A 67183-nucleotide genomic window follows, 5' to 3' on the forward strand; every position below is an offset into this window, starting at 1 on the left:
TTTTCAAAAGGTCAATCAATGAATGTGCAAATGTATTGGGTTTAATGCATTACCCCTGATGAATGAGCATGTTGTTGATCTAGTGTAGTATCTTCTTGACACATCTGTTCTGAACATTGATTACACTCAATGTATCACAACCTTTAATTTTGTATTACACTTAGAGCATCAATATCTGGGAGATTCTCTCACAAAAGTTGTGAAAACATGGAAGTCTGTTTGAGGCATAGTTAACTATAGTTTTCACTTTGATAATATCGGGTGTGTGTACATCAATAAATGAAGAGAATATTTGTTGGAAATTATCCAAGAGGGAGGGAAAAAAAGGAAAGCGTTTGGTTTGATTTTAAAGAAAGTCCTTCCCACAATTCATTTGTTGAATGTTAAATCCTACCATCAAAACAATGTAAGTTTTGAGTGAAATTGCTGCAGTGGTTTACTCCTAACATTAACAAAGAGGTTAAATCTGCAGTTCTTCAGTAGTATTAACATATGGATGTGAAGCCTGGATCATGACTACCAAACTATCTAAAGAGCTGGATGGATGTTACATGCTTAAAAAAAAGGGCAGAGTAGGCCTACAGGAAACGCTTGTAAACAACAGACATGCAAGACCTTTAAGACTCTTTGATAAGATCTGAGAAAAGAAGAACATACTTCACTGGACACTGCTTCAGAGGTAGGGAACACCTGTCACCAAACTGATCAATTGGACACCCAAACATGGAGCCCTTGTGGGTGTCCCTTGTAGATGTGCTCAAAGAAGCAGGACACAGGAAATGAGGCACATCTGAGCTGACTAGGAACATGTTACAGAACAGGAGGATATAGAGAGCTGTGGTTTGGGGAAATACCTGAAGAAAGCAAGTAAAAAGTTTGGTGAATTCCCTTACCACATACAATATTTTAACAATGACTCTCTATTTAAAGAAATTGGCAAATCTATTCACGTCCTTCACACTTGAACGCAGAATGCCATACCCACACCAGTAACGAGAGAGATCATTCTTGTGCATTACTATTAATTGCAGCGCCAAATTAACCACACACAACCGGCGTGAATCAATACACACCCAGCTGTACTCTATTGTCTCGCCTTAACATCAGCAGAACCAATGAAATTCAAGGAAAACAACAACTATTTGTTTTCACACTGTTTGGAAACACTTTTAAAATCAGCAAAATATGTGAGCAGCAGTTTTGCACTAAGCATTTCACACACTACAAGTATTTGTTAATTATTGTTAATTATTTAATCCATCCCTCCATTTTGCCATTCTACGAAATATTCACATTTACAATGTTCCAAGTATATCTTTTAATTTAGCATAAACTGACTAATATTAAATAAAAAATTGATACTTGGATGGTACTTAATTAAGAAGTGTGAGGGCTGATATATTGTAATATTGTTGCAAGGGTTTTTACTAAGAACATCAATCAAGTACCTCAATGGGGATGCTGAATTGAATTTGACAATGTCAAGTGCTGTAGAAATTAGTGATTTTTGGCGAGGTTTCTTCATGAGTTCTGATTAGAGCTCCGACCCTTGAAAACCGCACCTCAAGAATGTATCAAATAATATTACAGTATGAGAAGGGCTGAAAGTCAATGCATTCGCGAAGATGTGTCTCTCGCTCCAAATCATAAAAAAATAATATGCCTTGAAATTACCATATCTGATATACTGTAGAATGAAGAAATAAAGAAAGTGAGGAAGGGCAGTTATGGGAGGTGTCTCTGTTAGACTGTCTTCAGTAGACAACAAAATAGAGTATGATGTGCTTTCATTAAAAGCAGCCAACAATACAAATGAAAATTTTCTAGAGAGTAGATTTACTGGACACATGCCACTACTGGGAGGCAGAACTTTTTTTTTTTGGAATTTTTTTTTTTTTGGAATTTTTTTTTCAATGGCATCTCTACTCTTATGCATATGAGACCAATAATAGTTTAATGATGACTGTTATGAGTTATGCCCATTGAGCATAATAAATTTGAGATTCAGTTCCTGGTTATATCTTACTGATGCATGTAAAGCACGAAACTTTGTGTATAAAAGCTATCTTCATTAGATAGCATATTTTCATTTTGCTGTCTTTAAAGAAGTAGAGGCAAACAAACATGTCAGAAATTCTTGTTTAGAGATTGAAAGGGCATAATTTGAGGCATACTGTTTTAATTATGACTGTGGAGCAGTAAACTGAAACTCTTATTTTTAGAGCTATCTTCAGTAGATAGTAGAATGAATGCCTTCATTTAGTTTTGCTAACTTACTAAAGGAAGACGGAAGCTAATTAATATTAATAGAATTATACGCTTTAATTGAGTTGACTGTTATGTTTTGAATTTTGCATGCCATAAAAAATGGAAACAAACAACAGACATTATATACTGTATTAGTGTGCAAACTGTGAATAATGATAGTATAATATTGATGCTGGAATGGTACTTGAATTTAAAAACTGAGGGCTGATATAACAAAAGAAATTTTTGCTTATAACATCTTTCATGTGATTTCCATATGAGAGTATAAGTTAATAAGTTTCAAGTATATGAAGGATGAATAGAGAGACAGCTTTTATAGAAGAAAATCACACTGAGTGTATGAAAGTCTCTCTTTTGAGCTAATTAGATCTGAGCAGTCTCTAGCAGAAAGTATTTTCACTTGCCAGAGATTTGTGTAAACTATGGAAGTTATGTTTACAAGTTGACAGTCCAACCATCTGAAATCATAACAACAAACTGATAATATAAGTTGGCTGATTGCGCATCAGAAGCACGTTGGTCCGAGCGAGGAGGATGCTCTTAGGCAGAACTGAAAACTGCTGTATATATGGCTCTCATTAACAGTAATATAGGAATTGTCAATCAGAGCTATTTCTACTCTAGAAGCTAGTGTAGAAAACAGCAAGTTTGGCTATATAAAGGCAGCATTATCCTTACCTCTTATTCAACGAAAATTTTGTTTGAATAAACATGCCATCATGAATGTCCATAGCCATACATATTTGTACTTATAGAAAAAAATGTGTATGTACACACCTACAGAGATTAGTTAATCCAATCTTACTCTGATTGAGTGGTATTGACTCTGATAATATCTTATGATTGGTTTAGTCATTATTTTACTTGTACTTTTGTTAGCATGCTGTTTGTTTTTAACTCTGGCTATCTTCTAGCTTGACAACAGTTTAACAAAACCATTTTGACGATCTTCAGTAGATAGCCTTCATGCTGTCTTCAAAGTACAGGGGAATAACAAGAAAGGCCTATACATATATACCTGAATTTTGTTAGAAGATAACAACTTACAATATAGGAAAAAAATATGAATATACCTAAAATTTTGTGTGTCGGTATTTACGATAGATATGCCATAATTTGCTATAGCCAGTGAAATCTTGATACAGGGAGTCATTACATGTTTAGAAATGCAGAGAAAGGGGATACACTGTAAATATGGTTCAATTAATATAATGCTATCTTTAGTAGATAGCATTACAAGCTTTATAATGAGATAATCTCAATGCACAAGATATTTATTATTGCGTTTACAAGTTCCAGGGTGCAGAGAAATCTAACAAACAAGACAGCCATAGATTAGCGAAAGAATCCATTATGGTATTCTAACAGGCAAGAGTCGTGCACTTTGAGGATGATCAATGCTGGACTTTGCCAGTTGATACACTCCACTCATTTCAAATCTTTAGTTTTGGTTTATCTTTTTGTTCAGAAACCAAAATCAAAGGGATTAAATAATGAAACGAGATCTGATCTGCAATCACCAACACTAATATACTGGGAGGACACAGTATGGATATACAACAGAAATGCCTCTGAAGTATACAACTATTGTGCTATATAAATTAATATCACAGTTATTCATGAACAATCTATCCCATGGATGACAGATAATGCTCTCTATCCCGAAGGTGGCATAATACACTCAGAGTTCTAGGCCTAGAAATCATATACATGCTGGCATTATATTAGAAGGATAGGGTGGGGTGCAGGGCTTTGTTTGTTTATATAGAAACATAAACTTGATGCATGGAGATGATTTTGATTATAAAATTAATTTATTATTCCCAGGAAGCTTTGCCTATACTTCTTTAGAGGGCTCCCTCCTACATAACCACCACTCTTCCCTAAGTGACTCCTTCTCCCCCTCCTCCTCCTACATTCGATATCTTCATCTAGAGGCTCTCCTCCCCTTCTTTTTCACTTCCCAATGCTCTCTCCATCTGTTTCTCTTTCTCCCGGCCCATACCACCCTTGCCCTCCCCACACACACACACACACACAATCTCTTCTCCCCTCTACTCTTCTACTTTTTGCAGTAAAAATTGCTTCAGTAAAAGTCATTAGGTTATTAGAGGTCATATAATGGCCTTCCATCGATTCTGGTACATGGGATTAAGGACATGAATCGATTTTGTTTCTATAGCACCTATACAATTACAATAGTGGCCACTTTAAAACAATGTAGAATGCAAATATTTCGATGGTCTATATTTTTTTCACAAGGTAGAAATAACCTAGAGCTTAATAGATTTTGTATACCAAATACTTTCAATGTGAGATTACCATTCTCGTTTCTCTCCTAGTGAATATTGCACTGCTGAAATTTAAACATTTCTTTTGTTCTTTTAACTTGAGTAGGTGCACTTCAAATCTAAATAATTTTTTTTTTCTTCCACTACTGAAACCAAAATCGAAACTGACTGACACAAATATTTCAAGTTTTAATAAAAAGCTTAGAAAACAATGAGTTCGATATCCTTATGAGTTCAAGTGATTAAACCCAGGACAATAAGGAAACACATGACTTAAAACCAAAACTACAAAACCTAAACATTTGAAATGAGGCACTTTAACTTGTTTATCATTGGTCTGCTCCCAGAAACATGTACCTGGAATTTAATTTCATTATTTTATACTTATCTTCCGATGCGTTAACAAGAAATTTATTCCTATATTCTCCTATTGAATTCAATCAGTTAAATCCAGAAGCCCTACTGCACCTGTGTATTATACCAGGAACATACTTAAACACTATACTTCTTTTCATTTCCGATTTGAGGTGAACAGGGAAAATCAAATGTATTATAGTTGCAACATGATTGAAATAAAGAAGAGAAATTAGCGATGAGATGTACAACATTCAAAACTACATTTTAATCAAACCACTAATGATTTAAGATAATTACCAATTTGAAACGTATTTTAACCTCCATCTTACCTGACATAAATACAGATCTACAATCTATATGGCTCAGGTAGAGCCATTTATTTAAATAGCCAGAGGATTGGGCTATTTCAGATGAAATCCATACACCCCCCTATGGAAGACATGACCTTAAATCATCCACACCAGGGTGGTAGATTTCAAATGGGGTTACCTGAATGGGCTGACTCTATTGAGAAATCTACCACCTGTTTAGGAGAATGTTGAGTTATGTCTTTCGCTTATCAAATAATATAGATTCAACTAAACAATTACATTTTCTGAGAGATTAACCACTCACTATACTCAAACATATAGGTTGAATGAATTTGATGCGAATTTTACTGTTAGTCCTGCGTATTCTACGTCCATATGTGTATAACAAATTTGCCTTGCGTAACATAAATGTACGGTACTTATGAAGCATAGTGATAGCAATCATCTGAAGTTGATATATCAGTAAAAATTATCAAGATAGATTTCACCCCAAATTGTAACCTTAATAACTTCATAGTACTATGCTTACTGATTAGTTACAAGTATATGATTTATGTGGAGCCAATAATAACATTGTATTGGGAAATACTGGTGAGCTGAAGAAGAATTGAGCTTCAATGTCTAGAAGCTGTATTTTTAATTGGTCACTAAGATTTAATACATTTGTACAATTAACCAATCAGAAATATTAATTTAAGAAAACAATAGTTCTCAGGGTTTAAAGGCACAATGAGCAGCAACCTATTGCACAGTTTATACCTGGAAAAAAACTAATCAATACTCTTTCATATAATTATTTACAGTTTGCATGCTTTGAATCTGTAATAATCATTTAAAATTGCTAATTTAAATTGCGAGCATAAAAAAGCTTACATATTTTACATGACACTATTTAACAAAGATTGAATACCAAGACTTTTCCAACCAACATCCGTTAGGTTACAAGGTTAATAAGCATAATCCCATTTTCTTATAACATAAGACAGCCGGAAGCAAGACTTAAATAAACCCCAGTGCAGTGTTTCCCCATAGGGTCCTAATGAAGTCACGTATCCCAATTACAAGGGTAATAATACACGCCACAACTTGGGCAACTCGGCACAATTTAACCTTATCTAGGTAGTATGTTTTTGTTTGCAGGCTTATTACTGACATTCTTAGCCAAACCATACCAAGTATATGATTTTATTTAATTATTGTGGCTATGTACTTACATGATGTATGAAACCCTATATGATTATTGTATTCAAATAAGCTTTCAAACATCTTACCCTAGTATTGGTACAGTGGTTCCCTGAGATTGAGGCATTATTTGTATGGTTTGCGAGCATTCAACTATTTGACTTAGGGATAAGTGACAAAAATATAAACCAAGTACAGAAGCGATAACATTACACGTGGTCCTGAAGCGACTTAGCTTACGACAATGTCGTCATACATCATTTAAAAGGGTTCACCAAATTACGTGGCGATACTATATCTTCAGGTTTTTATTCGCCATGAGAATTAGAAAAAGTTAAAGCCAACATGGTTGCAATCACTGCATAGTGTATTTGCTGACTGGCTTGGTTAGACTTTGAGTAATTATTAGATCAATCTATGCATATTGAATATTAATTGGAAGATTTCTCCAGGTGTAAATTGTGGAAGTTGCTGTATGATGTTTTAATGAAAAGATGATTATATATCCTCTCCTAATTTAGTGAGCTGAAATTCAATCCATTTCAAAATGTTTACGTTTAAAATATGGATTTCTTCTTGCAGACTTGACCAACAATCTTCTGAAGATAGCAGTTTATTATGGTACAACCAATAGGCCAGGTCCAGACACATGCACCAAATGGTCAGTGGCCGCTTGAGCAACTCTGAAATGAACAGAAAACATAACAAGGACAGTGTATTTGGCTTTCAAACACAGTTCTTTGGCGAACATTTTAACACCCATGTATAAAACCCCTGGTATAGCCCCAATTTCTTAATCTAAGCTTCATCATCATTGACCCTGCCAAAGGAAGGCGGTTACCAAAGATAGCAGTTTCAATTGAAAGGAAAATATGAGATTGCATGATAAGGCTTACTAAATTGTGTATTGTGGTGTAATGGGCTGAACAAAATTAGGAGTAGGCAGGTAGGATTTCTTTCTGTCACATTTCAAAATGATGTTACCCCTGCATTTGACTTCAGGAAATGCTATATCACTACTCATACTGGTTGTAATCTTGATGTTTATGTTTTGCTGTTTTTTCACAGCATAGCATGATTCATTTAATTTTTACCAAAAAAACACAAAAAATGTGGGGTAGGGCATTTTTAAAGTTTGAAGGTAATATGTAATTTAAGCCTTAACCCAATTTCTTAACCTTTACTATGTACTGCAAATAACAATGCATAGCTTCAGTTGTGATATGAAACATAGCTGTTGCTGCATCTACTGAAGACAACAGATTTTGAACTGATTGAATAGAGCAGGTTTGAATATCTACTGAAGTTAGTAGTCTTAATAGAGACTTTCTACCTAATGACGATGTTGGGTTTGCTATCTACTGTAGATAGAAAAGCACTCTCACTAGTACAGATAACAGCTCTTTCTATGGAATATTCAATGGTAGACATATCTAACTTTACTGAAAGTCTGCATAAATTAAATTATTAGATCTCTGCATTAGATATACCACCCGCCTTGCTAACAAGTGTTTACAAAAATTCATGTCAGCTGTATATGTGATATATAGATGATTTATATCACCACTGTTTGAGCCAGACTCATTGTTATTAACAGAGAAGCACATGCAGTGTAATCAACTTAAAAAGCTATTGCGATGATACATCATAAATCCATGTTCTTTAATGTTTTTTAATGTTATACGATTAGCAGTAAAGGTTCAGGCCAGAATACCCATCTCTTTTCGAAAGGGACTTGGGGAGCTGCTCCTCTGTGTAAAATGTTGCTTTGGAGGGTCCACCACTCTTCCTGCATAGCAAGTGTTTACCTTCCCAGGCTTTTTAAGCTGGTACCGATTTACATAAGTAAACAAATGGGATTAAGTGCCTTGCCATGACACAACAAGTTGGCTGCAATGTACCTCAAACCCACAACCTTGGGATCATGAGACACACAAAGGAGAAGTGGACACAACATGCTGACCTCATGATTGACCTCAGACCACAACCCAGGATCATGAGTCACATGTGGGTTAAGTGAAACAATCAGGATTAGGGCCTTGCCAATGGACACAACAAGTTGACTGTGATGTGACTTGAACCCTATACCTTGGGATCATGAGTCACACATGGGTGGAGTGAAGCAACTAGGATTAAGTGCCTTGCTCAAGGACACAACAAGTTGGCCATGAGTGTGCCTCGAACCCCACAACCTTGGGATCATGAGTATGATTACTTAACCATTGAGCCACTGCCCCTCATATAAGCGGAATACATCATATGAATGAGTTATTATCTGGCTATCACAGAGATTATAATTCACTTTCATACTAATATCATTACCATATAAATTACATACTCCAAAATGTCAAGTCAAACTAAGTAGGTATAGTCTGAAGCTAATGTTGTGATTTTAGGCAATGCATTATTTGAGTGACTTTTATAAAGTATTTCAGTCTGGCACAGGCATGTTATGTCTTATAGGATGAGGCGGTAGAGGCTTAATAGCATTATAATGATTGCATCTTTATCTAGTTATCAGAGAAGGGCTGATTCAATTAATACACTATGTGAGTACCTGCTTTAAGCAGTCTAATGTATGTAACCAGGTTAGCAGGTAGTATGAAGCGATTATTGCAGATATTACTACCAGGCCTCAATGTATACAAGGCATCCCAGAGCGATTACTACCAGTCAACTCCCATTAACTGCTCACATTTATTTCTATATTGTCAGTGAGTTGCGGCTACCCTGCCCGGGCCTCTGCCATGCCGACTTGCCTTCATATGTTACCCAAAGTTTCTGAATTTGGCAGCGGAAAAAAAAAATGGGAAACAAATCGGCTCCTGTCATCCACTCACTTTAAGCAACTAATTACTGACCATTGACCAGTTGGCGGCGATAAATTGTGCAAACATGTTAAGCCTATACTAGCATGCTCCAACTTTACTTATCTCTTGACCGCCATTTGTCAAACATCCTTTAAGCATCCCTGCTCAGATGGTCATAATTTGAATGCATATTGTTTTTGTGCGATTTTCAAATAGTCAAGCGTTCAGTAAAATCAGTCCCAATATAAGTCAGGTGTTGGCCTATAGGTTTTTTTTTTGGTAATAAGCAACATTTAATTTGTTGTACTTTGGTCTAATTTGTTGTGTTATAAAAGTCGCTCATTGTTTTAAGTTTCAAAATAAAAATTTGTGATATATGTTGATTTTGATCCTGCCTTTCTTACAGAGCCCATGAATGGTTAATTACATGATATAAAGCTATATAATCATTTGAGTAACCAATCAATATACAGCTTTTAGATCTCTTACCAATTTTAAGCTTAATCCCGCTTCAGCCCTATTCACTTTTCTTACCGTATCTCTGATTGGCTCAATGCATGATGTTACTCCTTTTTGTAACCAATCAAAATAGTTCTTGTCTTTGGCCAGTAGTGCCTATGGGCTAGTAGACTACCCGTAGTCCACTTGCCCATTGTGCATACTCTGGATATTGTATTTAGCTTAAAACTCTGATATTAATTAATGTGTGCACAATTGATAGATTTTCACATCTGTTCCTTTCAGTCACCCTACTCCCTCTGTTTGTTCGCTTCCCCAGTGGACTACTGACATTGGATTGCGGTTTTCATGCTTAACACGGCTGTCTATGAGCATCTATGGATGAGATTGTCGGAAATCTGGCCTACTAAAATTGGCCATGATGTAATGCATCTTTAAATGGATCTGGCTTGTGATTGGTCGCCCGATCTCGTTATGGTTTAAATCCTCCGGGTACCTGTCATTACCATTAATAACTACAAGTATGTGGCCTACCTCGCCTTTGTGTTGTGTAATTGCATGATCGCGTCAATAAGTGCATGAAACGCGTCTTGTATTTGCTTGCTGTTAAATTTGATTGATAAACAAGTATGATTGACAGTGTGAGTGTTAGGGACTTTGCCCGTTCAAAATCCGTTTAAAATTGAAAGTCCATAGTCTATTTTTAACCTAGAATTGCGCTATTAATAAACTGGCAGATTCTAAAATCAGAAGTGTTCAGTATTGAAGTGCCAATACAATTATGACATTATGATATGTTGCATTCAATAATATAAGCCTCGTATTAACTTTACTTTTACTGTCACTAATATAATTATATAAACTTTTTCATAACAATTTTATACTAGTATTTTGATGTAATTAATATCAGTATAATTTCGAGTTCAACTGAATGCTTTCATCATGATTAACATCAAAAATAGACTATGGCATAGTCTAATGGGCTAGTGATATTAGAGGAGTTTGAACTGAGAATAATATATGATATTAATTTCAAACAAGTATACTTAAGTCAAAACATTTATAAAGCATCATGGGAATCACCTGTGATAGCAAGTTTCCACAATGCATCATGGGATATCGTATATACAGTCATGTCAATGTGACATATAAGTATTGAGAAGATGGGGCAGATTGCCAGCGGCAATTTCATGTAGTATGTTATTCAAGATTGTTCATAATTTAATCAGCGACTAGGCAAGTATGTCGCATAACCTTCAGTTGGTTGGATCGTTGTCGTGGACAGGTTACATGAACACTGACATTTGAATCGGACCATATTGAAGGCACGCAGTGGTTTGTCAATGCCTACATTGAATTCACTTAAAGTGATATTTTCTGATCTGCACAAGTGGTTTGCTATGGTCATATAATGTTAGAAGTGCAGGCTTTGTGTTCTGTTGTTGTCCGTGCGAGGTCGGAGAGGGACAAGTTACATGAAAACTGACATTTGAATTGGACCATATATATTGAAGGCACTGTGGTTTTTCAATGCCTGTGATCAAAGGCAATGAATGTTTGATCTGTGGCTATGGTCATAATGTTTTATCTATAGAAGAACAGGGTTTCTGTTGACTTTCCTGTTGTCCTTACGAGGTCGGGAGAGGACAAGTTACATGAAAACTGACATTTGAATTGGACCATATATTGAAGGCACTGTGGTTTATCAATGCCTGTGATCAAAAGCAATGAATGTTTGATCTGTGGCTATGGTCATAATGTTTTATCTATAGAAGAACAGGTTTTCTGTTGACTTTCCTGTTGTCCTTACGAGGTCGGGAGAGGAACAAGTTACATGAAAACTGACATTTGAATTGGACCATATATTGAAGGCACTGTCGATTTATCAATGCTTGTGATCAAAAGCAATGAATGTTTGATCTGTGGCTATGGTCATAATGTTTTCTCTATAGAAGAACAGGTTTTCTGTTAACTTTCCTGTTGTCCGTACGAGGTCGGGAGAGGAACAAGTTACATGAAAACTGACATTTGAATTGGACCATATATTGAAGGCACTGTGGTTTATCAATGCCTGTGATCAAAAGCAATGAATGTTTGATCTGTGGCTATGGTCATAATGTTTTATCTATAGAAGAACAGGTTTTCTGTTGACTTTCCTGTTGTCTGTACGACGTCGGGAGCGGGACAAGTTACATGAAAACTGACATTTGAATTGGACCATATATTGAAGGCACTGTGGTTTATCAATGCTTGTGATCAAAAGCAATGAATGTTTGATCTGTGGCTATGGTCATAATGTTTTCTCTATAGAAGAACAGGTTTTCTGTTAACTTTCCTGTTGTCCGTACGAGGTCGGGAGAGGAACAAGTTACATGAAAACTGACATTTGAATTGGACCATATATTGAAGGCACTGTGATTTGTCATGTGCATACATTTAATTCACTTTTAATGCTCTGCGTGCATGAGCTTTGATATATTTTCTTAAAATATCAAGAGCTATCTTAAGAAACACTGAACCAATATTGGGTGTTTTTTACTAATTTTAATGCATTTCTCATGCTGATATCAACCATGGTCATGTAAATGTACAATTCTGAAATTTTGAATTTAAAAATGAAACTTGTCGTCTGCAGTTGACACCTGCGTGTAAAGAGTTAGTGATATTTTGTTATTAAAGTGTACCAGTGGTTTGCTATGGTCATGTTCTCTATAAAGTTGTCCTCAACAGGCAACAAAAAATGTGTTCTACAGGTGTACAGACATTACAAGAATGTCAGGCATTGTTTGTTTTTTTTGGGGGAGGGGGGAGTGGCAGCAAATGACAAGCTAATAAATAAATTGGATATTTTTTCCCTCGCTTCAATCAAATTAAATCTACTTTTGCTACAACCTCACCCCACAAAAAAAAACTGGCTGATTTTACATGCATACAGCAAATTAACAAAATACCAAAACAGAGAATTAGGTCAATTGGGGCCCATAAAACCGGGCTTTTTTTTTGTCGCCATTTTTCAAATAATCATGTTTAATTAAAGCTATTACAGTCTAATAAAATTCTTTTCTTTTAGCATACAGAAAGCCTTATGAACCAGGTAATAATTGATTTAAGTACCAACAAATTATCCAAAAGCGAGAAATTTTGATTAAAATAATGTTTATTATGTGACATTATCAAAGTATTTAATGGATCTCTTCATCTATAATGTTCAGTTTTTTGCATAAACAAAACAAGTTTGTTTATGCACCAAATACAGTGAAAGTGGATTTAGTTTGCGGAACATTAATTTTCACACATTTTGTGCCAAACATAGCTGCTACAAAAATAAAAATGTGTAAATGTGACATGATCAAGGGAATGAGTCCTATATCACTAACCGTGCCGCAAATATGGGTCCCATTTTCAGCCTCTTGGTATATCAATGACCCCTTTTTCAAAGCCTATTTTGGTATATGAATGGGTCCTTTTTCAAAATTTTCAAAATTTTTAGGAAAATAGCCCAATTTTTTCCATAATCTAGCAAAAATTTTCCAAATTTTCCCATTTACAAAGTTGTAAAAACTAAGACAATTTCGGTTAAATTCGGCCGAAAATTTTGACTTTTGGTATATCAATGGGTCCAAATTTCTTGAAAAATTGGTATATTTATGGGTCTACTTTCAAATTCTCAGCGGCACGTCCCTACCAAAACCAAACTTGAGTACCCCCCCCCCGGATCACTAATACTGTTTTTGAGGTATTGGCAAAACAGGGTTCAAATTCTTTGGTTTTCTTGTTTTCAGTAATTGATAAATTGCTCATAACTCTGTAACCAGATGTCCGATTTTGATGTTGAATGTAGCATTCATAAACTACCAGAACATGATGTAAAAAACTTCTAATGGAAAATTGCTGACATGTGATTCATTCTCCTTGATCAAGTTGCAAAATATGTTTTATGTAGAAGTCTGTGAAAATCAGCAAAGCACGAATAATTGCATGCACAAAAATTAATACTTTTATAGTGTTTGAGATCAGAGGAGATATCTAACCCTTCCCAGAATCCTTTGCAACATGATACATCACCTCAGTTCCTCAAATGACACTAGTATTATTTTATACAGGTTCCATTTGTTTTCAAGTTGGGTCATGGGGCGATAGTCAGGAAATAAACAGAATTTGCAAAATCTGGATGTGGTCTGTTCAGGCAGGATGTATTGCCCGGGCGGGGGCGTATTGTTTGTCACTATCGACCACATTGCACTAGATAGCAAATCAGTACATGTATAGAAAATTGAAATGGAAGAAATGTATTGTGGGAAGTGTAAGATATTTTCTCAGATTTACCATAGAAATTATGTATGATAAACCACTTGAGACATTACTGCTGTGTAAATGATGCTGTTAATATTAGCCCTATACTGCTTATATGCAATTAGCCTTTGAATGATGATGATATCTACTGTACAAAGATTTTTTTGTAAACAAACATGGAACAACTCACTCTTTCATGTACATTCAGCACAATAAATAAGGTAACAGTTCATGAATAATGATGCAGGAATCACAAAGTTATGAAACCAAAACCGATGGAAGTTACAAAAGTTGCCATTTTTTTGGCTTCATTGAATGCCAAAATTGACCATAGCAGACCCCATTAATTTGCTTCAGAAACAAGTAAGCAATATAAAATTGAACAGGGGCAGTTCCAGGAATTTCAATACGGGAGGGGGGCAAGCCACCACCGCAGCAGACAAAGTCTGGTGCCGCTCTGCAAAAATATACAGATTCAGGTGCCGCTCGGCAAATAATAGAGGGGGCACACGCCGACTGCGCCCCCTCTTAATCCGCCCCTGTTGAATAATAACACCTATACACATTCTGAAGAAGCCATCAGCCAAGATGGCGAAAGTCTAAAACCTGTGAGTAATTTTTGGATTTGTCGGTCAAAAATTCTAACCTGATTTAAATCTACAATCCTACAAATGCATTTACTTCATGACCTTACACATTGCTTACCATTGATGTAGACTTGAAATAGCAACATTCATATTGTGGGTCACTGCTGTTGTTTTCATCACAGTTTCCTGAATTTTAATCATTTTCCACGATCGAGGGTTCAAATTCAAAAAGAAAACATTAGTCTAGTCCCTGTCGCACACAGGCAGTTATCTGTTTACTCCATGTACCTAGATACACTATGGATAATTGCCAGCCTTCAAGACCCCACCCTTTATTTTCAAGCTCTATAAGCTTCTGGAGACCTCATTTGAAGTTCTCAGAGACCTTTGGTTGCATTTTCTTCCAAATACCCAATTTAAGCTTCAAATTTGAGTGCCAAGCACGATAAACTTCTGAGAAAGTTTGGGACATTTTCACCAAAAAGGGCACTGAGCAAAGCCCCATTGTAGTTCCAGAGACCCCATACATGTATATGTCCTCAAAATCCAGTCTAGCGGACATTGAAATCTGGGACGGTGACACTTCATCTTACCTACATTTCTTGAAAAAGTCATAGATTTGATTCAATTTTGTCCTTGTAGTATAATTACACTTTACAAATATGTGAAGATCATAAAGTTTGTTTCATTAAACCCATAGCTACTTTAACAGATTCATTTTCTAGTTAATGGTAGTCACCATAATACTCTCAATCCCAGTGCCACAATCCAGTAATCTCCATTCAACACTGTAGCTCATAAGTTAACCTCAAATTATGGAGTATGAGTTTTGGTACCCAATACAGTAAAAGGACATTCTTGGAATGAGCGCACATATTGGGTTTAAAGAACTGTGGCTTGTAGATGAGCATGTTTAAGATGCTATGGAGTCACATGGCCGTGTCTGGTCTCTAAGTAGTCTACCGCATGCTTAAATACAAGAATTGATAGCAAAAGATGAGCCTGTCTGATGCAGCGAGGTACAGAATTAATCATAACTGTACTATATTCATATAGACTGTGTTCATATCTTCACTTGGTGGCTGAAGTCTCAAGATTTGAGACGGTGGAGATGTGGTGTGGATTGCTTGGGTTGTGCAATATGGCAATATGCTGGCGAAGTGATGTAATTATCAGATTAACTACCATAGCAATCGGTGAAAACAATTCTTGAATATATCACGCTGCACTACAAGCAGGTTGCACTCATCACTTGTGTCTGTCTGCAATCATAAATTGAATACAATGCTGCTCTTTTCAAAGATACTAATCTTACAGGTGCGAGCGATCAGCATGATATAGTTCAATGCAGAGATACTGCGTGAGCGATACCAGTGCAGCGGTTTATTCAAAATTGTATTCACCTATTGCTATGGTAGTTAATCACTTCGCCAGCGTATAGATACCAATACTTGCGACTAGTGTCTATACTCGCTAATATGGTATTGCTTATCGGCAAATTGCAACTTGCGATAAGCATGCTTGGGGGATAAAAGCGATTTAGCATTGACTTAACAGACAGTGCACCAATGGGAATGATCACTCATTTATTAGTAAATGCTTGGTCCCTTTGTATCCCAGTCCCCAGTACTAAACAAATATTGCCAAATTTTGCATTCACAATCTCCAAAACATTGTTTTACCAGTATTATACATAACTCAGTGTTGTGACGGATTATCAAGTCTCCGAAATCTTAAGGTGTCCAGTTTGTGTGAATGTAGGGATAGATCTATATCATGACTATACTTTCCACCAAAATTCCCAATGGATATTATCTTTGGGTGTTGCTGCCGATGATGACTTGTTTCCCCGTAATTTTTGGAATGTTGTAGCATTTTCAATTTCCGCATCCATTTTTGAAATCTATGGTCCTATATGAAAATTGCATTCAAATGAGTACAAGCATGCATACTGTTGTATTGGTAAATCAGGAGATCAGTAAGCGTAGCCAGCGGGGACTGCCCCCTCCCCAGAACACCTCAAATTGGGACAGAGAAGCAGAAAAATGGGGGCGAGAAGAAGGGAAGAAAAAGAAAGAAGGGAGGAGAGGGAGAAAGAGAAGGGAAGGGAGGAAAAAAAGAAGGGAAAATAGGGATGATACTGACGTTTGCCCCTCGGACTGACAATGCGGACTACACGCCTGTAGGAGATACAGTGACTAGAGGTATATGGTCTAATTGTAACACATATGAAGGTTTCTACTTCACATTGAGGTCCATCACCCAAACATTTTATTATTCCAAGTGTTGGGTTAAATTGCTCTAGCGATTAAAATTCTAGAAGCAATAAAGTGCCTCACAGTGGCCAATAGAACACATTATTCCTTGGTGGTAACCATCAAACTACCATTATTGTTGTTAACCCTAACGCTCTAAAAACTTACAAAATCTTAAAAAGGAAAACCACAGCGCACGCATGCATCCCATGTGATGCCATGATGCAATCAGCCTAAGTCATATGTGCACACTTGTGTTGGCCAGGCCAGCGAAAGACCTGTGGCTACCGATTGGTGATCTTGTTCTTGGCACCCGAGGGGTCTAAGGGTAGACTTCCTGGGTACCAAGTAACTTATTTGTTCATCTTCTCTCCTTTTTTGTTCCTTCTTTCCTCACTGATAGCCCAAACCACCTTTAGTATCAGGGTTACCTAAACTGGCTTGTTTCAGGTCTAAAATTACACTGTCCTTATGAGAAAAATATGAGCTTGCACCCGATACAAAAACCTGCATTTTGATGGAGTAAAGTGGGAGGATAAGAGGCTGTCAATTGGGTCCACACTTATGAATATCAGAATTGGCAAACTGGTAATGGTGAAAGCGTAACCTGTGTACATTGTATATAATATACTATGTCAGCAAATAATATTATTGCAAGCGTTATGAGCAGGCTCAATTTTTTGGAATTGTCAACAATGCACAGACACTATCCAGTCTGCATATAAGCGAGATCATTTAAAACAGAATTAAAGCAAAGCAACATTAAAGCAAAGTTTAGGATGAGTTAATATCCATTAGCTAAATGATATAACAAACTTGGCCTGGAACCCAGGCTCTTATCCAGGTTGAGGGAGCAGATGCCACCAATCAACCAAGAGCCAAATAATCCACTAATACACCCAAAATACCACCCAACTCCTAAATTTCTGCCCCAGATTGGCCCAAAATCACCCAAAATTTACCCAAATCCTCCAAGAATCCACCCAATTTTGTGCTGCATCCTAAAAACATCCACCTTTTCAAAAGTTTGCCAAAAATCCGCCCTTGCCCAAAGTTTCACTTTTTAAAAATCCGCCCTTGCCCAAAATGTGGCTACGTGAACGGAACCCTCATATGGATGCTGCCCCTAGACCATGATAAATTAGGCAATGGCAGCCTCCAGATATTAACTGATAAAGTTTTTTTTAATAACAATGATATTGCATTATGTTTATACAGAATTGCTTTTATAATAGGTCAAATTTGATTAGCAAATTCCAATATAGGTAGATGTTGTGTGTAGCCACTGAAAGTAAATTTTCTGCTGTTGAGTATAAATGTTTGCATTTACGTAGGATAATTGAATGTCATAGTAATGTTGGTTAAGTGGTCCGTCCAATATGATTGCATGTAATTTAATTTAGGTAAAATATTTACAAGATGAAATTCCTCCAGCGTGATGATGTTTGAGTTTGGAATATTTGGTAATGGGTGATTTAAATATGACGTTATATACCAACAGTTTGCAAAGGTATTTTAGTCAAGTATTGAGCAAAAATTTGATACAAGTATGTTTAAGATGAAATTCACCCAGTGTGATGATGTTTAAATTTGGAATACCATATTGTCTCTAATTAAAGCCCCCTTCTAATAAATGCCCCCACCGTGGTCCGGGGGGGGGGGGGTTGTATTAATTAGAGAGAATACGGTATAATACTGAATTTCCTATAATAGTCGCCCCTTCAAATAAACGCCTCCCACCACTTTTTTCAACCAAGATGTTTCAAAAATGCTGATATTTCCATGCTATCTTGTGTAGTAAGCTTACCAAGTTGCACACATGGTCGATGATAATATAGCGTCAATACTTGGCGAAAATCTGGTCTACGTGAAGTTTGGACTCAATTATGCACTAACGCTGAATGTTGATGCGTGCGGTGCACTCTTCCACTGCTGGGCTTGTGCATTGGATGCATCAACATCTCAGCGTGTGTAAATATTGAGTCCAATTCTCTCTTTCAAGTGATGATAGGCAGGGCCTAGATTTCGATGAGAATCACAGAATTGATTCTCGTAATGATTCTCTTAAGATTCGGTTGCCAGAATCAACTTCTCTCATTGTATCATACAGTAAGTGCAGTGACTATGATGGATTTCCACTCCTGTGTGCAGTGCTTCATCATTTTTATCATCCACACTTACCTACGTCAGTTATAAGTACAACAACCTGTGAACAACTTGGCCTATTCCGGTTGAAATCCATTACCCCTATGAAAGACATGACTTTAATCTCCTACACAGGAGGTATGAACTTCAAAATGGGATTTTTTTAATGTATTTCAACTGGAATAGCCTATTGGAATCAACACTCAATGATATCTCTCTGCTTTTATCTATTTATTTTGGTTTGTCAGTCATTATTAATTTTACAAATGCATCATGATCAAATCTTATTTAGCTATGGTGTTATAATTCTTTCCACAATATAGGTTAGTGTCTAAACTGAAAAGTACAGCTAAGGTAAATGGCACAGTGCTACCTCCCTATTGCAATATCTGATTAGCTTGAGGTTTTCGCTCCTGTACTGGAACTCGAAAGTCATGAAACATAGCTTAATCGTAATCCTTTTAGTTTTGACCTAATTGGAATAAAAAATGTTTAGTCATTTGTTTTGGAAAAAGAGACCAATGCCATTTGTAGGGTGTTTTTTACACTAATTTTGGTCCATGTATTCCGTGTTTTGGCAAAGGTGCTTTGTAAAGAGTAAAATTATGATTGATATTTTGCCTATAGACATGTTTGAATGGAGAAACAAGGAAAGATTTTTGGCATTTGTTCCCAAAAAACTAAGTTGTATAAATATGGAATTAAAAATTTGATATATTGGCATTTGTTCCCAAAAAACTAAGTTGTATAAATATGGAATTAAAAATTTGATATATTCCTAGTTAAATCAAACTAAGGAAGAAGGATTGCGCTATATTTCATGCAAAGTTTTTTTCTCTAGCATCAGGAATAGTCACGATGCTAGTCTTGTAATGACTTCGGCTGTGACTCAACTTAACATTTTAGGACTTGAGACTCGACTTGAGTCTTAAAAAAAGAAATGACTCGGACTCAAACTGTAGGACAGTTTGAAATTACTTGATTTGACTTTCAGACACACAAAGACTTCCCTTGACTTAAGTCTCGAGTTCTAGATGAATCGACTCGACTCAAGACTCGGGCGGGGGCAATGACTTGACTCGACCCAAGACCTGAGTTTGGCGACTGTCTACAACTCTGGTGCATGCTATACCATTCTGTTGTAGGGGCAAAGTGTTGTCATTTGTGCATGAGACACTAACATGTTGTTACTTTTTTATTTTCTGTGTATTTACAGGTTACAGACAGTCTAAACAAGATTGAGAAAGCCAGGTCATTTACAGAGTTTGTGCAGTGTTTCAGCCAATTTGGTAAAGAAATGGTAGAATTAGCTCACTTGACTGGTGATAGACAAAATGTAAGTTTAAATGTATTTAAAGGAGTATTTTGTGATTCTAGATTCTTTCTATCAGACACTTTTCAGTGGATATCCATAAAAAAGCTCATTCCCAAAAGTTCACTTGATTCCGATTTGTGAGTTAATGCATGATTATGTGTATTAGACTGTTCCAGATGCCACTGTATTGTTGCCAAGCGAATGAATCTTCAAGAAATCTTTTGGACATAAACACTATGTAGCCAGAGCTTTCCTGTGGAATAAAAATATCCACTTTTTTTTAGAAAAGTGGGGGGATGAGGCTGTAGATCACGAAATGCCCTTTAAGATATTAGAAATGTTTTATATATTTAGGTCAAACCTGAAGAGCGAAAGTGCTACCTCAGTTTATTTTAATTGCATTGCTAGCTATTCTATTAAAGTGATTAACAGTGCGGATTGATATCTCGATTTTTAATCAACCTTGCGAATACATTCCTAACAGTGCTAGTGGAGGAAACAAAACAGGCGAACAAGATGGTGGCCTACAAGCTATCATTTGTATGTTGTCACATTGCAATGATAAATTTTCCTAGTAATACAATCGGTCTTCAAATCCAAATGCATACGTTAATATGCAAGAGCCCACTTACTAAAATAAAAATTAGCATTAAATTGGATATAAATTGTGGAAGATGTATACATTTATTTTTATTTGGGAGAAAATGAAAAGAAAATAGGAATGAAGAAAACAGAAGAGAAAAAAAAAAAAAAAGAAGTCGGCAAAAGTGGGGGAAAGAAGGTGCAAAGAAAGGACAGTTTCAGGGTAGAGTAGATGTCCATTGCTGTAACTATCTCTGTTTTCTTTCTTTAATATATCTGTTTTCTCTCCTCTTCTTTCTTTCTACCCTGCAATTTAGTCCCACGTTTACATTTTACCAGCTTTCTGTACTCATTTTAACTTGAACATAGATTTACCGACGATCACCGATGAGTGCATCCACAGCCATTGCATAAAGCATGCACAAAACACATGAAATGTTTAACGTTCGAACATTTGTTATGAACGAACTGAAGGACAGAGCTATGCAGGCTTCGCTGTTAAAAAGAACGAAATGAAGTAAGGAAGACAAGTCAGATTGTATGTTGGTAATCTCATTTTTTATGCTATCTATCATTCACAGGATCTCAAGAATGAGAAAGTCAAAGCCAAGATGGGGGCTGCTAGAGCTGTCCTGGAAAAATCCACTATGATGTTACTTACTTCCTGCAAGGTAAATATAGGAAAGGGTGGTGGGAAAGGGGACACAAAATGGGGATAGGGGATGACGGATAGGAGTGGTATTGGCACAGTCCACTATGATGTTACTTAGTTCCTGCAAGGTAAATAGAGGAAAGGGTGGTGGGAAAAGGGACACAAAATGGGGATAGGGGATGACGGATAGGAGTGGTATTGGCACAGTCCACTATGATGTTACTTATTTCCTGCAAGGTAAATGTAGGAAAGGGTGGTGGGAAAGGGAACACAAAATGGGGATAGGGGATGACGAATAGGAGGTACAGTCCACTATGATGTTACTTACTTCCTGCAAGGTAAATGTAGGAAAGGGTGGTGGGAAAGGGAACACAAAATGGGGATAGGGGATGACGAATAGGAGGTACAGTCCACTATGATGTTACTTACTTCCTGCAAGGTAAATGTAGGAAAGGGTGGTGGGAAAGGGAACACAAAATGGGGATAGGGGATGACGAATAGGAGGTACAGTCCACTATGATGTTACTTACTTCCTGCAAGGTAAATGTAGGAAAGGGTGGTGGGAAAGGGAACACAAAATGGGGATACGGGATGACGAATAGGAGGTACAGTCCACTATGATGTTACTTACTTCCTGCAAGGTAAATGTAGGAAAGGGTGGTGGGAAAGGGAACACAAAATGGGGATAGGGGATGACAAATAGGAGGTACAGTCCACTATGATGTTACTTACTTCCTGCAAGGTAAATGTAGGAAAAGGGACACAAAATGGGGATAGGGGATGACAGATAGGAGTGATATTGGTACAGTCCACTATGATGTTATTTACTTCCTGCAATGAAATAGAGTAAAGGGTGGTTGGAACAGAACCCAAAATGTGGATAGGGGATGATGGATAGGAGTGATATTGGTACAATCCACTTTGATGTTACTTACTTCCTGCAAGGTAAATGTAGGAAAGGGTGGTGGGAAAGGGAACACAAAATGGGGATAGGGGATGACGAATAGGAGGTACAGTCCACTATGATATTACTTATTTCCTGCAAGGTAAATAGAGGAAAGAGTGGTGAGAAAGGGAACACAAAATGGAGATAGGGGATCATGGATAGGTGTGATATTGGTACAACTACAATCGTGGAAAATCCACTATGAATTTACTAAATTTACTAAGGTAAATAGGAAAAAGTGATGGGAAAGGGGCATATGAGGAGACAGGGATAGATGGAGGGAGGAGAGGAGTTACTGTTGCATTCCTGGGAGAAATCCATGATTATTTTACTTACTCTCTGCACAATTTTAATAGGGGAAAGGGAAGGAAAAGGAATACAAAATGATGTTATAGAGATAAAGGAGAGAAGTGACATTAGTACAATTCTGAGGGGGAAATCCCTGTGTGCAATTTATATCTTACGTTACAACGAGGCATCACACCCTTATGGTTCTCAGTGCAGAGTATTCCATAATTTTACCAATTTTTTTAGATTGTCAGATATAGTGAACCCCAGATAGTATCTTCAATTTGAACCTTAGCATCATTCACAAGAATTGCAAGTACAATATAGTATCATAGGATTATTATCCATAAATATGCATGAAATACTTTATAAAGCTTGACAACACATCAGGTGTTTTCAAAATGGGTTATGTTGTGGAATTGGAACAAGCCCTAGGAATCTGCCTGGAGATGATTCTGTAAGAGTTCTATCTAGACTAAGCTTTCACTATATTGTAGTACTATTTGAGTGTTATCAGCTTTGAGTGTGTTCTCTGATTTCAGGGAAAACAATTGTAGCTATTGAATCGCTCTCTACTTGTGGGTTTAATGCTCTGTGCTCTAGCCATAGCCATCAACATAATAAGTCCTAAATTTTGAGATATTTTCTCAAAATATTAAAACTAACTTAAGAACCACTGAACCAATACTAGGCGTGTTTGGACTCATTTTAATGCATTTTTTGTGTTGATTCTAAATATAGACATGAAAATTTACAATTCTGAAATTTTTTTGAATTACAAAAAAAATTAAACTTGTTGTCTGAAGTCGACACCTGCGAGAAGAGAGTTAAGCATACTTCATGTGTTCTGAATATATACCATTTTCTGCATATCAGAATATGTACCGCAAATATTGAGATCAGATCCATAATGCTATTCCAGTTGAAATCCATACACCCCATATGGAAGACATGACCTTAATCCCCACACACGGGTGTAGATTTCAACCCTATTTGATATTCATACTCCCTGTGTGGAAGATTAAGATCATGTCTTCCATGGGAGGGGTTGTATAGGTTTCAACTGGAAAAGGGAATTATTGCCCTACAGTTTATATTTTTGATGGAATAAAACTGGTGTGTGTATATCAGAGACATAAAGTTTCTGTTAAAAAAGAGTGGAGCAGTCATCACTTGCAGGACCTCTTTTGCAACATTTTCAAATTGGAAAATTGATGACTGCTATTTTTTGTAATTTGATTTATTCGGATTTGACAATAACCTAAGGAATTAAGCCTCTGCTGAAGCTTATTTCCATTGGGTTTCATATGAGCACCAGGACGGTTTGGTGGCAGTCGGGGATTAATAACATGCTTTTTAAAAATGACTTCTGAGATATGTGTACAAGTATGACTCTCCTATACATGAGACCAGTGGCTTAATTACCCTTTCCCATATGTTTGAAAATATTAACCAATGTGTATTTGATTAATCCTTTTGAAAATGGATACCAGGCCATCCAGGTTGAATTACAGGCAATCAGCAAATTTCAAACATTTTTAGATATTGTTGAAAAAACAACAACTTTGTAGCATGCATGTTTGTGAAAGGAATGTAAGAAATACATAATAGTGACAAAAGATATGATGTATTGCTTCAGTGGTTTCAAAATGGCTGTTGTTGTTTTCAGGTAAAAATTCAACCAATAGATAATCTAAGGAAGGGACGGAAACATGTTAAACATTAAATACATTGCTATTCAGGGCATGGCTACCTGATACCAAGGCAATAAATGGGCTGTATATTATGTCAGGAAAGCACGAACAGTGTAAGAAATCAATGGACCATGTAGGAATGGCTAGCTCAAGTGCATATTCGTGGGCGAAAATTGCTGTTGATGGAGGCGATTTATTTATTATTAAAGGCGAATTTTATAAAATAACAATTTTGCAATGTCCTGTTAAAACTTGTGGTGTTTAGTACAAATATGAAATTGGACAAGGGACAAGGGTTTTAGCTATTGATGAGGCTAGACTAGGAATGGCTAGTTTAACCTCATGACACTATTGTCTTTATTGCAGTTCCATTGATTGGCTAATTACATGCTATAATCATCTGAGTAACCAATCAAAATAGAGCTTTTAAATCTAGCATTCAATCCTACTGATTATTCTTATCACATCTCTGATTGGCTTGATACATAATGTAGCCCTCTTTTAACCAATCAAATTAGTTCTTAGAGGCTGTCAGTGCCCATGGGGTTAACCAAATACTTATGGTTGTTAAATAGCAGACAATATTTTCTAGTAGATGCAGGGGGTAAATTTGCAGTGTCCTGTTGAAATTAAGAATATGTTATGTTTTAGGGCAACATTTTAAATTGGGCAATAGGCTGTAACAAAATTGGTCTACATCATTATTTTGCTGCTTATTGAAAAGCCTGCCTCTTCCAAATGCAAAATTGGATACTTTTTAAAAATCCAGAATGTACAGTTAATGAGTATACAATTAAGCTAGAGTATTTTGATCTTTAGAATTTTGATGTTTCAGATTCATCCATTATTAATGCAAACTAATGGGTACCAATCATTTTGTATATTTCAAGAGTACAAACGGTTTTAGAAATTGGTGAACCATCTATTACCAAATTTGAGTTTTAGAACCTCACAAGGGTTCAATGCAATCAATAAATGCACAAGTAAACAGCTCTTCTCCATCTTCAAATTAGGGGCATGATTTCATCAGCAAATCATTGTACATTTGATACAGCATTCATCACCATAAAACAATATCCATGGGTTATTGTGAGCTATCTGCAATAGCTGCCAGGTGTAACATTAATAGATTGCATACAATATGGAATACAGATATAGTCAAATGTCTATAGGGCAGCTATTGCAGATAGGGCTGTATTGTACTACATGCAATAGCTGCCATGGGTTGCATTTTTAGATATGTGTACAATATAGAATGCAGATATAGTCAAATGCAGCTATTGCAGATTGGGCTTTCATTTACTAATTCCTCAATATAATTAAGATGTATTGGCTCCCATCTCATTGATTCATTGTCTGCTAATAGTCATTTTACATTTCATATTTTATATTTTACATTTAATTTGATTTGACAGTAATTATGAAATAAATCTATTGCCCTGTATTATTTTTGTTTTCTTGAGTCGGCTGCTTCAAAGTATTTTTTGCATGCATCTACTGTTTGCTTGTGGGATGCTTCTCTGTATATATTGGGCTATTGCATTTGAAATCCATGCCCCCTGTGGAAGATTTTGGAAATATCTGCCACAGGGAGAGTATAATTTCAAATAGAATGAGCATATTAGGCAGCTCCATTTGAGACTCACCTCCTCTGTGGAAGATTCAGGTTGAATCTTTCTCAGAGGGTGTATGAAATTCAAATGGAGTTGCCTAATGTGCTCATTCCATTTGAAATTTGTACTCCCCCTGTGGATGATATTTCAAAAACCTTCCACAGGGGGAGTGTAGATTTTAAAAGTAAAGCCCATTCCCACTTTTAGATCACAGGTCAACCAAGGCAGAGAGGTGTATAGCTATCGGGTCTCAAACTTGCCAGTGGTGTGTAGAAAATACTACTCACAAACTGTTAACCCCATGAGAACTACCTGCCTATTGGCCAAAAAGAAGTTTTTATTATCAATTGGCCCAATCAGCAACATTGTTAGAATAATTTCACCACACAAAAAATTGGCGTGAATTATTTGCAAAGCCCCATTCTGATTGGTGATTAAAATGAAGATATCATGTAATTGACCAATCAGAGGCAATGTTAGATGGACTGGTAGTGCTCAGGGGGTTAATACCTTGATATGCCTCATCATTACCATCATGAAGTTTTTTTCTCTAAATTTTCTTTAGAGAATAAAAGTAATATTTTACTGGTGATGTGTTTATGAATGAAAATAAAAGTATTATTTGAGACCCAGCTGTGTCTCTATCGCTTGATATATCACACAGGCGATTGTTCCTCGCAAAAATAATTATATCTCTGGTGTTATATCAGACAATAGAGACACGGCTCAGTGTCAAAATAAAACTTTTATTCTCATTATTAAACAGATCACCCTTAAAATCATGTTTAGATATAATTTACATCCACTCTTTATGGCCATGTTATCAAGTTCAACCAGTCATTCCAGTGCACAAAATTTTCAAAGCCATTGAGTCCTTTACATGCGGAAACAAAATATTCTATCGCGCCAATGCACTATCCACTGCGCGCATATTACAGGTGCAATGAAAATGATACATGCAACCACACGCACTGCAATGGCTATAATCTATTGTCTCATATAACAGAGGCAAGAAACAATGAAATGAATCAAAAACGACAACAGTTTAAGAATTTCTGTTGTTTTTCTTGTGCAGACATGCCTTAAGCCCGTATCATACAAAGCAATGACAATGAGCATATATTGGTTGTTTTTCAGTGGCATTCATCACTGAAAAAATGCTGTGCTTGTTGCAAAGTATGATATGGACATTAGACACCAGATTGTCAAGTAGCCAAAATGGGTTATTTTTACTTATTCCAGTTGAAATTCATACCCCATGGAAGACATGACTTCAATCTCCCACACGCGGTGTAGATTTCAAAGTCACCCATTCAGGTAACCCATTCAGGTACCCCTGTTAAATGCACACTTCCCGTATTGGAGATTAAAGTCATGTCTTCCATAGGAGTGTATGGATTTCAACTGCAATAGCCCGATGTAGTAACATAATAACAAGTTTCACAAGTGTCATGAAGTTTTAATGTGCTCTTTTATGTTGTGCAGACGTGCCTTAGACACCCAGACTGTCAGCCAGCTAGAGACACACGTAATGGGGTTTTCAGCAGCATGAGGCGTGCCCTAGTCATGATTGATGATGTCATTTATGATGGATATGAACCGAAACCTAGGGGAGTAACTGCACAAAATGGAATATCCAGTAGCAGAAATTTGCATGCAGTACTTCAAGAATTAGCAGTAAGTACATCACAAATGAGTCCAAAACTCAAAATATGTGACATGACAAGGAGAATGAGTCGCATGTTGGCAATTTTCAATTAGAAGTTTTTCACATCATTTTTGGCAGCTTCTGAATGTTACATTTTGATGCAAACTACATCCAAATTGGACATCTGCTTACCGAGTTATGAGGAATTTATCAATGGCTGAAAACAATAAAACACAAAAGAATTTGAACACTATTTTTGCCAATATCTCAAAAGCATTATTAGCAACATCCGACAAGGGGAATGAGTCACATGTTGAGCCTGGTTGAAAATGGGTTTCTAAAGAGGACATATAGAGCTTTCAGAAACTAAAAACCCCATGTCGACACGACCTTTCTTTGTGAGTTACGTCAATTTATCAATCACCAAAAACAATAGAAAACAAAAGAATTTTAACACTTTCTTTGCCAATATCTCAAAATCAATATTAGCGTCATCTGACTCATTTCCCTTGATCGTGTTACATATGTGTGCTATTCTATGGTAATTCTGCCATATTGAGTATGATGGTAAGGACCAAAATAAAGAGAATATCCAGCATTTATCATGAAAAGCACAAAAAGAAATGACTTCTCTAAGCTTGCGCCTGACAATAGTGAGGACACATTAACAACACAATGCATTAGGCTGTAACAGCACATGCTAAAAAACAGAAGTTTGTCAGGCATGTGGGAATATAAGCTGGAGGTAGTCTACTTTGGGCAGAGTCCATACTCTTTTGAAAGAGTTTAAAAAGTGTTATTTTTAGGGATTTCAAATTTTGGAAGAAAAGAAAGTAAAGCTAATTGGCTGACCAATTAACCCTGCTGATTTTTCCCTCTGAGATCAACACAACATTTTGTTAGCTTTGATTTGAAGACATTATGTTCTGTATAATGTAAAAAATTGTCTCAGAATATGTTTTTTAGACACTATGTAACTTTAACATTGTTGAAAATGGATCTCAACATTGCTCTGTTATTCATTACATAACATGTTATTTGTTTGCTTATCTTTGCCAGGATTTGGTACAGACAGCCCGTGTGACACAGGCCGATGCCAATACAAGGCGTCGGATGAGTGCCACACTCGATATGATCATTGATTCTACTCAGGACTTCACAGACTCGGCATACACATCACATGAACATAGAGAACGGATACTTAATCTGAATACCAGGGCTAAGAAAGAACTCAAGATGCTGGCAGATGTTGGCATTTCCATTGTAAGTTGGTGATGGTGTAGGGTACCCCAGGGTTCAATTCAGGGACCACTGCTTATCTTTGCTCATTTTGGGATTTCTTTGCTTTTTGCAATATGGATGCCAGGGCTTTGAATACCAGGGCTAAGAAAGAACGCAAGATGCTGGCAGATGTTGGCATTTCCATTGTAAGTTGACCATGGAAAATAATGTTGGGTACCCCTGGGTTCAATTTAGGGACTACTGCTTATCTTCATTGCTCATTTTTGGATTTCTTTGCTTTTTGCAATATGGATGCCAGGGCTTTGAATACCAGGGCTAAGAAAGAACTCAAGATGCTGGCATATGTTGGCATTTCCATTGTAAGTTGGCGATGGAAAATAATGTAGGGTACCCAGGGTTCACTTTAGGGACCACTGCTTATCTTCATTGCTCATTATTGGATTTTTTTCTTTATGCAATGTGGACACCAGGGCTTTGAATATCAGGGCTAAGAAAGAACTCAAGATGCTGGCAGATGTTGGCATTTCTATTGTAAGTTGGCGATGGAAAATAATGTAGGGTACCCCAGGGTTCAATTCAGGGACCACTGCTTATCTTCTCTTCTCATTTATGGATTTTTTTGCTTTTTGCAATATGGATGCCAGGGCTTTGAATACCAGGGCTAAGAAAGAACTCAAGATGCTGGCAGATGTTGGCATTTCCATTGTAAGTTGGTGATGAAAAATAATGTAGGGTACCACAGGGTTCAATTCAGGGACCACTGCTTATCTTCAGTGCTCATTTTTGGATTTTTTCTTTTTGCAATGTGGACACCAGGGCTTTGAATACCAGGGTTAAGAAAGACCCAAGATGCTGGCAGATGTTGGCATTTCCATTGTCAGTTGGTGATGAAAAATAATGTAGGGTACCACAGGGTTCAATTCAAGGACCAATGCTTATCCTCATTGCTCATGTTTTGATTTTTTTCTTTTTTGCAATATGTATACAAACAACCGATAGCACACATTACTGTGTATTCAGGGTGTTCAAGCTTGAGCAATGGATAATGCTAACATTCATAATTTAAGATCTCCCATGTTACAAGAGCAGTTGTGGTGTACTTAAATGTCGCGCCGCTTTTATCCAAGCGTATGTGTACATATGTCTAAGTTTTGACTTCCAAAATTTCCGGACAGGTGGATAGCTGTTTGTAACGTTTCTACTAATCAATAGACCTTTTATGAAAATCCTGAAAGCCTTTAAACCCTGACATATGTCGCAACAATGCATACAATGTTAACAACCCTCATTACTGTGCACTGCGAACTGCGCAGTAACAATGTGCACATCTGTGTGACATATGTAGGGTTAAATGCCAAGGTTTAAAGATTTTCCCTAAAAACAGGGAGGCCCCTAATATTTTTGTTATCTCCCCAAAGCCCTACCCCTAGCTTGAAGAAAGTGTTTGTAATGTGTTTATAAATGATAACCAAGAACTTCATAATATCTTTTCATCACTACAAATCGAGAAACAAAGTAAGGGAGCAAATAAGAAAAAGAACAAAATTATTTGAAAATCTCAAAAAATTGGTGAGGGCGACGATATTACTTGACCTAATGTTGTCTTGTTTTCCTACATTTAGGATGGTGGTGACACAGAAGCTACTGAGGACCAACTTGGTGTATGTGTCTTACAACTGTCACAAACTATTTGTGACCTCAGAAAACAGGTTTGTATATAGAACTACCTTTAAGAAGTTACACTAGAGAGTCTGGACTAGGCCATGGACTAGGTTGTGAGGTGTTTTCATCCGGTTGACCAGGCAAACTTGGAAGATTTTGAAAATATGTTCCACAGAGTGAGTATGAATTTTGAATTGAATAAGCACATTATACAGTTCCATTTGAAACTCACGCTCCCTCTGTGGATGATTCAGGTTGAATCTTGCTCAGAGGGTGTATGTAATTCAAATGGAGTTGCCTAATGTGTTAAAATTCATACCCCTCTGTGGAACATATTTCCAAAATCTTACACAGAGAGTGTGATTTCAAATGGAACAACCCAATTACACAATGTGCCTAGCATGCAAGGAATCTACATCCTGAAAACACATCTAGACTTCTGTTTGACACCTTGAATAAACTAAACTACAAAATTATTCAGGATTGTTCAAATCACGGAAAATTAATACTGCTAAAATATCCCACTATACTTCCTGTGGATTATCTTGCTACATACTTGGCAAACTTTAATTTTAAAGTATGTACTCTGTGTGTGATGCATTATGCCCAGTAACAAGTGCTAAGTGTGCAAACCTTTGTAATGCTCTTGCTTATAGAGACCAAAAATCATTTCATTTCTGTCCTCTGGCAGTAAATGCTGTAGACCCCACTTTTGGTCTAAATGTATGACAGTCCAATATAATAGATCTGGGCTGTTCCTGTTGATATCAAACACCCTCTATGGAAGACATGACCTTAATATCCCACACAGGGGGTATAAATTTCAAGTGGAGTCACCCAATCAGGTAACCCCATTTGAAATGCACCCTCCCTGTATTGAAGATTAAGGACAGATGTATTCCATAGGGGGTATATGGATTTCAGCTGGAATAGCCCTTTACACAGACTCTCTAGTCTAACCACTTTGGACAACCCTAAATTCACAAGTTTATTGAACCCAAGAGATGTATGCATTGTCATAATATTTCAGAGACGTGCAAAAGTATATCTGAAAGAAGTGCAAAATTGAAACCTTATCAGAGCATCATGTTTTTGGTACATGCATAAAACAAGTGCATTTCCTAATGTTTGAACTGAGTTCTTAGTCTACGTGCTTGTATGCAGTATTTGTCCTACCTTTTCTGGAAAAGTGTGTTATTGACACAATCATATTCACATAGTTGGAACAGTGTAAGGGAGAAGTCATTATTTATGTCGGGAGGAATGGGGGTACTTTATGGGTGGATGTGAAACTTTTGTGAGCAAGAGCAGGGAATCGAATTTTTTTGCCATGGAAAGGGAGGAAATGTGAAATTTTAAATGGAGAAATTTCATAAAATAAAATGCGAATTTTTAAATGGAAGCGAAGAGGAACACACATTTTTTTGTCAAAATAATTTGAAATCCCTCATTCACCCTGTTATAAATAGTAACCAGTCCCTAAAAGTACATTCCTTTGTGAGCAATTGGGATTGCCACTCATTTTCAGGCGCAACTCTTGGATTGTCATACCAATCCATCCAAAATGGGAATTTGAGACAAAATTGGTCAAAATGCTCTGTGAATATGATCCAAAATCATCTTCAAAAACTTGATGATTTGTTATTTTTGTAGGAAAAGTCAAAATGAAAATGGGATCAAATTAACATTTTCCTGATCAAGCGCATAAGTTGTGAAATCGCTTTGCTCATTTCTGGTTGCTGGCCAATAGTTTAAACCTAATTTGGTATGGAGTTCACCTTTTGCATTCTAATTCTTTTGGACTTTGGGAGTAAATTTTGAATAGTTGTTGCCACCTGCAATCATAATCTTTATCCTAGTGTAATATCTTGATCCTTACCCTATAACCCTCAAAAACCTTACTTGAACTCTAATCCTAACCCTAATCTTATCTCATGGTATGAAAGCAGTTATTCAGTAAGTCTTACCAAACTGTGTTATTGAAAACCACAGGTGTTTTTTTAGAATCAAAGAAAACTCAGTTTATAATCTGTACCAACTTACATATATAGGTTAAACTATATAACAATTGTGTTGTTTTGATTTCTATTATATTTTGTCTTTCCAACAGTTACAAACCACAGCATTAGCACAGTGCAATGAAATCTTTCGTACCATAAATGACGCTTCTTTGTTAGCGAGTATGAAGAATGCGGCTGCATCCGGTAATTTAGATAGATTAGAAGAAAAGACCAATGACTTCTCAGAACACACAGAACAATTACAAGAGGTAAGCTTAACCCAGGGATGTAAGTTTTCCTTTTTGGATTTCGGTTTCTTTCTGATCAGGATACAGATTTTTTTTTTACATTTCGGGAGTGGATTATGATATTTCATCATAAAAGAGCAAAAAGGGGTGGTGCCCTCATAGCCTATTCCTGATCCCTACTGATCGCTAAAAGATAGTGCTCCGATCAAGCGATCGGCTTACTCGCTTTGCTCGCACCATTTTAATGTGGTGTTTTTCAACAGCTACTTACTTACATCCAAACCCCACAGGCATAATCATCCAATCAACCAACCAAAATAGAGCTTTTAGATCTCTCGGCAATTTTAAGCTTAAATTTGCTGACTATTCTTACCATATCTCTGATTGGCTTAATACATGATATAACTCTCTTTAGTAACCAATCAAAATAGTTCTTAGAGGTTGATAATTCAAAGTGCAATTTCACAAAATATTCTCCATTATTTTTCGTATGGCTTTTCTGATTGGCTATGTGGCTCTAGGAGTGTATGAATTCAAAACAGAGTGCATTGTGAGTAATACAGATGTGTATAAACTTGCAAATTCTGTACTTTTTGGGTATGGGAAAAAATAAACACTTTTGGAAGTTATGGAAAAAAAAAGCCATTTTACCCATTGAAAAACATGCCATGTCTCTTGCAAATTCAGGTATGGAAAAAATAAGCCCATATGTAAAAACATATTTATCTTGAGGAATGAAGATGGGTTGAAAAGATGGGAACATATACAACATTGAAATTAAAGGTAAAGCAGAGAGAAAATGTTCAAAATATCTAAGCCAAGATTGAAGGAAAGGAAACAATCATACATGTATAGTACTGATACTTATGTATGTGGCCAACTGTGTCATATGTACAGATTAAACATGTGCATGTGAGCATGGATGCCATCTTGTGCTTCCAATGCAGTGTAACAGGATTTGAGCCACCAGTGGCAGAATTTCAGTATTGTAAATGCATTGTGGTAGGGCAGTTCGGGCCCAATTTGGGCTGATTGAAAGACCAGAACTTCATGCAGTGCAAACTGTAGCGTTTAACCAGTTGGTCCAGGCGGACACACACTTGGGTCCTGGTGGGACCAGGTTTAAGCAAAATGTTCAGGCCAAGCTGAAAAGCTATTACAATTATGCTTTTTAAAAAAAGAGCAAGGAAAAGAAAGTCCAACTCCCAACAAGTCAAGTTACATTTTGCTCTTACCTTGTAGGTCGAGTAGTAAGAAATCCTTATTTCCATGCCCCAATACAAAGTCTCTTATGAAACAAGGTTGCATATTTGAACACTAGAGCATCATATAAACTGTCACTCTACTATGTTTTGAGAGCATGTATTAATTGTTTCATCCACATAATGCATAGCTGTGGTTTGGTATATTTATTACCTGTTTTAATTTCAATTTTGCTGACATTGTGAAAATTAACTCATGCAAAAATTCAGATGATTTTGGAATGTGATATGGTGCTCAGGTGTTAACACTGCATGAAGAGTGTCTGTCAGGAAACTAGATAGATTGTAAGGAGTTGCCAAAAAGTGGATTGTGAGCCCAATTTGGCAGCAGGGTCAAGTATTCTTTAATCACAACTTCTATCAAAACATTGCTACGTTGGTCTTACTTTATTTGGTGTTGATATTAAATGTGACTGTATATTCCTTATATATGACACTGGGGATATGTATTACAATACCTTTGTGCCAGGATTCAGATACCCAATTGTCCTGGTTTGAATAAACTGTACAATGTCATTACATTTGATTTTATTTGCCCACAGACATGTCGAATACTTGGTCATGTAGCAACCCTAGCTCCATTAGCAATAAGTGCAGACTATGCAGAGAACAACCTCAGAACATTAGCTCCACAGGTAAGTTTAACAGCAAGCAGTTGCAGCATACTTGTAAATCGTGTGCATAGGTTTTAAAGCAATCGGATATAGAACTTTATTGTACTACACAATTACTTTCCATTGCACATATCATAACTGCAACAACTACAACAGTATTAGCATGAAAGTTCATCTGTGTTGGTAGAATTCATAATTGTAAATTTAAACTTATGATCTCAACACAAAATTAAGACGTACCTCAAATTTTCGGTCACAACTTTGACCTTCATCTGGAGACTGGCAACCCAAGTTTGGGATCAGTGACCTTTTGGACACTTGACCCCAAAACCGGTCATTACACTCTGGGTAACTTGTTCGGCCCCGTCGTCGGTTGAGAGATGGTTGGTTGACTCTGATGTAAATTGACTCCTTCACACCCCTTTCAAAGTATCTAGCGTCCCGGTCGAGGATTTTGCGGGGCCAGTGTTCAGAATCTTACATTGGTGAGACTGAAAGATCTTTGAAAACCAGATTCTCAGAACACCGTCGTCCGAGTACTACCTCGTCGGAAGTCTCCCAGCACATCCACATTGAATCCCCGACCACCAAGTTGATTTGGATGAGGTCAAAATCCTCGACCGGGACGCTAGATACTTTGAAAGGGGTGTGAAGGAGTCAATTTACATCAGAGTCAACCAACCATCTCTCAACCGCGACGGGGCCGATACAAGTTACCCAGAGTGTACGACCGGTTTTGGGGTCAAGTGTCCAAAAGGTCACTGATCCCAAACTTGGGTTGCCAGTCTCCAGATGAAGGTCAAAGTTGTGACCAAAATTTGAGGTACGCCTTAATTTTGTGTTGAGATCATAAGTTTAAATTTACAATTACAACAGTATTAATAAGTAGGCAAGAAAAGTCTAAATGTTATCTGTAACATGTGGTGTAAATGTGATAGTCACATGTAATACATGTGATAATCACATGTAATACATGTGATAATCACATGTAATACATGTGATAATCACATGTAATACATGTGATAGTCACATGCAATACATGTGAAGTCATTTGCAATACATGTGATAGTCACATGCAATACATGTGACAGTCACATGCAATACATGTGATACTGAAATGTATTGTGCATTTTTCAGATAATTGCCTCGGCCCTAACTATAGCAATAAATCATAGTAGTAAGACAGCCAAGGAGAGTTTAAATATTGTCTATAACATTATGACATAGCAGCATGCAATACATGTATACTCAGCTAGCCAAGAAAAGTTTCAATATTGTCAATAGCATATGACATTGAAATGACATGTGATAACCACATGCAATACATGTGATACTCAAATGTTTTGTGTATTTTTCAGATAATTGCCTCGGCCCTAACTGTAGCAATAAATCCTAGTAGTAAGATAGCCAAGGAGAGTGTAGACGTCTTCATTGACACATGGGAAAGTCAGATGAATGAACTCTCAGTCCTGGTGAAAGAAATTAGTGATGTCCTCAGGGGCAAAAATGGTGAGTGACTAAAACAATCAGTCAAAAAATTGATCAATCAAATCAATCTCAAACACACAATTTCTTTAAATTAGTTAATTTCATATTTTAAAATCATACATTATGGCTTTAACCAATCAAAACCAGAGGAGTGTGTCCAGGTTAAAGAAATTGGTAATATTTTTAGTGGTAAATTTGTGTCAATCAATTGATCAATCAATAAACATAAACCTGAATCTATGTTTATAAAACAATAAATCAAACAAAAATACATAGACTAATGCAGACTATTTTCCAATAGTCAAAGTCCCTGTGCATTGTTTGCTGTGAATTCTTGCATACTCATGAGGGCCTATCGTTTGATCGTGCTGTGTCTAACAATCAAGCCAGTGTTTTGTGTCTTAGTGTATACACAATAGAGCGTTGTGTGTCTTACGCGAAAGACCGTAAAAATATGCGGTATGTGCGTAGCAGTTTTGCCTGTCTCATTTCATGGAACAATCGGCCCTCATTATCGGGTGATGCTGAGACTTTGACTGTTTGGAGTTTGTCTGTATCTCTTCAGTCCATGAAGAAGTAGATGGCAAACAGAATTAACTGCTTGGGATAGAAAATCAAATAAGCAAATACATCAAGTGTCACAAAATGTAAAGAAAAAGTTTAAAAAATTCTATTTTGAAGCAAAAGTTCAGTTTTGATATTCGACTGCATATCATTCATTGTAAAGATAACAATAAAATTATGTAATGATTTTTTTCAGTTGAAAAACAAGTGTACTTGTCACTTCCAAGGCCAGGGGTAAGTTACATAAAGTTTCTAGAAACACTCATGCTTAATATCTAGAATTATCTTAAGGGCTGGGGTATGAGCGTTTGGACAGTATTTATTTTGGGACATTAGAGCACATCAGACATATCGAATTGCATTCTGAATACGAAGAATGTCATTCTGATATCAAATAATTTTGATTTTTGAAATTGCAATTTAATACACATTTTATGGCAAATCATTAAAATTGATTTTTTGATATTTAACAGTACTTGAAGGAAACTTTATAAATCTGATGATTTATACTTAAAGTGTATGTAGGTGGGATCGACGATCAATTGAAAATTTTGACCTTCAGTATTGAAGATATGGATTTTTCCCAAAACACCAAAAAAAATTAGGTCTTTTTGGGAAAAAAATCCATATCTTCAATATAAAAGGTCAAAATTTTGAATTGACCGTCGGCTTTTCCTCCCAGCTACATACACTTTAAGAATATATCATTAGATTTATAAAATTTACTTCGAGGACTGTGATATATCAAAATTTGAAAAATATCAATTTTTATAATTTGTCATAAAATTTGTATTATATTGTGATTTTAAAAATGAAAATTATTTGATATCAGAAAGACATGCTTCAGATTCAGAATGCAATTCGATAGGTCTGAGGTGCTCTCATGTCCCACAAAAATACTGTCTAAAACGCATAATAAACGCTCATTTTGGATCCCTTAAAATACTCCCACATTTATGTAACATAATGATGTTTTTATAATATGTAAGTTTCTTGCTGGTGTGTCAATAGATTTTAGATAAATATTGTAATTAAACCTGAATTAAAGTAACTTTTATCAAGTCGATGGTTCTCTATTCTGAATGGTTTTAATCTTTCTTTGTCCCTTCAAGTGTTTTATACTTCTGGATATCAGTTGGTACTCTGTTGTTTTATTAGTTCTGAGTTTATTTTGTTGAAATTTTGTACCTAATTTTGTATTTAGGCATTATGAGCTGTTTTTCTTTCTCTCGCTTTCCTTTGGTTTTTTTCTTCACGTTTTGTCTATCCTATTGACTTGATATATATATAATGTTATAATGTTATGATATTTTATAAAAAAATGTAAAGTTTACATAATGTATATCATAAATCGTATTTCACAGAATTCTAATTAGAATTTATTGTAAAATATCAAGTAAATATTGTCTTACTAGTATGTTACCCTTGTCATTCTAATTGCCTCATGCCCAAACACCAGTTAACAACATCTTATCCCATTAAGGAACTTTGACTGTGAAAGTTGTGCTATAACCTCAATTCCAGGGATAAACCTTAGAGGTCATTGGCATCCACATTTCAGGGCACTAACATCACACAGAGGAGATATTTTACACTTCCAACAATGCATTTCTTCCCTGTACTGATTTGCTATTCAGTGCAACATTGGTTGAAAGTGACAAAAATACCTTAGAGCTCATCCAGATCTTGCAATTGAGATTTCTTGTCACTAATTGACCCATGCTGCATAGAATAGCAAATCAGTAGAGGGCAGAAATGCATTATGGGAAGTGTAAGATATCTTTTCTGAACATCATATTCACCATATTAGGGAATATGTGACCTGATCTGATCCACTCAGGCCAAAGTCGGAAATGTTGAAAAATGAGTTACTAATTTTACTAACTTGCTCAGTACTATACACTTACTGATGTTGAATCCCAAGGTCTCTTGAATACTTGGTTGCAAAGTTATGAACCTTTTATATATCAATTTTCTTATGTCTTCTATTCTTTTTTCTCCTCTCTTTTTACCTATATCTCAGTTTCATTATTGCCGACTTTATCCTGGTTGGATCATATCTGGTCACTTAGCTTGTCAATGCTTAGCTGCATCACATATATCCAAAAGCAGTTAACACAATAAAAAAGAAGAAAAAATGTGCAGTGATTTATAGTGGGCTACGCACAGTCACAACGGCTAGACATTGATCCACAAGCCTCAGCACACTTTTTACAGTACACTTGCTTGTGTCCTTATCTAATGGAACATGTCACAAAACTGGAAATTTGAATTTCCACTCGTATATGGAAATTTGTTATTTTGGGACAACTCCAAAAATGTACAAATTTCACATTGAAACAACCCCTTCAACAAGTGTGTTCCATGACAACATGGCCACTGTCATCTAATAGATGGCCTACAGGAAACAATGAAATTTAAAGCTAAATTTTAAACCATACCCACTGACTAAGAATTCTTTTCTTACATTCAAAGTGTCGCCATGACAACAATTATGATTTTATTGAAGAAAATGAGGTAGAAAAATTTGCAGATCTAAAATATACGATATTTCAATGTGAATATTCATAATTCAATATTTTGTAATACAGGATTTTAGATATAGTCTTCTGCTGAAAGTTAATTTTGTGATGTGTTTAGTTTGAGCTAACAATTAGTGTAAAGTCTATAATTAAATTGATAACAGTTATCACAAAGAAGTCCAAAATGTTTCATTCTTTCAATATAAATTGCATAAAATTCATATATAGTGAAGTATCTAACTTCTCTTTTTTTTAGTTAATTCATCTGGATTGTTGTGAAACATGATTTCGAAAGTTCATTGTATCAAATCGGAACAAATCCAGTAGTACAAGATGGAATATTTGTACTCATTTCAGGGATATTTTTATGACAATCTATAAGATTCTTCAGACTGGCAACCCATACCACTGTTCACTATCCTCTTATTAAAGGCTTTGGACCTTTTAAAGGATTTAAAAGGACAATGAGCAGTGTTTTGATTTGCCTGTCTGTTGAAGAAACTGATTATTAGAGAAATGTCACTGGAAAATTTGAGGAAATAAACATCTTTTACTACTGGATTTGATAATAAACTTTCCAAATCATATCTAAAAATTGTTTAATTAAATCCCATTCCAAGGAACGTTTAGCCATATTCTCCGAGGAGGTGAGTGCATGGCACAACCCTGAGAAATGTGTTACAAAACTTTGCACTTCATTTTTGCCTATGAAAGTCAAGTTTTCATTAACCAAGTTTATGATGATACTTGTAATTGGATGATCTCTTAGCATGATCTCAGTGGATATGTAATAAAAGCACCACAGCATTGAACCACAAATCATTAAGCATTTCTCACTGGCCTTCAGCTTGGGCTGTTTCAGTTGAAATCCATACACCCCCTATGGAAGACATGACCTTAATCTCCCACACAGGGAGTGTGACTTTCAAAAGGGTTACCTGAATGAGTGACTTCATTTGAAATCTACACCCCCTGTGTGGGATATTAAGGTATGTCTTCCATAGGGGTGTTGTGGATTTCAACTGGAATAACCCATTGCATATATGTCCAAATTGTCGCAGACATTTGGAATATGTTTCATCAAAAAGGAAGCACATTTATTTTGAAACGAAAACAATATTTAACATTATAAAGATGCATTTTCATAACTAGCAGTAATAACTAAATTATGAGTTTTTAGTACTTCTACGCTACTCAATTATACATTCATCAGAGTGCTTTCACTGGTTTAACCAGTGTCTTCAGCAGATGTTATTGCTGTGAAGGTATGGGGGCTGCAACATTGTGTATGATTCCATTGACACCTCTCACACCATTTGAGATATCTTAACATGAGCAGCAATCACATATCTTCATAGCAACAACATCTGATGCATGTTGACCTGGTGACAGCACTCTGGTGAGGTTAAAAATTAGGTAGCATAAAAGTACTAAAACTCATAATTTTAAAATTGTTAGATAACTAAAAACAGTATTTAAAAGTAAAGGTTAAAGTAATTGCTAAAAAACACATAGCTGTGTGCAAAACATTTATTTTTACCTTTTAATAAACATAGCTTGCCCTTATTCCTTCAATTATAGCCACCCGTACCACCATACTAATAATAATAATGTACTCAGTCAAAATTTATCATAAGCATATTGTTCAATTAATTCCCATATATTTTCTTAATTATATTCAATCCCCTTCATTCAGCATCTCCCCATTGCCTGAGCACTGTCTATTCTAGTATTTAGTCAGTTAAAAAGTATTTGATTTTTTGTAAGTCATGCAAGTTTAAAGAAAGAACTGAAAATTGAAATCTACTTGCACATTTATTTGAAATTTATTACATAAATTCCTTAATTGATATCAAACTTCTGAAGTTACAGTTTCAAGGTGTGGCAAAGCTTGCTTTGCCTTCCATCTCTGTTTTAATGGGCTATTCTTGTTTAAATCCATACACCCTCTATTGGAGACATGACCTTAATCTCCCAATCAGGGTGTGTAAATTTCAAGCGGGGCTACCTGAATGGGTGATTCTATTTGAAATTCACACTCCCTGTGTGGGAGATTAAGGTCATGTCTTCCATAGGGGGTGTATGGATTTCAACTGGAATAGCGCAATTCATCTTGAAATAGTAGCTGAAGGATTTGATTCAATTATTGATTTTGTTTGGTAAATTTTGAATAGATTTGATTTTCAGATAAATATGCTTAAAGCACCCCTTTAAATCCATCTTGCATATTTTAATACATTACATTCTATATAGCATTTCTCTTCCAAAATGCACCACTAACATGAAATTTTAACAACTAATCTCTTTATTGCCATTATTAAACTGTCAGATGTAGTTTATAAAAACAATATGGAAATGAATCAAATCAGTAAAATAATATTTGAGTAATTATAATAAAGATAAAAAAGTGAACATATCACGGTTTGTGTCACAGCATCACATGAAAATCATTTTAAAATCACACTGTTCATGTGGACATCACATGCATGTCATGTGGATGTCACAGCCGTGTCATGTGAACATCACAGGCATGTCATGTGGACATCACAGGCATGTCATGTGGCTATCATATGCATGTCACATGGACATCACAGGCATGTCATGTGGACATCACAGGCATGTCATGTGGACATCTCATGAATACCATGTGGGCATCATGTGGACATCTCATGAATGCCATATGGGAATTATTACACACACACATTTCCTGGGGCACTTCAAGCATTTTGTGCGTACTGTTTGTTTCATGTGCACTCGTTTGTTTCCCTTCTTTCTATCTCATTTGCATTTGATTACCTATCGTCGTGGTCATCGTCGTAGAAACATGGTTCGTCTCCTAAACTCGTCAAGCCTGCCAAACTTGATGCTGAGGTAAAAACTTCTTGTAAAAATGTTCTTGCAGCTTCTTATGGCAAATTGATGTATCTTGCATTTGCATACATTCATAGTATCATACTTTCTTCTTCAATATCATAGATGTTTGTATCACATGGACACTGCATGGGTGTCATATGTACTATGTTGGGACATCACATGAGAATCATATTTATTAGCATGTCATTTACCAACTGTAGAAAAGTTTAAAGATCTATATGGGTGTGGAAGTTTTATGATGTCTGGAAACCAAAATTGGGGCATATACATTACCATATTTTATGCGGTATCATTTTCACACCACCCACATAGACATCACATTGTTTGTGATATTACATGCACATACAAAGGCATCACAAGAGTGTGATTGGGCCAGTATGTGCATGGGGTAATGTAGCTCGCTGGGTATTTAGTATCTGCAAACACCTATACACCACATGGACATCACATGGACACTGCATGTTTATATCACATGCATATCACATGTGCATCATTTGGCATTTCCAGTTTGTATTAGGTATCACATGGATAAAAGAAAGTATGGTTGTAAATGTAGAATGTAAAGATACAACTTTTTGCCATGATAGGTCATTGTATTTGTGAATGTCTGGTTTTTATTGGGAAATATACACTGTTTTGTTCTGTTTTCTTGTCTGCACTACTTTTTTCACTGCAACCATTAATGCACTTACACTGAATATCATTGAAATATATTATAACATGTTAACTCACTACACATTTCACCAGCTATTAGTTATTATTATTATTATTATTATTATTTTTATATTATTATTATTATTAATAATATCTTAATTATTATCTTTATTATCTATGAATGTATGTTAAGGCAAGCTTTATTTTTCATATATTTTGACATTAAGGGAAATTACTTTTTACCCTGACATAATTTTTTTCATATATTCTAATTGTGTGATAATATTCAATAATATAACCGTTATGTTAATTAATTAATTCACATTCAAATTTTGCATAAATTAATAAGCATATTTGAATAATTCAAATTTCACCAAATAATTATTATAGTAATGGTTGTTATTATTGTTATGGTGTTTTTTTTCATATTATTATTATTAAATTTCATCCTTTCTAATTATCAGACCAGGCAAAGAAATTTTTTTGTCTCAAAGCTTATGCACAATTTATTGAATCATTTTTCTACAGCCTCATTAATAATTTTTTGCATGTAAAGATCACTTTTCCACAAATTTCACTGAATATGTACTGGCAAGCACATGTTGACAATCATTTTATAAAATTTGAAAGAATTGTACATAAAATGGTCAAAATATTTGAATAGTGGGTTTAATTTAAGTTTTAAAAATAAACATGTACCACAACAAACTTATTATCAGCTTTGAGACACTGTTTTTTTTATTTGGTCTTAAATTGCTCAAAGTAATACTAAAATTTATGAGTGTAAAAACAGTTGTGGAAAAGTATTTGAATTGGTACAGGCCTATGTATGCTAAATGTGATATATTATACACATATATAGTGTACATTTGTATGAGTGTATGATGTAAAAGTATTGTCAGTGTAATTGATGTATTTTGTCTTTGTGTGTAAAAAAAGTTGTAGTTGTTTTATGTTCCGTTGGGATGGGAATAATCTCTCCATTCCCCTATACAAGCTTTAGATCCACATATGATTGATACCTTTTAATTAAACCTGGTAAAGCATTGATTACCAAATAAAGAAGATGGTATTTTTTTCAAAACATGTTTGCCAAAAAATTCAGATTTTTATCAGATTTTTCATGCCATCAGAAATTTGAAAAAAAAAAAACCTGCCAACTCTACTTGGTAAGCTTGTCCACTTGGTAGAACAGTGTTTTTTATTGCCTAGTAATAGTTGTACATACCCATAAATTATCTAAGTGTTGTGTTGTTATTGAAATAGATGTTGATAAATTGTAGGTACCGATTTCGTCAAATAAACGCCCCCTGGGGCGTTACATTTTCCCAAGGGGGGGCGTTTATTCAAGGTCAATTTTAGAACGATAATTCCGTTAAAATCATTAGGTAAAGTAAAACACACGCTAAAATGACAAATTATGAACTAGAAACACTGACTTCTGGCTCACTTCCGGGTTTCTGATCCAGATTTTCGCCACTTATTGACACTATTATCGACCATGTGCGCAACTTGGTAAGCTTACTACACAAGATAGCATGGAAATATCAGCATTTTTGAAACATCTTGGTTGAAAAAAGTGGTGTGGGGCATTTATTTGAGGGGGGCGATCCTGGTGGGGTCACTCCCTGGCAGGGGGGACACGTAGGACCGTTACCACAAGTACAAATTACCCCCTTTCGCAGTCGATTTCAAGGACAAATCATGAAAATTGACCCCTTTTTACTCCAAAACAAGGACAAAATGGTACTCTGAAACACCCCTATTTTTAGATTCGAAGACACATTTGCTATTTGGACCCTATTTCAACATTTCAAGGACGAGGCTTTTATGAATGTTTTTTCAGTAATTAACAGGGCATCACAGAATTTAAGAACATGTAGTACCCCTTGCATATAAATTGGCTATTGCAAAATTTGCATGAATTTATGCTAAGGCTACGCACGAAATAGAACCGAGAACAATATTGATCATGGGATGAGTACGAAGTAGGAAACCAAATTTATTCCTTATCTGGTCAGCTATCCACGGGATCGGGAGAAAATAATAACCCTTTTTTTTTTTTTTATTTCGTGGACATTTCGATGCGATAAAACACCCTATTTTTCCAATTTCACGGACAATTTTGTCCGCGGACAAGCCCTAAAAATTACCCCTTTTTCTGCGATTTTGGAAACGATCGTGCGGTCAGTATTGCAAGTTGAGTGACCCCACCGGGGGGGCGACTATTTGACGAAATACGGTATAGTATTGTATAAAGCTGAATTTATACTCCACTGAGTGATGAGCGATTGGTATTTGACCAACGAGGTAGGGTGCTTTTCCTGGTGCAACAAAAAGCACTCTACCTCATTGGCTAAATACCAATCGCTATCGCTCAGCGATGTATATAGTATAAATTCAGTTTTAGTCATGTAACTTGTTGTTTGTGAACTGTTTGTTATACTTAAGACCTAAATTACTATAGCACCTAATTTCCTATGATGGTTCTATTTATACAGTGACGATGCAAAGGGGGTATTTTGCCCTTTCCCTCCCAGTTTACCCCCGGTCAGGGAAAAATCACAGAAATCCACTATTTGGGGCAAAAATTGCCAATATTTGGGTCGAAAAGGCCATATGTTGGGAAAAAATATCACATTATTTTGGACAAAAACTATTTTTGTCCCAGCCCAAATTTCACTTTGCCCCCTGCATTTCCCCACACCCTCCCCCCCCAAAAAAAATATTTCTAATGTTGCCACTGTATTCATATAGTAAGGTTACTTCAAAAACATTATTTCAGTCATAGTGCCTTTGCCTTCTCCAGGCAGTGATTTTAATGATTTAATCCTTTTGTAAAATGTGTGTATTAGTGTATCAATAGTATGTGTTATCAAAGGATGTGATTATGTGAAAATACACTGTTTCCGTTGCAGAAAAGGGGGTTTATTTGTACAACTGTTTTTCACTCGATAATGTACTTAATAACTACTCACAATGGAGATGGTATAGCGCATGATAAATTTTTTTATGGGCTAAAGTCCAAATTTTGAAATACTCACCAAACTAAATCTGCAAATCAGATGGGCAGCTCCTAATTTATAGGATCCACAACAAATAAGTTTCCCTAATGCTTTTTGAAATAAAGATAAAAATATTTTATGAAATGTAAAAAGGTTTGTGTAGCCTTATTTGTTTTACACATGTGGACCAACTTATAGCATCTCTTAGTCACAATGGTTCATTATGTAAAAAAAGAGGCTGTTTAAAACGGTAGTGAACTTATAAGTTGAGGATTCTATGATAGTGCATATTCTCCCAAATGTATCATTTAAAAAATCTGCCTATCTGATTACTGGATTAAGTTTAGACCTATACACTAAACAATTTATAACTACACTACTAAAAACATAAAGGATCAGAGTCTGATTGCATTCTTTCTTTTTTGTTCACATGGTGCTGACCAAAGTGTTTATCAGTATCATGGGACTTTGTTATTCTGTAGTGCTGCCTGAATGTTACTGAATGAAATGACACTCGTCTAGTTTGCAATTTTTGTTTTTGAAAAATGTCAAGAAATAAGTCTGATCCTATATTTTTTCAAGTAGTACATATCTAGGTAAAATATGGTATTAGATAATTATAACAAGTGTACTTTGCAAGTGACTAACTTTGGAATTTAGAGTGCTCAAACCCATTACAGGTGAGCTATAGAAACAAATTCAAAGTATAGACCTTTGGCAAGGCAACCGTTACTTAAAATTTCACGGAGTACCCTCACTTACGATCATTGGGTATACCGATCATCAGACGGATAATTTGTCATTTGTCAGTAAATTCCAAAGTTAGTCACTTGTAAAGTACACTTGTTATAATACGCCCCCACTATTTTTAGTGGTTGAGCACTCTCGACTACTTTTGGAGTAGAGACTGTTCTGGCTGGCTTGGATTGTCCTGTTTTCGACACCACAGAATGTATATACTTGTATAAACATTTCTGTAAATTTGAAATCATGACAAATTATCCGTCTGATGATCGGTATACCCAATGATCGTAAGTGAGGGTATTCCGTGAAACTTTAAGTAATGGTTGCCTTGCCAGAGGTCTATACTTTGAATTTGTATTTAGATAATTAATATTTTAACATTTTGATAAAATATAGCTTATGCACTTTGAGTTAGTTAACTGCATGGTATGAAATTTTAATTACCGTAACCACTCGGGTATAAGCCCACCCCCCTAGATGGCAGATTTCACTTCAAAAACAGGGGTGGGCTTATAACCGGGGAAGGGCTAGTGCTTGAATTTAAATGTAAGAACAATCACCCCCCATTTGTATATGCCCAATGTACCAGTAATTTCTATCATCTATGTCGATTTCTTAAAATTATAAATGTGGAATGTTAATTATCAACTGATATTTTTTTATATTTGTTCTTTGATATGAGAGCAAATCATTGATTTGATTTAAGAACTTGGCCAAAATTTAGCACTGGGCTTATACCTGAGTGCACCGGCCTTGTTCCCAGAATGTTTTGAAAAAGAGGGGGTGGGCTTATAGCCGAAGGTGGGCTTATACCCGGGTGGTTACGGGTACTGTAATTTAAGGGGAAAACTTTTCCAGAATGATGGATTTTTAACACTCACTAATTTATATATAAAAAAAGATGAACACATTAATGGTTTATTCCAGTTGAAATCCATACACCTTCTATGGAAGACATGACCATAAACCTTCCACACAGGGAGGTAAATAGATTTCAAATGGAATCGCCCATTCAGGTAACCCCATATGAAATTCATGCACTGTGTGTGGAAGATTGAGGTCATGTCTTTCACAGGGGGGGTGTATTCAAACTGGAATAGTAAGGGTCAGAGTTAAGAAATAAAGGGTAATGCTTTATCCTTTACACCCAAATAATGTGTCCGAGGCAGTAAAAACGTAAATAATGGGTGAGGCGCAGCCGAACCCATTATTTAAACATTTATACTGCCGCGGACACATTATTTGCTGGAAAGGATAATGCTGCACCCTTTATTTCTATTCTATTACCAGAAAATAGTGCGATTTAAAGAGAAAATATCATTTTTTGGCACAAATATTTTAAGTTGTTTACTTCAAGGTGCAGCAGCGTGCTGGCGAAGTGACAACGCGTGATCGCGGAAATATTGCACGCGTAACCAAGCGTAATGCTGTGCGTAGAATGTGTTACGGCGCTTGACCCGTTATTGCAGAATAATGGGCTCTCACGTGACGCGTTTCAACAAATCACAGTGCGCGATTTTGAATAATGGGTCGTGGAGGTAATAGAATTATATATAATGGGCTATACCCATGCAGTTGCTACCCAGTTGGAACCCAGTTGAAATCTATATACCCCCATGGAAGACATGATCTATTTGGAATTCACACTGTATGGAAGATTGAGGTCATGTTTTCCATAGGGGGTGTATGGATTTCAACTGGAATTGCATATTTCAAATGGTTTGAGATGGGAGGGAAGAAATAATCCATGTCTTAAGATGCCTTGCACAGTTGTTGGAGAAGGACCTGGGCACCAAATTGCACAATACATATTTATGATTCCTAAATCTATTTTGAGTTTTAAGTTTAATGATAATTTAGTTTTGGTTATGCTTGCATGTTGCATGTTAGTTGTACGTTGTAGATTGCATGATTAGGTGGTATGCAACATGTTTACACTTTACACTTAAATTTGATTTGCAACATCAGTTTTCTTTCAGTTGAAATGTAATATGCTACAATATTGTAAGTAAATATTTTGAGAATGAAGGTATTGTTATTAGCTTCCATGCATCTGCTGTTTCGTATAACACAAGTAATGGGGCATTCCAGTTGAAATTCATCATACACCTATGTAAGACATGACCTTAATCTTCCATACAGGGTGTATGAATTTCAAATGGAGTTACTGTATAAGTGGTAATTTCGCGAGGGTTTTATTTTCGCGAATTTCGCGATTAGAGATCCAACCGCGAAAATAACACCTCGCGAATGTATGCAATAATGTATTACAAGTATAGGAAGGACTGGGCAATCGTGAAAATAACATTCAGCGAAAATGTGTCTCTCACTCCAAATCGCGAAAATAACTGTATGCTGAAAATTACCACTTATACAGTACTTGACTTCATTTGAAATTGATACCCTCTGTTTGGGAGATAATGTCATGTCTTCCATAGCAGGTGTAATGGATCTCAACTGGAATAGCCCCATGCTCAGTGGCTTTAGTCAGAATTTCAAGACCAAAGGGGAGGACACAAACTTGCAAATGCACCGACAGACTAAAAATGCCGACATTTTCAGAAAAAATGTCACCTAATCAAATTCAATTAGTTCAAAAACTTAATAAGAAGAAAGTTGTGTGGGTTGTTTTTTGTTTCATATTATTTTACTGATGTTACAGTGATTTGGCAAAACATCTTACCATTATCAGAATACTTTTACTTTAAAGTGGCAAAAATATACTGCTGGGTTGCAATGAACCGACAGACCAGCCCTTCTTTGGCTACGCCACTGGTAATATCTTTATTTTTAGTAGAAATATAAGGACAATGCCGAATTGTTAAAAAATGAAATAGAGTGTTATTGAGATAGATGATAGATGCATGGCAACTCTTGATTCAAATAACATGACGGTATTAATAAATAGATGGGGAAATGAAATCCTAGATTTTGTCATTTACCTGAACCTGGGAAAGTGAAAGGGATTGGTTTGAGCTTTGCATCATGAGCTTCATGTTCATCAACAATCACGTTGTAGCCCTATATCATCTCAAATTGCTTCAAGTTTCTTAGTTGTATGAAAATTTAGATTACAGATTAATGATTTCAATTGATAAGTTAGAGGTTCTCTGTACCATTTTCCACTCTGATGTGGCAGTGGCGTCAATGCGTTGAGGTAGGCTGTTGCGCTCGTGCATCTATGCTGCGTCTTTAAGCAGAATTTGTGTACACCAGAGCTTTGAGCGAACGCTAGCGATTAGAGGCTGTGCCCAGTGAAAAATCTTACAGGTACTCTCTTCAGCGAACAGAAGTTTGATGAGCTGAGAGTACTGTGTATGTCTTGTAATACTTTTTTTAGGGAATCCAGTCCAAAGTCACAAATCATTCAGTTGTTACTGATCTGAGATCTAAGCAATGATGACTTAGCCATATTAAAATAAATTAATTAGTATTTCTAACTTATTTGATTTATAAATATTTATTGCTTAGGCTTGTGCAATTTCTTAACTCTATCAGGACCAAGCGTATTTCAGCATAGATCTTTTCTGGAATTAAAGATAATAGCAGTTATGTTTGTTGAAAATATTTTTATTAACTGCTATGTTGAAATCAATATTTTGGTTGATGTATTCGAAGAAAAAAAATAGAAATAAAACCAAGAGTTTCTAATTGTTATCTGCTATCTAATCTCTTCTACGAATTCCAGGAACAAGCTAAGATTGCCAAGCTTGGTTTGGAGATGAAACTGATGACATCGGAGCTCGACGCGGAGACTGACAAATGGGAAGAACCCGATAACGACATCGTGAAACGAGCCAAGAATATGTCAAGCATGGCCTACTCCATGTACCTGTTTACCAGAGGGGAAGGATTACTGAAGACTACACAAGATTTATTTAAACAAGCTGAGGTGAGGACATATATAAAGTCTGCGCAAAAAGTAACGCAGCTGTTATAAATACGCCTTCATTATATTTTAACATAAAAGGACGGATGATTAATACGCACATTTGGATACCCTATTTGTCCAATTTTGTTCATTATTATGTTTTGATGGATCCAAGTTGTGATAATATTGGATCCAAAACATAATAATGATAAAATTGATGTTTTACTTAATATTTATTGGTCTCGCTATGAGTTGTAAAATATTGGACTCGACTACGTCTCGTCCAATATTTTAAAACTCATAGCTCGACCAATAAATATGGGCTCAACCGATCCAATTTTATATCAATATTAACAACACAACATTGTTTTGATAGAACAAAACCCGAATTTAAAAGTTGCAGCTATTTGTATTGATTTGAAGTCAGCGCGAAGATAATGGAGAGTTATACGTGCCATGCTTGTGTATTAACCATTGATCGCTGTAAACTGCAACTTTTAAATGCAGGTATTTTACTTTAAAAGCACTACTGTGTTGCTAATTTTGAACATCATTTGACAAATGAGGTATCAAAATGCGCGTAATTAAATCATCCTTCTTTCTATGTTGAAATATTGTGGAAACAATTATTAGTTCTGAAGCTATAGGCGTATTTATAACAGCTGCGTTACTTTTTGTGCAGACTTTAGATCCTGTTTACACAGAGCCTGATGAAGTCGAATTTGAACTAGACTTTGTGTGTGTAAACAGGGTCGCCACATTTTTAACTCGACTTCAGATGTCGACTTCTAATGATGACCCTGAGCAACTGTCAAATTCAAACTCCTTTTGATGATGACATCATGAGTAACAAAATGATAAATTATAGTAAATGCAATTTTCTCAAGCTGAAATTACATAAGCCAATAAGCTGGTGACTTGCATTAACTGGTACTTGCATCTTTGGCAAGTGGAAGGATGTGAGAGGTAGACCAAAGTTGTAGGCCTGGGGTCCATTTCAATAAACTTTTAACCCTTCGTAACTCAAGTAATCGTTCGTAAAGTTATGAATACCCAATACTATATGTAACTTTACGAAGGGTCTCTGTAGTAAATCTCTATTACTTACGACGGGTACCGTTCGTAAGTTTAGTGAAATGGAACTTACGACTTGTTGCAAGTTATGAACAATTTCGAGACTTACGAAGCTTCGTAAAGTTTAGTGAAATGGACCCCAGGTTTGTTCGAGTAATATGTCAGGTGGATACTAAATCAGTAGTGTTTGTAACTATTTTCTTTTTTTTTATGTTTCAGTACTTTGCTGAGGAAGGCAACAAGTTATATCGCTCAGTGAAGGAATTCGCTCTGCAAGTGCCTGACTGCCCCATGCTTGAAGTGACTTAGTTGCTCACTTAGAGCAAATACCAACGTATTGTCAACAGCTCAACTTTACAACAAAGAGTCCTGCTTCTGGCAAAGTGGCTACATTCAATAAGGTGAGAACCATGAAATTACTTAGTCATGAGGAAGGGATCAGAGAGCTATTCAGAGTGGTGCCCATGCAAAGTGATTTGGGCTTTTATAGCAAATATTAACATATAGTCACAATTTTACAACAATAAGCCTTGCTTATGGGACTGAAGGATCTTTTGTAAGTAAGGTGAGTGGCATGAGAGTTACTGGTCCTGAGGAGGAGATCCACTCAACACCGAGCAAGTTGCTCACTCAAAGAAAAAACAGTATGCTCTTATCAACTGAACTTATAACACTGAAATAAATTAAAGGTGTTCTAGTGTTCAGTGTGTGATAATTTGTCGTTCTTGGTATTGGTATGCTGTGAACTTTGTGTGATCATCATCCAGGCATCATTTACTTTTATTGTTTGAATGATAATTAATAACGAATACCTAAATAAAGAAACGACCAAGTCTGTATTTTTTTCCAAATTGAGTTAAACATGGGAAAATGTTGCTTTCATACAAGGGTATCTGAATGACAGGCCCAAATTCAATCTTGAAGTACTTTCATGTAGTGTAGGAAAGCATATTGTCCATGTGTATGTATGGTGGGAAGATATGCATATGAATGTAAGAATGATCCAAATCATATGCAAATATTTGTGTGGTTTGGCAGAGTATTTTTTTGTGGGGGTGGGGTGTGTTTGGTAGTGTGGGTAGGTGTGTGTGGGTGGGTGAGGTTAAGAATTGAGATGTAACTCTTGGTAGAGTGTAGTGTTAGGCTTATACTGGGGAAATAAAACACCGGTGTATGAATATAAGAATGACCCAAGTCCAGCATCTTTAAAACCCCTCTGTGAACTGACACAAACCCAGGTTATCATGCAAAATACTGTTGTACTGTGTATCTGCATATTTAACTTGTCCCAAAAACCAAGAACTCATCAAATAAAAAATAAAATTATGTGAAGTTTTTATTTTCTCCAAAACATGTCTGATGGACTTGGATGGTTCCTGTATTCAGGTATTTGATTGTTTGTTCTAATGTATTATATAAGAGCTATAACCTATGTTTTTATTACTACTTTTTCAGGTGGATTGTACAATATTAGAAACCAAGAACCTAATGTCTGCAATCGGCAAGCTGGTTCCGCTATGTTATTCCCTAGCTCTCAAGGTAAATCATATAATTACATTGTAATACTCAGTGATCAGAATTGCCATAAAATTATATTCTTAGATAAGTAAACAAAAGTCTGACATAGAGTTTATTTGTCAAATTTGTCAAACTCTCAGAGGCTGCTTAGGTGGCCTTTTTCAAGTTTATTTGTCAAAATCTCAGAGGCTAATTTGGTGACAATTTTTGAGTTTATTTGTCAAATTTGCCAAACTCTCAGAGGCTGTTTTGGTGACCATTTTTGAGTTTATTTGTCAAATTTGTCAAACTCTCAGAGGCTGTTTTGGTGACCATTTTTGAGTTTATTTGTCAAACTCTTTAGAGGCTGCTGTGATGACCATTTTTGGTTTATTTGTCAAATTTGCCAAACTCTCATAGGCTGATTTGATGACCATTTTGGGTTTATTTGTCAAATTTGTCAAACTCTCAGATGCTGCCTTGGTGACCATTTTTGAGTTTATTTGTCAAATTGTCAAATTCTCAGATGCTGATTTGATGACCATTTTGGGTTTATTTGTCAAATTTGCCAAACTCTCAGATGCTGCCTTGGTGACCATTTTTGAGTTTATCTGTCAAATTTGTCAAACTCTCAGATGCTGATTTGGTGACCATTTTTGAGTTTATTTGTCAAATTTGTCAAACTCTCGGGAGGCTGTTTTGGTGACCATTTTTGGTTTATCCTTTGTGTAAAACTGCATGGAATTAGCCTAGCACAGAAATTTTCTATTGACGGATTATACATCTTTATACCGTAAACTGCCGAATTCCTCAATGAAGTCTTTACACTAGTCTAACTCATGACAATCTTACACCAAGGATACACCCAACTTTTTCTATTCTCTCCTGCAAAGTGCTAACAACTTGTCTGCCCAAGTCTTGTGCAAGTGGTTCTATATATATTTATATATGTATATCTATATCTGTATCATTAGTTAAGGATAATTTTTTTAATGATAAGTTAACCCTAACAGAACTAGGACTCACTAAAGCTCACTATTAAAACCGCTCTGCGTGCACGGATTCCACGGGACTTGATGGCTTAATCAGACCAAGTCATATATACCCAGGGAATCGTTGGCGGGCCAACGTCACCTGTGTAGCTACATGCTGGGGATCTTCTGCGTGGCATGCGAGGGGTCCGAGGTTCGAATCCGGGGTGCCAAGTGACTTTCTTCTTCATCTTCTCTCCTTTTTCGTTCCTTCTTTCCCTTCCGATAGCCAAAAAACCTCGGGTAGGGTTAGGGTTAGTGACCATGCATATTTTCCCTATATGCCTTCTTAACCCTAACAGAACTAGGACTCACTAAAGCTCACTATTAAAACCGCTCTGCGTGCACGGATTCCACGGGACTTGATGACGCAATCAGACCAAGTCATATATACCCAGGGAATCGTTGGGGCCAACGTCACCTGTGTAGCTACATGCTGGGGATCTTCTGCGTGGCATGCGAGGGGTCCGAGGTTCGAATCCCGGGGTGCCAAGTGACTTTCTTCTTCATCTTCTCTCCTTTTTCGTTCCTTCTTTCCCTTCCGATAGCCAAAAAACCTCGGGTAGGGTTAGGGTTAATATTGTTACAGGTGCTATCAGTAATTTGCTAGAAATCAGAAAATCAAAAAAATTGGTTAAGAAAAATAAGATTTTTGCATTTTTCTCATAAGTATAATATTATTGTGACCAGATCTGGTCCAATCAGGCTAAAGTCTGCAATAATGAAACTAAGATACAGGCATAAATGAGTAAAAAAAAAACCCCAAAAAACATAGGGAAGTGAATATATAAAAGGTTATAAAAGGTTTTTAGTTTTAATAGAATAATGGGGGATGAGGCTGTCGATCAGATCAATGAACTTTTAAGGGTGAAAATTGTTCTTTCATCGATATTCACAGATGGTAGTTCACACAAAGAAGGAAAGTGCACATTTATTAAATCTACTTCCTATTATATGCACTTCAGCATGTCATAATTCATCATATGCACTGGTCTTGATCCCAGCCAGCTTGCTTTCATTCGTCATTATATAAACCGTCTAGCCATCACTGATTGGATAAAGGTTTTGCAATCTAATGTGACAAGGCTTTCAATTGGCTGAAATGCGATTTCAGATGTTGCAATAGTACTAAAAAAAGCCAGTATGATCTTTTTACCCTACAGACTCGAGTATAGTCCCACCCTTTTTTAGGTGAAAACTTATCTAAATTGGGGAGGGGTGGGACTATTGGACTATTTATTTATTTTGGTTTTAGCCAATCCCAATGCATTTTGAAATCATTAATAGACATGACTTGCAACACAAATATAACTTTGCATATTGAAGACATAAGAAACTATTTATTTTTTTAAGTCTACCATGAATGACCCAGGCATTTAGCCCTAGATCTAGGGACATTCCAGATCCAGACAAAATGTTAATAAAACAAAAAAAAATGTTTTTTACAATTTCTGGAAATATTTGAAAAAAATTATTAGAGGTGGGACTTTACTCGAAGATGGGATTATACTTGGGTCGGTACGATAATTCCAAACTTGAACAGAAAATATATAAGCTTCTTAGCTTTAGCCTTGGATTGACTTGAGTGACCCCAGATGGTTTGTTGACCCCGGATGGTTTGTTTAGCGATGAAGGAGCACAAGTCCGCTGGCACCGAGATGGAATCTGTATTTGTTCATGAAAACATAAGCATGATGATGATGATGATGTCAGTGGTTTCTGTCACTAACTACACAAATCAAAAAAAGAAAGTCCTCGCTACTTTGAGGGCTATAATTTTGAGCACAATTAACCTAAAGCCATGATGTATGTTATTGGTTAATTTCAATTTTATTGCTTTAAGTTAAAGTAGTGGGAACTTTCTTTTTTGGATGTGTTTATATGATTATGAAGTGTAATTTATTCAGTCCAAGAATGTTCTTGTGTCTTGTCCATTTGTATTTGAATGAAAATATGGTGTATAGAGGTTTAATTTAATAAGCCCAGCTTAAGATAAGAATGTGCTTATATCTCTTATTCGAAGTTGTCTTTGATGCAACTTTGCACAGTATTTTTTGTGGGACCTGTGAGCACATCAGATACACCAAATTGCATTCTGAATACGAGGAATGTCTTTCTGATATCAAATATTTTGATTTTTTTTTTGATTTGCAATATAATACCAATTTTATGGCAAATTATTCCGAATTGACATTTTTGATGATTAACAGTCCCTAAAGTATGTCTAATAAAAATTCTGTGCAAAGGTGGGTGACTGAGCCCTTAAGGTTAAGATGCTAACTAGGTTTGCATTTGTAGATAAATATGTATTAATTTTTAAGTGAAATAACATCTTTATAATGCCATTTTATTATGGCATTGCAAATTGATAATGCCCCCTCACTGTGTTATCTAAACAGCAGAAACCGCAACAATCAGGGTCTTCTCAAGTAAACTGCTGCGATTCGACTGGTCCTTCGTGACCCGATATGACCTTTGACTCGGCAGGTTGGTTCAGACTCCACGTCGTTATCTCAGCACGCTTAATTTTTTTTAAGTTTTTGGTTTGGTTATATATTCCATAATTATTTTTCTTTGTTTAATTTTTTTGAACTAATGTAGAGAATTGATTCAGGATTGAATTATTTTGCTGTGTGATCTAAGTTTAGACCCCATGAGCACTTAGAACTGTTTTGATTGATTATAAAGAGGGCTATATCATATATTGAGCCAATCAGAGATATGATAAGAATAGTCAGTAGAGCTGAGGGGGATTAAGCTTGACATTTCCAAGAGATTTAAAAGCTCCCTTTTGATTGGTTAGTCAGATTATTAGATCTGGCTATTAACCAATCAGATGTGGGCAAAGGAAAATTCAGGGCATCATTATTATAGCTGTTATTTTAAACTCAATGTCCTTTTGCATAATGAGGGAGAAAGACAAGAGCACCAAGTCCCCTTATACATTTTGAACCTTTAAATAAATCAAATAATGAAGGTTAATTTTTGTTTTATAATCACAGATGCCAACTATTATTTGTTGTTGATTTTGATGTTATTATTATTGAGCAATTAATTTAACATTTTTCATCATACAGCACATACAATAATTTGTTTGTTCGTTGATAGAGCATGATGTCACTTCACTAAATGCATTTTTTTTCTTCATATTTTTGAATAATTGATTTGATCAATGTAACTGAATTATGCATCATTAGTGTGGATTAATGAATATGCATGCAGCATTTCACTTCTTACGTTTGCCTTTTTATGTCATATTGATCTCTTCCATTTGAAATCTGTGCAAACCTATGGACATGTCTTTAATCTTCCACACAGGGGGTGTGAATTTCAAATGGGGTTACCTGAATGGATGACTCCATTTGAAATCTACACCCCCTGTGTGAGGAAATAATGTAAAGTCTTCCATAGAGGGTGTATGAATGTCAAATGGACTAGCACATTTACACAGTCATGTCTTGGACATTTGAATAAAAATAAGCACTTGTGTTCACTGAATAGATTCACCTGGTTTGATTCCAGGCCTGTCTGCAATAGCTGCCCTATAGACAATTTGACCACTCCTGCATTCTATATTGTCATACATGATACCTGGCAGCTATTGCAGATAGGCCTTTCTTGCTTTAAACACAGATGAAGATTCTTGGAAACGATACCAAAATGTACTCATTAGTTACTATGTTTCACTTTGATTCATGATCATTTCCTCCAGTTGGATGAATCCTGACCACAGAGTTACAGATAGTTATTAACCCTAATCCTTATCAAAAACCTAAACTTCACCCTAACCTAATCCCAACCCTAACCCTAAATCTAATCCTAATTCTTACCTAATCCTAGCCTAATCCTATCCCTGTCAGTAATGCTAATGCTAACCCTTACCTTATCGCTAACCCTAAATCCTAATCTAAAATGCTCTAATCCCTATACTATGATCAGCTAGTAATAAGCAAGAATTGTTCGGTTTTTGTTACTGCGCAAGTCAATAAAGTCCCAACTTTCGCCTGCATAAATCCACAAAAACACACGTCTGTCACGCAATACGCAAAGTGCAGTTCGTGTAGGTGCTACACCCAGCTGTTTGTACGCCATTCTATATCAATCCACGATGTTACAAGTCCTGCTTATTACAAGCTGATCAGAGTATATCTTTACCATTTTTGGAATAATAACCTGGTTCATTGTCCCTATGACCAAAATGACAACTCTACATCCTCTGTGGTCGGGATTTGTCCAACCGGAAGAAAGGTTCATGAATCAATATTTTGTTTTGCCCCCAAAAAGTAAAATCGTTTAGTGAGTAAATTTTGTTTTTGTGTTAAGAATCTTCACATTTAAGTATATATTATTCTGCAAGTCCAACCAATATTGAACAAAATGTGCATAATTTTGTAAAATGTCCAAAGATTTCCGATGACTATATAGGAGTGATGTTTGACTGCATGAAATGTGTGTTAATTTGTAAAAATGGTGGTAAACAATAAATATAAAAGGTTTTAAAATATAACTTTAGAAATAGCATTTTTCTCGCAGAATTAGATTTTGATTTAATCTTTGACATTTACACCAGATTTGTTATATTTAGAGGGAGGGGAATGCTCAGATTACCAAATTTCCTTAAAAAAAAAAATTGTTGTTATATTTCCAAACAAAGTGAGACTGAGACTGTTTTTGACAAAATGACCTATCCAAAATTGTTCTAGAAAGGTGTCTTTGATAAACATAATTATACCAGATGTCCAAAAATGTGGCCAATGTCTGCATGCGTATGGCCATTTCAACCAAGTACTTTTCACAACCAGTTGAGTTTGCATACGCACACAAATGGCCATTTGTACCAAATACTTCTTACACCCAGTTCAGTCTGTGCACACATGTGTATGGCCATTTACATGGCCAAAATTACCAAGTACTTCTTGTACCCAGTTCAGTCTGTGTGTGCATACATACATGTATTGGCCATTTGTACTGAATTCTGAATACTTACAACATCTATCTTGACTATCAATGCCTAATTTGGTTTGATTTACCACAAAGCGTTGTAAATTGTGATTAAAAAGAAATGAATAATATTGAAAATCATTACATGTACAACATATTCCGAAGACTTGTTTGACACTGAAGAAAATTATACCACTAGTAATCTATCATATGTGACCATCCACCATGAATAGACTGTAGTGTCGGCACAGCTTGTTTTGAGATATGATTCATTAAACTTGTCGAAAAGCAATAGAAAACAAAGGATTTCTTAACACTTTGACTGACTTTTGTTTCTACTACCTTGCAAACAGACAACAGGGACAGGTACATTGTAAGGCTGATTTTAAGGAGGATTTGCCTGTCCAATATCTCAAAAAGGTGAAAACACCAACAATACAGCCCATTTTTGGCGGACAGTCACATATTAGACAATTATTTACCATAAATATATGTTGATTTGCTATATTGTTAATGCAAAATGCGATATATCTAAAGGCTGCTTTGTGTATAACATTACGTCTTTGGGCAGGAAAAACCTATACGTCATTGTCCCCTGAACATGTTTAAAGCAAAACCTCTTATGTGACCTGTTGGCAGTTTTGTTTTAAACATGTTCAGGGGCCAAAAGTACATATGAGGTTTTTTCAGCCCAACAACATTTTTTTTATCAATAACAAAAGTGATAAAAAAAACATGGGGCAGCAATGGTGTGTATCGTGTTTTGTGACTGAACGTGTATCTAAACATCAAATAATACAACTATAACTATGTATGTTTCCATTTTTATCTCCCTCTCCTATTAAATCTGCAGTACCAGATTGTAACGCCTGATTCGCCTATTTCCAAGTGGCGAACAGCGCCCCCACCCATGATGGATCTTCGTAGCAATGGTGATGACTTGGATTCAGTAGGAAGCTATGAGAGCAGTCGTTCCAGCGGGAGTTTGCTAATGAGCTCGTCAGTACAGAAACCCATGCAGAACCTGAACGCTTTTGAAAGAATTACAATTGAATGACAGTGACAGAGAGGGTAGATTAGAGGTCAAAAGGTCAGCTAGGTTTGAAAGGTAGCATTGGTCAAAGGTCATGGGTGATGTAGACCTGCTGAAAGCTTTTGAGACAAAATCTAAATTTTAATAAATGTTAAGCATTTCATGCATTTTTTGCTTATTGATTTGTTTAGAGCCAAACCAGCAAAACTGATTTTTGTGTATTTTGACCTTTGACCTTAAATGTGTTGGTACTTTGAATTGCAGTCTTTTGTTGCATGATAAGTAAAAATAGTACTGTTAATGTTTACCAAATATTTTATATTGTGTTTAATATGGCTGGTCCTCTTTATGATTCGTTTCTTTCATACTTTCGTTAGTAAATTCTTCATTTGCAAAGGTTAAAGGTCAAAAACAAGGTTAAAGTTCAATCACTTGCCCAATGTTGCCTTTCTTTCCTCTGCTGCTCAAAATGTGAAATTGCAATGTAAAATGTACAAGATGTGCTATTTTTTAAAAAGAAATATGAATTTATATTACAAATAATTACATTACTTTTTTGTATTTAAAGGCAAAATATTTACTGTACAGCATTTGAACAAGGCCAAGGCTAAATTCAGCTTTGTGTGGTATCAAGAAGAATTTACAAACTTTTTTGTTGTTGAAATTTTCACTGCTTTTATCAGAAATTTGCGGGATTTCTCTTTCTGCAGTCAAAATAAACTACAGTTACAGTGCTAAAAGTGATAACCAAACATGTATATTTTGAAGTACCATAATCATCCGATATTGTTCTGGCTTGTATTTTGGTTGGTAAAATCTGTAAAAGGGGGAGGGATTCCTGGGGAGGAATTATGATCAGATGTACCATTTTACAGGTATTATATGATATGCTGCCAAATTCAAGTTCTTCAACATTTGCTGAAATGTTTGGTTTATTATTTGCCAAATTGGTTGTCATTTTGAACTAAAAACCTGCAGTTTTCAAACAGAATAACCTAATGAATGAATGCAATCCCTGAATTGAAATATTACAGCATTGTAGATTATTTCTAGAAACTGAGCATTCCATATTCTGATTTTAACCCCCTGAGCACTACCTGCCGATCTAACATTACCTCTGATTGGTCAATAACATTATATTTTCACTTTAATCACCAATCAGAATTGAGCTTTGCAAATAATTCACCCCAATTTTTTTGCGTAGTGAAATTATTCTAACAATGTTGCTGATTCGTCCAATTGATAATGAAAATTTCTTTTTGGCCAATCGGCAGGTAGTTCTCATGGTGATAAAAGCCATTATTACTGAGAGTAATTATACATGTGATCCATTATGTCATGTTTTGAGTCAATTATTAATGAAGTAGTGCTCAAAATGGATAAAAAATATATTAATGTGTGCCGGAAAATAGTGCAGATCAATTTGGTAGTGAACTAAATTTATTATTTTATTTATTAAATGTCAGTTGAACGGAAGAATGTCATAAGTACATAATAATAACAGTGCACTTACGCTATTCTTTCATTCAAGTGTTGCTATAGTTGATGGGGTCTCTCAGGGTATTAGTTTCTAATATAAACTTTCTTAAATAAATCTTGTGGGATTGAAAATGTTGCCATCTGTCCCTTTTTAAGGATATTTGTCTAAAATTTGAAAATGTATGAACAGGTTGGTGTGGAAAGGGACCACATTATATTATTGAACAATTTTACTGAGTGACACACTGGAAATTCCACTAGAGGGCAGTGTTGCTTTAAAAGTCTGCTTTCAGGAGGCATAGGACACGCAACACGTGACGTTCGAGGCTGGGGAAAATACAAGGCCGACAGCCCCATTCAAAATACACGGTTAGCAGTTACAAATTGAAAAACATCATATAATAGTGGGGTACTTTGTCAAACCCCAACGGTTTTAGAGTAAGATAATTTTGCTTTGACACCACATAAAAAAAATTAGAATTGTTTGTGAAGATTTCATGATTATGTGTTAATCCAATGGTGACGTCAAAAATGACGATATCGCATCCACCATCATCTGTCTGCTTACTGCCCTGCCAGTCATATTGTGGTTGCCATCAGGAGATACACCAACATTCGGCCAATCTCAAACTGTGCAATCTCAGCAGGCGGGGCACACACCAGCACTTAGCTAATCACATACTGTGAAATCTAATCAAGTGGGGCACATACCATGCAGCACTCAGCCAATCACATTCTGTGAAATCTCAGGTAATGTCATCTCATACATGATATTTGTACTATTTGGCTGAATAGGCCCATTTGTGAGTCAATTGAAATGGAGATATGTCTTTGTGCTGCTGAGTCAACAAGTTGAAACAAACAATGAAATGATGCATGCATTGTCCATTGAGCAAACTCTTGCATATATCACAGGCAATCATACACACTGTAGCTAATGGAGATATGTCTTTGTGCCGCTGAGTTATTGATTTGAAATGATGAGATGATGATTATGTTGATTTTATGATACTGCTTTGGTGATAAGAATTGCCAAAACTACAGCAATTGTCAAACTTCCATAAAATGTGCTAAAGATATGAACAAAATGTGCTTTTGTGTGAGAGTAATGGCTATTCCAGTCTAAACCATATACCCCCTATGGAAGATATGACCTTAATCTTCCATGCAGGGAATGTGAATTTCAATTGGTGATTCCATTTGAAATCTACACCCCCTGTGTGAGAGATTAAGGTCATGTCTTCCATCAGGGTTGTATGGATTTCAACTGGAATAGCCCTATCACACAATGGATGTATAATAATAAGGTACTAAGAGAATGGTACAATGTATTACACAGGTACGTTTTGCATTGGTACTAAAAATGAATGCTATCAATTTTGAAATTAAATTATTAATAATATTTATATTGTACTAAATTTGAATAATGAATTTTGCAAATTTGCTGGCAATATTTGGAGATATTGATATCTTAAACAAGTTATATTTTTTAGCTGTAAATGTTGATATAATGTTGAAGGGATTCTGACAGTATACTCCCATTAAGGTTGATTGATATTATAGTATGAATTCAGTACTGGCTCTAAAGTTGGGCAGATGTTAGTCGGGATACCCAAGTATTAGTCAGGGGTAGCGTTTGATTTTTGTGATTTTTCTCGACCGGAATCATTCAAAATTGTGACGTCACCCAATTTTTTTTGTGTGTGTGAAACTAAATCAATTTCAATATTATAGGATGTGTAATCCAGATTTTACATCAAAATTGAATGCAGATATGTTTTTACTTTTAATGTTTTTTATTTAATTTGTGGATTACACATCCCAGAATTCCTGTTCAAAATATCAACAGGTCAACCAAATGGCAAGTCCATCACAACATCCTAGGATTTCTTCTGATGAAGATGTGTGTCACACATCAAAAATTCAAGGTTAGTTGGATTTTTGTGCTGAAAGTCAGTTTAAACTTTTAGAAATTGTTTATCACCAGCACGTATGAACTCACATTCGACTGTTCAAAATATGGAACCAAACCAGTTTCACACAAAAACAAATGGGTGACATCACAATTGTTGACAATTTCTGTTCAGAAATATCCCTGATTGTTTTGAGACATGCTATGCCCCTATGTACCAACACTAAAATATATCCCAAGTGTCTGAGCACTGGGTGTGGTCCAATCATGGCCACCGAGAGCTGGCCCTGGGGTAGATGGAAAGTCGGGTTCGACTTTAAGAAATATCTAATATTAGCCAGTTCTAAGGTTGAATAAGTATAAGAAATTTCTTATTATACTGTCTATCACAGAAGTTGGGCACTTGACGACGCTTAATATGTTATAATAAATGGGTCACGCTAGGGTCATCCAGTATGCTAAGCGGCTTGGTAAGGGAATGGAGCATACTAGCATTGTTTGATAACCTTTCATGATGTGATTTCAATCTGTCAATCAGAACTCAACTTCCATGTTTATGCAATGTGCACGGTAAAGTGCCAACATTCTGTGATAACTAGTACAGTATTCTAAATAGCTTGGGCAATGATTGTATGTTGGCATTGCATAAGCACGGTGTGCATATGGAGCGGACAGTCGCAATGAATTCCAGTTCTTATGGAGTGTTTGGGGCAAGATCTTTTCTGTAATAGCTGCCCTATAGACATTTAACAATTTCTGCATATCTATATTGTATTCATTTAACACTGTGGCACATGGCAGCTATTGCAGAAAGGGCTTTCTTGCACTATTCCCTCATATGTAGTTATCAAATGAAAAAAAGGTTTTTCCAAGTATTATCAAATAAATTTCCATCCTTTTGTACTAAAAGAAAAACACCTCATAACATGAAAATAATATTTTACAAAAATATAGCCTCATATTTACTAGGTATACATATCTGTATTCAATTGGGCTATTCCAGTTGAAATCCATACACCCCCTATAGAAGACATGACCTTAATCACCCACACAGGGGGTGTAGATCTCAAATGGAGTTGCCCATTCAGGTAACCCCATTTGAAATTTCCACTCCCTGCGTGGGAGATTAAGGTCATGTCTTCCATATGAGGTGTATGGATTTCAAGTGGAATGGCCAATTTTTGCAATCTGCTTGAAAATGAATGTCAAAGTATAGTGCATGATGAAATCATTCTTTTCACTTACGATATTCTGAGTATTTCAGAGCAACTTTTATAGAAAAATTTCCATAATTTGTGTACATTTTTAAAAACAATAAATTAAATGGGACAAATCTAACATGAGCTATGTGATAGGGTTAAACAGGGTTTTTTTGGTCAGGAAAAGTTTATATTCTGAATATGGGCAAGGGGTATGATTGTTTATATGCAATGCAGGTTACAGAAGTGCACATCTCCTCAACCATTCAGATTCCCTCTTTGATTATCGGAATATTCCAGTTAAAATACATACACCCTCTATGGAAGACACAGCCTTAATCTCCCACACAGGGAGTGTGACTTTCAAATGGGTTACCTGAATGAGTGAATCCATTTGAAATCTACAAGTACACCCCCTGTGTAGGAGATTAAGGTCATGCCTTCCATAGGGGGTGTATGGATTTCAACTCAAATAACCAATTTATAATTGTCCTCTGAGTGACATAATATTGATAAGTTTCCATGAATGTTCTATTTCCAAAAGTTTAAACTGACTTTCAGCACAAAAATTCACTAACCTTGAATTTTTGATGTGTGACACACATCTTCATCAGAAGAAGTCCTAAGATGTTGTGATGGACTTGCCCTTTTGTTGATCATTGGCAACTTTTGGTCGAATGAGGGCGTTGTATAAGGTTGGCAATTCCAGTCCTTGATCGCGATTTAGTTCTGGCGATTTCTTCTTGATCTGGAGGGCCTCCTGCACTAAACGGGGGTACTCTCTATCATCTTTGGCTAACACCTTTGTGGATTCCCAGTCAATGTTGTGGTGAGACTCTGTTTTATGCTCTGCAACAGCAGAGGGTTTGCGGCTGGGGGTAGTTGACTTGTGCTCCTTCAGTCTTTATCCGAGTTGTCTACCTGTCTGACCGATGTATGAACTTGTACATTCGCCGCAGGGTATCTCGTAAACCACACCTGATTTTTTTTCAGTTGGAGTGGGATCCTTAGGTGAGACTAATAGTTTTGTCACACATTGAAAATTCAAGGTTAGTGAATTTTTGTGCTGAAAGTGAGTTTAAACTTTTGGAAATTGTTTATTACCAGCACGTATGAACTTACATTCGATGAATGTTCTAGTTTCCAGTCATGTTTATAATCTTTCCACATCAAATGTAATTGCTATTATTTGAATTATTGCTCTGCAGAATTTGCCCAACAATTCTTTGTGAACAGAGATGGAGCTTATTTGCAAAGTCATGTCAATAGCTTCATTAAATCTATAGCATCTGATCATTTTTATCACTGTTCTGTATAATTTGTCTGATATACTTATTATTGTCATTTCTTTCCATGAACAAAGACGAGGGGACCTACTTGCAAAGTCATGACCATGTAGCATTTGATAATCACTGTACTGCATAATTTGTCTAATATACTTATGAATGTTTTGTTTATTTCAATGAATAGAGAAGAGGGGCTTAGTTGCTAAGTCATTTGCTATTGTTTTCACGATGTGCTGCATAATTTGCCTGTATTATGTATTGGCGATGTTGTACCGTTTGTTTAATCCCACCATACTTATTTATTCTTCTCAATTATATTGTACAAATATTTGAAGAAAAAAATGTTTATTATTATTATTATTTATAACTTCATGCTGTGCTGAAAAGTGACCTAATGCATCAAAAATTAAACTCGATGAATTTCACCAATTTTGTAACTTTAGTCATACTCTTCCAGTTGAAATCCATACACCCTATGGAAGACCTTAATCTTCCACACAGGGAGTGTGAATTTCAAATGGAGTTAGCTGAATGGGTGATTCCATTTGAAATCTGAACCCCCTGTGTGGGAGATAAATGTCATGTCTTCCATAGGGGGTGTATGGATTTCAACTGGAATAGCACAATGATTTGGTGAAATATTTGATATTTGGTGAAATGGGCTATTATTACGTTTGTAAACCACACCCCCTTGTGGAAAATTTTGGAATACCAACCAAATTGGACCAACTTAATTATTCCAGACCCACCCGTTTTCATCCATATCCATAAAAAAGCGGTAAAGGTGTGGAAAATCTGTTTGGAATTCTGAACAAAATTGTCTTAATTTGAGGCCAATTTGTGCATTATTGAACTGTATTTGATAAATTTCAACAATTTTCAACTGGAATTTAACACAAAACTAGCCAAAAAAATTCTAGTTGGATTGAACATAACATGGAATTGAAATGGTAGTGAAATCGTCCACATGGGGGTGGTGGATTTTAAATAGAATGGCCAAGTACACCACAACATTTTGCTGCATTAGATCATATCCATTTCTCCAGTTTGACAAAAATGTGCTTGTGAGTTTTTCTTTTATTTGTAGTCAAATAGACATTTAGTTATGATTTTAGTTATGTAGATTTCAGTTTTGCTATTTTTATACATTTTTTGTTTAGTATAGTTGTGTAACACTCCCAGCACAGTGGTTGTATTCCCAAAAATGAATCAAAATTGTACTTTGTATTACAAAAAATATGTTATTTCACTTTTTTGTATTCTTAAAATGAGCAAATAAAAGTGA

The 67183-nt window shown here is 35.9% G+C and overlaps 1 protein-coding gene across 1 annotated transcript; it reads left to right on the plus strand.

The window, feature by feature from the left end:
* Positions 1 to 20178: 20178 nt before the first annotated feature.
* LOC140168048 (alpha-catulin-like) lies at positions 20179 to 60154 on the plus strand. Its single transcript, XM_072191354.1, is given in 15 exon segments — positions 20179 to 20294; positions 21437 to 21526; positions 27534 to 27725; positions 28756 to 28959; positions 30561 to 30647; positions 32711 to 32869; positions 34653 to 34745; positions 36083 to 36233; positions 36973 to 37010; positions 42119 to 42169; positions 50264 to 50467; positions 51740 to 51817; positions 51820 to 51921; positions 52976 to 53059; positions 59843 to 60154. Coding segments are annotated over 15 exon segments (1776 nt in total). The 5' UTR covers positions 20179 to 20255; the 3' UTR covers positions 60047 to 60154.
* The last annotated feature ends 7029 nt before the right edge of the window (positions 60155 to 67183 follow it).

This window comes from Amphiura filiformis, chromosome 13 (assembly GCF_039555335.1).
Source record: "Amphiura filiformis chromosome 13, Afil_fr2py, whole genome shotgun sequence".
NCBI classification, from domain to species: Eukaryota; Metazoa; Echinodermata; class Ophiuroidea; order Amphilepidida; family Amphiuridae; genus Amphiura; species Amphiura filiformis.